Raw genomic sequence first — 70,902 nt, 5'->3', positions numbered from 1 at the left:
TCTTTCACTACTTATTCAAGATTCCACAATACTGATTTTTTATGTTTTAAATATTCATTTATTGAATTTTGTCTCTATGTCTATTTTATGACCTATAAATTAACAACACATGAATTAGAAATTCTTAAAATTTTGAGATTTCTATGTCTTTACATTCAGTTATTTTATACTATACCATGGTCACAACTTAAAATTCATTAAGATGGATTAGTTTCATCACGTTACTTAGGACAGGCTTTTATTAGCAAGAAAGCAAGTTTTAATGGAAAACATGTAATACAATATTGTTTAGAAGTTAATAGACTGTTACAGAGAAGTAGAGGACTTTGGGAGTGTTGTAGCCTAATTGTTCCTGTTCGAAAGTCACTGGCCTCCAAAGACTCTTGAAAGTATAATGGTTTGTGGAAGGTGCTTGTCCTTAACCAATTTTTGTTATTTCAAAATACAACAGTGACCTAGCTGGATGTGGTGGCTCATGCCTGTGCAGCTAATGCAGGAGGATCACTTGACAGGGGGAGAACTCGGGACGTGAGGGGGTCTCAAGCCCTCTAGTTGGAGAGTAGTCTGGGCAACATAGTAAGATCTGGTCAAAAAAAAAAAGACAAAACAAAGAAAACAAACCCCCAAACCACCACAAACAAAATACCTGAGTAGATGGCCAGCCCTTAGGTTAAAGCCAGGAAGTAAAAAATTTGACCCGGATTTTCAAGGGATTTCTAAGAAAGGACCTTTCAGGTTTCAAAACCTGCCTTTATTATAACCAGAGTTGAGGTTCAGCCTCTCCTCATTTATTGAAGGACTAGTTGTATTCCTACTCTAGGAACTTTGTCCTTCTTTCCTTTTTCTACTGGGTTGTTGTCTTGTTAGCAATTTCTGGGGGCTTTTGACTGGTCATTTGACTGACCAAACGACAAAGAAAAAATGAGCCCTAGAGAAGTAGCTTATGATTGCCAGGATGAAGACTAAAATCTAGGTACACTGCAGTTTCCATCAGTTCAATTCACATCTACTATTATTATGGTTAAGTGTACTTCTTTCCATGTATTCAAGTTGTAATACTTTGTAAATTGACTTTCTTTCTTTTTCTTTCCCTTCTTTCTTTCTTTCCTTCCTTCCTTTCTCCTTGCTTTCTTTTTCTTTCTTCTTCCATTTTGGAGATTGAACCCAGGGTCTGTGCATGTTAGGCAAGGTCTCTACCACTTGTGCTACACCCCCATATTTTTCATTTCTATTTTGTTTTTGAGACAGGGTCTCACTAACTTTGGGTGGGCTGGCTTTGAACTCTTGATCCTCCTGCCTCTATCTCAGAGTAACTGGAATTACAGTAGCTGGTTTGTAAATTGCTTTCAATACATTAAAATTTTTAACCATCTATTGATCACTACTTATATGCAATAGGTACTAAATAAATCTGTTTTTAAAGAGATTAATTTGGATTACATCGTTAGCTATCTGTGTATAGAATAAACTATATTAACAGAGACAGAGAAGTCTGTTTTGCTACAATTACCTAATAGGAAAGGGCTAGAGTTTGGATAACTTTCAGTGAGAATAATTTACTTGCTTATTACACAAAAATGTTAAAGTAAGGAATAGAATTGCCAAGAAAAGTGAAAGGTATGAATTGTTTTCCCGAGGAAAAAACCTACCAGTTTCATGGATACTGGCAGAAGACATAAGAATCCCTGTCAGTGATAAAGAACTTTATATCTCACAGCATAGGAAGCAGTATGAGCTCCAACCCCTGGCCAGCCCCTCTTGCCCTGAGAGTCCCATGGGATGATGTCAAGCAGCCTAGATAGAAAGTTTCCAAAACAGTGGGTTTACATCACAGCTGAAGAATCCTGAGTGTAGAAAACCTCAGTCTGTTACAATGGGCTGCCAGAAAACCTTCCCAATCTTTGCCTGGGAAGAAGACATTACCAAGCAAACCTGTGCCCTATTCTGTGAGAAGATACTGTGTTCTAACTTTGTTTACGATGTAACCCTCTTTAAATGTGTTATCTGGACCACCGTTGCCAGTCTGTACTCACACAATGTGTGGAATCAGAAGAGACCCATTAACTGATGGAACAGGCAAAATGCACTGCCAAATACATCCTCACGTTCCCATCTCTGCCTTGTATGTGGTGGCGACACTAAACCACCTTTGCTTTCATCTGTATTTAAGCTTAACTTCTTGAATAATCTCACCCTGAGACTATATTATCCATAATTGTCATATTACTATTCATTTTCAGAAGTAGTTTTCATGCAATACTTTGGTCCAATTTTTAAGCTTATAATGGAGAAAACACCTTTAACACTTAGACATCTCCTAACAATCTTTTTTAAGTTCAAAGTCATAGCCATGGAAGATGCAACAAACTAAACAATGAATGTTGTTTATATGTAAACAAATAGAACTATAAACTTAAGTAAGAATACACCTAGTACCTTTGTCACTACTTAAGTATTTAACATTCCAGTATTGGAATCTACTTCTTAAAAGTGATTACAAGATTTGATCATTTATTTAAGTGTTTGATATCTCAGATGCTAAAATTAATTGTGACTAATTTCGAAGCTAAATGGTCAAGAGTCTTAATTGTTCATCTCCTCTTAGTGTGAGTTACTCTATCATAGTTAGGCTGAATGCATATTAGAAGCATTTTCCTCAATAGTATGTTAAAAATGTATTTGTCAATTTCATGTCTCCATCTGTAGAGATGAAATTGTAGATAGTGTTGGCTAAGGTAATTGTAATCTCGGGTAATAGACAAGTCAGTTACAAATGATAACTATAATGAGCTATACTTATCATTTTAAAAATGAAAACGCTAATAGATTCTAATAGAATGGTCTAATAGATACCATTTTCCCTCCATAAATTGACAGAGAACTAAAATTAAACCTTTCTGATTACACTGTGAGTTGGGAGAGGGATGAATCAAAATTCACAAAGTGACAGGAAAAAAATAGTAAGTTTGTTGCCTCTTGTATTCTGATTACTGAAGGTGAAAATATGAGAAGTTAATGTAGTACCCAAAGCATACAAACTCAAAAATCTTGGTGGCTTAACACATCAAAGGGTCATTTCTTGCTGACATTTCCCATCTGCTCCTGTGTCAATGGGACAGAAGGCAGTTTCCACACACAGGAATCCAACCTGATACAGACAGCATCTCTAGGTCATGTGGCTTCTGATGTTATGATGACAAAGAAACAGAGAATACACACTGGCTCTCAGGCTGCAAGTGACACATCACTTCTACTCATTCCCATCATATAGTCACATCTTACCTCTCTGAGAATCATAGGAAACAGAGAAGCCTTGGAACATTTAGTCAGTGTGAGTGCAAGTTAGCTTGGCTGTCAGTAGAAAACTTTTTCTTTTTTTGTAGTACAGGGGATTGAATCCATGCTTCTGTGCATGCTAAACAAATGCTATACCAGTGGGCCACACATCAAGCTCTTTAAGTTTGCATTTTGTTTTTGAGATAGAGTCTTTCTAATTTTGCCGGGGATGACCTCAGACTCTTTGCCAGGGATTATAGCTGTGCCCTAAAAACCTCTTTTGGAGAGAGTTCTAATCCTTTTTGATGTGTAACATTTATGGAGATTAGGGAAGAAAGATTTCCTATGACTCATCCATGGAAATTCAACCATCAGCTCTACTCAGAAGATTCTAAGTAGAAAATGGTCTCAAGGACTATCTGTCAGTAACTATATTTCACTACACTTTTCTCCTTTGTTCTTCTGATTTAATTCTGATTTTTGACTTTACACAATTGGAAGAATGTTAAATTAGAAATATTTCTTACTACTGAGAAAACAGCATTCCTATTTGAGTCAACATCACCAACAACCAACTTTAAGTAACCCATGTGAAATTGTAGGACTCCTTCCCACTTCCTTAAAAGGAAAAGCAGGAACAGAGAATAAGGAGCAGAAATAAGATGGAAACACTCATAAACCCCTGGCATGAAGGATTGATTTCTTATTGACGTCTCACTGGCTTGAACTATTTAAAAATTGTTTAAAGTCACATTTTGTTCCTCATTGTCTTGTGGAGTGGCACTCAGATGGGCTCAGGTAGTTCTAATCTTGCTTAGTGTCACTTACATAGCTTTGACTTTCTGGCTGCTGGCCTGGTCTGCATGATCCGAGATGGTCTCCTCACATGCTGGGCAATCAGTGCTAGCTGTTGCCAGGCACCTCACTGTACATTTTGTCATCTTTAAGGAGGCTAACCCAGGCTTTTCTCCTTGGTGGTCTCAGTCTTCCACATAAAAACAGAAGCTGCAAGGTCTTCTGAAGCCTAGACTCAAGATAACCTGACATCATTTCTTCCACATATCTTGTCACAGAAACAAGACAAATCCAAATCTAAATTGAAGAGACAGGTTAATAGTAGGAGAGGGAAAAATCACTTTGCAAAGGTGTGTCCATACAGATGGGAGGAATTCTTGTGGACATGTGCAAACAACTATTGAAGCTTCCCTCTGTCCCTCTTAGTCAAATATAATTTTCCCCTAAAGGACTCAAGAGAATGGAAGGAAGGGTTTATACTCCCAGGGAGTGTACAACTGCTCTTTGCTTTGTGAGCGAGATTTCTCCCCCTTGTTCCCTTAAGTGCCTGTCTAGGGGAAAGGAATGATATGAGAATTTCCACCTGACTTCCCTCATAATGGAGGTTATTCACCAGCATATGAACAGTGGCACAACAGAATAGGATTGGCTACATAATTTCCAGTGTACAATACAAGATGAAGGTGTGGAGTTCATTACTCAAAAATTAAGAATTTCAAAATGGTGTTATTAGATCATGGAAGCAAGCATTATGGCTTTCTAAGTGCAGAGCCTTGCAGCAAAGTAAAGCTCAGTATTTCCAGAGGGTGTGTGTGTGTGTGTGTGTGTGTATGAGAGAGAGAGAGAGAGACAGAGAGAGACAGAGAGAGAATGATGTAAGTGTTCTTACTCATATATAACTCAAGAAAAAAGTTTGTGAGATCCTTTCCAATAGCTCCAATTGTTTTTCAAGGAAAATATAACTGAAATGACAAAATTACTGCTTTCCATTCCACCCAGACTGAGACTATTTGTCTGAGAATTAAATTGAGTTCTTCATTACAAGAAGGAGTATCTTATCCAAGGCACTGTGTCATTATGTACTTAGTGGGTATGGTTCTGCATAATAACTCGAAATATAACAATGTAAAGTGCTGACTTCACTTTGAGACCAATACATCAAAAAAGAAATAAAATACTTTCTTTCTTCCATATATGTTTGAATTGCACTGTCCCTTATAACTAATGTGTGTCCTTCAAGAATGTAAAAGTTTGTGTGTTGGGAGAGAGGGATGCATTTAACTGTTACCTCTTGGGCAGTAGAATTTAAAAGGCTGGAGCTGGACTTGGTGGCACATGCCTTATAATCCCACCTACTCAGGAGGTGGAAGTAGAAGGATCATGGTTTGAGGACAACCTGGGCAAAAGCATGAGACCCTATCTGAAAAAATAACTAAGGCTGGGGGCATGGCTCAAGTGATACAGCACTTCCTAGCAAGTCTGAGGCCCTGAGTTCAAACTCTAGTACCACCAAAATAAATTTAAAAATAAAAAGCTGATTGCCTCTCACACCAGCAAAGTAATTACAAGGCAGACCAACTTTTGAGTGTCTAAGCCCATCCCAGGACTGACTTTGCATGCTTGCAAATTGTGCAATGACATCAGCCATTCCCCCACCTCAGCGTACTCCATGCTTGGGACCAACTATGTAGCCATTCTTGTTCTGCTGTGACATTATAAAATTAAGCTTTCCTTAACACCACTCCCCATATCTCAGTATGTCTTCAGGTGTTTGTATGTCAGAGAAATTTTGTTGGTTGTAATGAAGTCACTGAGGGATTTTATGGCATCATTGGGTCTCAGTGGGCAGTTGTTTCCCCAGGGGGCATTTGGCAATGAATGTCTGGAGGCATTTTGGTTGTCGCAACTTTGGAGGAGTAGGATATAGTGGATAGAGGTCAGGGATGCTTCTGCATATCCTACAATGCTCAGGACAGGTCCTCAGCAAGAATTATCTAGCCCCAAATATCCAGAACATTAAAAATCCCTGCTCTAAATTTACTTGAATTTACAGAAATGTACTACCAAGGGGAAGGTACACATTCTAAGGTAAGTGTGGTGCTGTGGGTAGATACTGTAGTCTCCTGAAAATCATAGGAATGAAAGAGGGATGACTTTACAAACCCAATGATGGGTAGGAGGTTAGGACTGATCATGTTAGAAATAAGCTCTACAAACTTATATTGCCTTGGGAAGTGGTGAAGGGAAAACAAACTATCTGTAGTTAGATAGATAGTAGATATTATATATATTATATTAGTGAGAACAATGATAAGAAACAAAGGCTGTAATTGTGCACTTCCCTTTGTATACCACATGAATATTTTACTTCCTAATGTTTACTAAACATTGTTTCAGTAAGATAATGTAGTTAGAATAAAAAGTCAGTTCCTCCTAATAATAAGTCAGCCTTAGGAGTAAGGAACTCTGCCGAACTATAAAGAAGATCAAAAACATTCTTATGTCTCCCCTTGAGTTCTGAAACAATTCTGATAGAAGACTAAAGATTGGATCTACTAGCTGGTTACCAGGCCTTCAACACATGAGCCATTTGGGGGGACTTTTATATCCAAACCATAGCAAAGATGAAAGATCCCAATGTATTGGCTTTAAAAATATGGATTATTGACATACAATAACAAGGAGTTTCGGAGCTCTGCCCTCACCAAATCCAAGATTTTAACTACACTATCTTTGGACCTATTAAAAATAATGTTTGTAAGCAATAAGATTTTCTGGGTCACCATGATCTGTATCAACTGCAGAGGCATCATTGCTTAGCTCCCTTGCAAGAAGAGGCACATGTTGACTGCTGAGACTTATGAAATTGCTTCAAAGATTTAACTATTTTAGTTTTTCAATAATTAGTTGTAAATTTTTCTGTATAACCCATGACAAAAGACCTCATTATAGAACTAGTTAAGCAGTCTAATGGATTTCTAACTAGAGCACCTGAACTATAGGATGGTGGCTACCCTCTGGGGTAATCTTTTAGATATTTATAAATTTACTTTACGGGAAGGATGACATGAGATTAACTCAGGACAAGAAAAATTGTTAGCCTTCCTAATACAAAGATTTCCATAATAGTTTACAACCTATACTTGCCCCTCTTTTTCCTATCTTTAGTGTGGATATTTTGGACATACTAAAAATGAGCATTTATCCATCTTTTTGGCATTGTTTAGAATGTAGTTTGAAAAGGACTAGTGATGAGTTAATTGAGAGAAAGAGACCTGAAATTTCTATCTCTGTTGATAGCCTTTTGCCAGCTTAAAACCAGTTAAGCAGGTATATCCATGCAGGATTTTCTTTTGTGAGAGCATGTGGAGGTTTATATCTTATCTTTTTAAATTTGATTACATGCTTTAGTTATCTCTTTGTTTCAAGGAAGAGAGCTTCATTAAGGTTATTTTCTTTTTTTAAATTTTTTGATGGTACTGGGGTTTGAACCCAGGGCTTTGTACTTGCAGTGCAGGTGCTCTACTGCTTGAGCCACATCTCTAGTCCATTTTGCTCTGGTTATTTTTAGAGATAGTGAACTCATGAACTGTTTGTCCAGGCTGGTCACAAACCATGATTCTCCAGATCTCAGCTTCCTAAGTATGTAGGATTATAGGCATGAGCCACCGGTGCCCGGCTCCTTAAGACTATTTCTGACAACTGAAGAGAGTGATCTGTGAAGGACCAAATAGTTCATGTTTAGTGCTGTCTAAACATGAAACCCCCTTGGACTATCAATATACTCTTTAAAAAAAAATAAGGACAGGAAGGTAAAACAGGCCTGTTCTGGGGGTAGGTACTATTGGGAGGGGAAGGGCATGAGAAAAAGCCGAAGGAGGGCAGATATGGTGAATGCATTTTGTATTCATCCATGAAAATAGAATAATGAAACCTGTTGAAGTGGGAAAGAGGGGAGGAGGGAGAATAATGAATGGAGCTAATCTAATTAAGTTATATTGTAAACACATGTGTAAGAATCCTAACATCCCCTATACAACTATTATATGATAATAAATTTTTTCAAAAAATTCTACTTACAATTGACACTTCTTGTAGACCAGAAATTAATTTTAAAATGTATTTGAATACCCAAAGTTACTTATTAAAAGACTCACTGAATTTAAATACAGAATTTATATGGGAAGAGACTCATTCTTTAAAAAAAATGAAAAAACTGAGACCTTCAGAATTGACTTATTTAAGGTATAGGACAGATGGAGAGCTGATAATTTTCAGAAAAAAATTTGCTCCATTAATCTTGAAAGTTAGAAATGTTTACGTAGGTTTTTAAGAGAGGAGGGAAGCCTTAAAATAAACTGTGATAAGAAGATAAAGGAAGAGAAAGAAGGAAAAAAGAAAAGAAGAAAGAAGGAAAGAAAGAAAAGGAACAGAGAAAGAAAGAAGAAATTAGAGTAAAAAGGTAGGAATAATATATTTTTTAAAAAGTTAAAAAATACCTTTTTAAGTTAAAAATACATTTTTAAATTATTTTGTACATAAACAATCACAGTCAGTTGGAGTCTGTGGCATTGTGGAACAATGAAAATATCAAACCTTCTTTTCTGATGACATCTATGTTTCTACTCACTTTCTCTGAAACATCAAATATATGTTATGGTTAAAAATAATACATGTTAAATACTTTCTCCTCCAAAGTAAACATTTCTACAGGGCCTATCTATAGTAATTATTTCACTGTATTTCTCAAATCATATGTCAAATAGCTATCGTGGAATTTTTCCCTTACATCATGTGTGTGTGTGTGTGTGTGTGTGTGTGTAATTATAAGACTTCTAAGGTATGTGTTTTTGCTCTTGACTATTCTGATCTCAATGCCCATGGTACAGTGATTTGGAAAAGATCAATGCAAATGAATCATATTCTCTATTACCTTCCATTCTAAAATAAAATACTATTTAGAATGGCAAGTGTTTTATGCCATGAGTTAATAATCTTACTTTATGATATTAACAAACATATAATTACAGCACTTCCTTGATAAGAGAATCATACCATGTAAGTTACAAATATACTAAAAGTTTTTAAGTGTCCATTTTAATATTTGATGTTTTTTCTCGTATTTGACACAAAACTAATGAAAAGGGAGGTGTTGCAGTACTTTTACAATCCAAGATTTTACCTGTAGCTCATGAAAAATACTAATAGAAATTGGTTTTGCCAAAAAGCAGATTTATTATCTAGTTATGTTTAATGAAGTTATTCTATAAATCAAAAATCCATTTTAAATACACATTGTTTATGAGAACATCACAAATGTGTTAAACTGAGATATTTAAAAGTCCCTATCCATGTAGAAGGTATTGTTTAATGTTGTTTACTTCTATTTTTGAAAGTCTAAATAACTGTTTTTTATTTATTTATTTTCCCCAAATGCAAATTTACTGACTCTGAGATTATACATGATATCAGTTTATTTGCTTATAATCTCTGTACATTAGCCAGGAACAAAGAGGAGAGGAATATAGGATCTTGGCTTGATAATATATTGGTCAAAGTACTTATCAAAACTAAATCTATGACACTTATCAAAATATTTTATTTTAATCAGGTGTGCTGGGGCTCAAGCCTGTGATCCTATCTATTCAGAAGGTGGAGATTGGGAAGATCATGATTCCAGGTCAATCCATGCAAAAAGTTCATGAGACTTCATAAAACCAATGACTGGTATGGTGGCACGTACCTGTCGTCCCAACTATGTGAGAAGCATAAATAAGAATACTGAGATCCAGGCTAGCCTGGCCATAAATCAAGACCCTATCTCAAAAATAACCAGTTCAAAAAAGGACTAGTGGCATGGCTCATGTGGTAGAGCACCTGTGTAGCGAGTGCAAGGCCCAGAGTTCAACCCCCAATACTGCCAAAGGGAAAAATGTTTATTTTACTTTATGCAGAGTTGTAAGTATTTTGATTATTTTATTTCTAAATCTATACTAGACCCCAAATATAGTGTGTTATCAAAGATGTACAAAATTGTTTTATGTTTTCTTTTGCACTCAAGTACAGTTAAAGCTAAAGAAAATAATATTAACGCTTGCAGAGGACTAGTTTAGTAACATCTTGTTTTATATAGCATTCTCTTTAGTTATCATTCACAAATACAGTATACTCTGAACCCTCATTTTGTGGAAAAAGAGTTTGAAGCAACGATATTAAGATCTATAGATAAGGCAATATTATAAGGTCTCCATAGTCCCAGGCAGTGCTATTCAAACTGGATGACAAGACCCTTCCTTTCTCATAAGTGGGACCTCTTTTTTTATTTTCTTTGAAAATTCCATGATTTAAGGAGATCTTCCATTTTCTCCAGCCTTGGCTCAACCTGCTGATCCCTGGACTGTAATCCAGAGCCTCCTTATCTATTACATATGAAGTCCATTTTCTTCAGTCCAGGAATCACTAGTTATTGGCAATTTCTAAAATGGCTGAAGGTTGGAGGAAAAAGCCACTCTTGAGAGGGTCTTAAAATAGGCTTAGCAGTTATCTCTCAGAATGAGAGTTCAATGTGAACTTTTAGTCCTACGAGTTTCTATCACAGGTCCATTTACTGTGATAAAATGACTTGAGTTCTTTGCAAGGAGGAGGGCGACTTTTCTAAATTGATCATTGTAATAATGACAAGTGCATGTTCAACATAGTGGATTTTTAAAATGAGAATCATCTTTATTCAAAAAGCATATTAGTGTTTTCCAAACTGAATGCATGTATCAATATTAAAAACACAGAGATAACCAATGACAGTGACCAAAATTATAGTTAACCCATTATTTGGAGAATACAGATCTTTTGAAATATAATACAGTACGGAATTTCTAATTAAATAAAAAGTAAAATTTTTCCACTCTGAAATGAAGAATTCCTCAATTTTTCCTAAGTTAACAAGAGGATATATTGGAATAGCTATAACATATAGATATTTTAAACATATAATCCAAATACATAAAAATTCATAAAATTAGTATTAACTAGTACACTTAAAGTGAAAATTGATATTCTACTGCTTGCCTGGGTGGTCTCATACTCATTTCTGCCCTATCTTTCGCACACTTTAATATGAAATATTCATTACGCAAATGAAGTAGAAATTTTTGATTTTTCCAAGAATGTAGAGCTATTTTACTGCTTTATCGATATTGTAAGAAATTCTGCAGTAATGTTGGCAGCTGGAGCTGTGGGATAAGATGAAACCTTGATCTTCCTATGTAGTTTCGGATACAGAGTCGGCAAAGTTGGCAAAGAGAGCTGGGAGTAGCTACAAGAAGACAAGAATGATTTTGTAATTAAAATCAAAATGAATTTTATGTGTTGCAAAATGAATAAAATAGAGCAATGAAAACTATAATGTTTTGTACTAAACTAACCTAATATGTCCATTATACTAGGAAATTTTACATAAGAATTTATATTGCTTTTACTTATGATATCTTATAACTGAGATACAACTCATATATGTTCTTTAAGACATTATAATCTTCAGGATTATGAAATCATTGTTGCATTAAAAGCCATAGAAATAAATTCCACTTTTTTGAAGGAGATATAAATCAAAAGTCCCAAGAAATGTTATTTACCAAAAATGGAAATTCTAAAATTATAGTTTTCCTCAAATTAGATTTAATATTTAAGCTAAAAGAAATTTTATTATAGTCTCTGAACCAGGCTTAACAGATTCTATTTTAGTACAAATACGTTAAGTGTGAAAATCTTCCCTTGTTATGTTTCTACAACATTTTAGGAGAAAGTGCATGCCCTTATAAAATGAGCCATGTTTCAAAATATGAACTGGAAGATTTTATGTCAGAACAACATATTATGCATCATCAAGACAAGCTGAATTTATTTAACCATAACAATATGAAAACTTAGACATTATGAAAAAATTAAGTTATCATGATACCGTCTTTATTGACTGAACCTATTTTGTTTTGTTAATACTGGAGTTTGAACTCAGGGCCTCATGCTTACTAGGCAGGCGTTCTACCATTTGAACCATGGTCCTAGTCCTTTTTGCTTTATTTCCTGAAGAGTGGCCAACCTGGACCACAATCCTCCTGTTCATACTTCCTGCGAAGGTAGGATGATAGGTGTGTGCCACCACATCCAGCTTTTTAGTTGATTGAGATGGGGTTCACTAACTTTTTCCCTGTTGGCCTTGAACCACAATCCTGATTTCTACCTCCTGAGTAACTGGGATTACAGATGTGAGACCAGTTTCCTACTTTTACACTAAACATCCGAAATTATATTTCACTATTACTTTACGTGTCAATAAAAAGCCTTTCAATTTCAACTATTCTGGCAAATATATTTTTGTGTTTATAAATGTTCTCCTCTATCCTCCTTACCTTCATGTTGAAGCAATATTCTTTCCACTGCACTGTTAGATGTAGCTAAATCTATAGGTCGCAGAAACTCTGTGTTCTTGGCATTAACATCTGCTCCAAATTCTAGCAGCAAGTTTACAGTTTCTGTACTGCATTGTTGAGCAGCAGCATGTAGGGGAGTATCCCAATATTTGCCTTTCTGAACATCAGCTCCTATATGAAAACAGGGAATGAAGACAAATACAATAAAAAATTATTAGATCAGTCTGTGACGGGGAGGAATGGGAAGGAAATTGAAGACAAATACAAAGGGAATCTCAACTCTATCTGTAATTAGTTATTTCTTTACAAATATGTGCATACTTTTATATACTTTTCATATCTACACACTACATATATAAAAATCTTAAACTTCGTATATGTGGATAAGGAGGTGTTATATTCTTCTCAAATATTTTTCTGTATGCTTGAGAGATCCCAAAGAGATATATAAATTTTTAAATGATCCCCAAAAGTAATCATACTAATTAGTATTATGGTCATGAGTAAGTTCACACATACATATTTTCATCATAAATGATAGTACTTAGAGTTATTCAAGAGCTTATTACTTTTATTCTTTTCACTTTGAGGCAATAAAGCTCTTTGGTCTTTTAGAAAACTCACAAGTGTAGATATGTGAACCATTTAGGTAAAATGTAAATACATCTTCCTGCTATTTTTCTCTCACATATCTTCAATCAATGATTTTAGAAAGATACTGAGTCTCTCAAGTGGAAAAACACTTCAATGATGTCTGCAAAGTAATGATATCGGTAGCAAAGTAAAATTTGAGTAAATTCTTACATTAAAAAAACACAACCGTACATGTAAAATTACCAATTGCGTGGTTATTTTATCTTAGTGCAAGACCTGGAACATAGCAGTCATTTGATAGATGTGCAATGAATAAATACCATTTAATATTGTAAAAAGTACTAGCCCCATTCTCTAAGAAATAAATGATTATAACATCAAGAAATGTTTACCAATAAAAATGCATTTGTTCTTTTCAACTCTATTTTCTGATACTGTTTGTAAAATTAACAACATCAGTAAGAAGCAGTACGTTTTAAGAGTTCCTTCATGGCCTTCCTGCTACTTTCAAATTTCAATGAATGTAATTTTTCAATATTTGTAAAATAAATATAAAACATTTAATAGAGAAATTACATTCAGTGGTAAAATTTCCATAGAGAAATCATAAACTTTGTTGGTTATGTCAATTTTATAAGAGACTAGGGCCTGAAAATAACAATCTACCAGCAACTACTAGTAACACTTTTTCAGTATTTTTTAAACCCCTTATAAAATGTTTGGTGAATGACTAACATTCCTACCAAATTAAAAAGGATAATGAAGCATAAACTCTTTGTTTATTCCAAATTTAGGGGAAAACATGCTAGAAAATAATCTGTCAACAATTATTACCAGAATTCATACTTAAGACTCTAGGTATTGTGAGAATGAAATAGTTAACACATACACTGCTTGCAAAAAATTTATAGCTTAGCCAAGATAATGTGAGTAACACTAACACATACAGGTGTTACAAAATACATATGTCTGAATAACACTAGTGGTCAAATGACTGTCATAAACAATAAATCTCACACAAATCCATTTTCTCATTTTATGCACATTCTCAGTTCCACTAACATGAGAGGGAAAGAAAAGAGACCGGGGGCAGAGGGAAGTACAATCCATACCCTAAAAGGAGCAGCTGGTACAGTGGGGACAGATCACTGTCATCTCAATAGGTTAAGAAAGTGTCACAGGGCTACAGCTGAGCCTTGACGAACTGAGTTTATTTCATGTATGTGAGAAGGGAAGTAAGCCTTTTTAAGTAAGTGGGACAAAAAGTACAAAGTCTGGGGAACTACATGAGTTTTTATGGTTGCTTGAAGATAAAATTATCCGAGCATTTACTATCCCTAAATGTTTTAGGTACACTTGTTCACAGAGATATACATATTTAGTAATATTATATTCAACCTTGAGGATCCCAATTTTATGAACTTTTATAAAAAGGGTTTTCAGATTCTATTATATTACTAGATGTTTGCTAATGCTTTGTGAGCAAAATATAGATTATATATATTCATCTGTGAATTTGGAAGTGTTCTCATCAAGAATGAGGTTCCTTTTATTTGTTATATACTTACAAGTGAGAATATTTATAATAACAAAGTTTTTTAGTAATGTGATATATAATTTTTAAAGAAACTTAAAGTAAATAATTGCTTATATTTGTAGACAGAGTGGAAGATACTTTAAAGAAAAGTACCAGCATAAAGAAGTTTCCAGATGCAATGAAATTGCTGTGACATACAAGCTGCATAAAGAGGAGTGCCCAAATGAGGAATGTCTTGGTCAACGTCTATGCCCCAGGATATCAATATGTCGAGACATTCATGATGACCTGCCAACAGAAAGTAACAATTAGATTACTTTTATTTAATGCTGAACTCCCCCCTACACTTGCACCTCAACCCATACTCCTCCCTAAAATGTAATTCATTAAAAGATAAATAAAGTACTGCACAACCAGGTACTTTTTCCCTTTTCACTTAGTTCCATAATAGTCACCTTTACTAGCAGCCTCATGTGTGGGAGATGGAAGGCAGGACTCCAGCTGGGCTTTGGCACCATATTCCAAAAGGAGTTCAGTACAGCTTGCACTGCCTTGAGAGCATGCATTGAATAATGGAGTCACACCATCTATCGTGATTGCATTGACCTAAACCAAACCCAAAATCTAAGAATAAGATTCATAAATCATACATGAATACCTGAATTAGCTAATGCATCTTCAAAAATTATGCAATCTGTTAATTCAGAAAATGTGTGCAGTAAATATGACAAAGTATGTTTAGTTCATACACATCAATAAAAGCTTTAACACATCAAGAAATAAATAGAAATAAGATGTGGCAGATAATTCAATAGAATGGGAATACTACCAGCGAAATTTATGAAAAAACCCATATTCAAGTGTAAAACAATCAATTGAACAATTAAGTAAATTTCAGGAAGAAAATAATGTGATGGTAATAAAAACTATGATGAAGCCACATTGCTGTTGGCTGTTTAGACTGGCAAAATTGGTCATTCTGTTCCTAAGAATTTATCTAAAGAAAAACCATCTAAAAGATCAGCAAAAGCTACAGCTGTAAGATGTTCATCTATTGCTATTTAGAGTCATAAAAGCAGAAAATAACCAAAGAATGCTCCATATTATTATGCAGCATACTACCTATTTAGACAATGGATGGAAATCCTTTCTAGAGTGCAATGAGAAGGCTGAGGCAAGGGCTTCAAATTTGTTCCGTTATTTTTGAATACTACCAATTAAAAAGGAAAGAAAGGCAAAATGAGAACTTTGTTTGATTCTCTTAGTCAGTAGATATGAAATTGTTAGTGTTTCAAAAGGTGTGCTTACATTAGCTCCAGCTTCCAGAAGAGTTCTGGCACAGGCCACATGATCTCCCAGGCAGGCTTCATGCAAGGGGGTGACATGGTCGATGGTTACTGCATTTACATTATAACCCTAAATATGACATCAGTAATTTTGAAAGGTGAGCAAAAAATTATAATCAAGTCAACTCCATAAGTATCATTTGAGAATGATGTATTTTAAAGATCAAAGACTCTCAGGTGAACCAGTTCAGTTTTCAGTTCATCAGGAATGGCTAGCTCAAATGCCATGGAGTCAGTCAGTTGTCAAAAATCCCAGCCCCTGTCTTCTAGTCAGTAGTACATCTTCTAGATTATTGTGATCTATCTAATTCCACTGTGCTCTAGATCTCTAGAACTTATCCCTTCTCTCTGTGTTTTGATCTCCATTTTACAGCTTCTCCCCCAACTCTTCTAAGCCAGAAGTAAGCACTATTTTACATTCAGATCAACTTTTTAAAAAAGCTTTTTTACATGTGGTATTTGTGTTTCTGTGTCCGGATTATTTCACTTGATATGCTGCAATTCCATCCATTTTGCTGAAAATGGCCACACATTAATCTTTTTATGACTGAATAATATTCTTATGTGTATGTACCACCACTGTTTTATGCATTCATGGATAAAGAATATTTGGTTGGATCCATATCTTAGCTATTGTGAATAGTGCTGAAATAATCATGAGTGCAGGTATTTCTTTGATATGCTAATTTCATTTGCTTTGGAGCTGGAAGTTTCTAGGCATAAATTAATTGGAGAGATGGAAATATTAATTGCCTGATCTGATCAGTTCACAGTGTATGCAGATATTAAAATATCACACTGTGTTTCATAAATATATGTATAATTAATAAATGTTAATAAAAATGGTAGGAAACATTACCTACCTTGGTTTGATCATTACACTAATATATATATATATATATATGCACACACACAAATATATACACATATATGTATTGACTTGTCACATTGTACCCCATAAATGTGTAAAACTTAAATTTAAAAAACTCCCATTATTCTAGTACCACCCTTCCTTAACCTAATAATGTCTTAAGTATTTTGTTCAATAGATTGTGGCCCATTTTTTAAAAATTTTGCTTTATTAATTTTTGAGGACTCTTTAATTTGTTTTTTTGTGGAGCTAAACTCTGTTTATAGTCTGGATCACTTTGTTTGATTGGGGCTATAAAGTTACAGGTGAGTCCAGACTATGGAAAAGTATTGCGGACTTCATAGTGAACTGCTTTGTGAATTTCTGTCAATACATAGCTATGATTAAGTTATTTGCAAGGGTTAAGAACTCCAACTATAGAAGTCAGTTAGACCTGGGTTTAAAGCCTGGCTCCATTATACAGAGCTATTGGAATTCGGGCAAATACTTTAACCTCAACATTTTAGGGTTCTTACAAGATTTAAGTGAGATAATGCATGCAATACAATGATTGCAGTGTCTAATATATAGAAAATGTTAGATTTTATTTTGTTATCCATTCAATACTAAGTAAACACTTCTAATTATTTTTCAATTAAACCCACATCAGACCAAAATAGTTAAACATTATTAAGATATGATCCTTTGCTTTCTTAATATCATTATTGATTCATTGTAAAGCACTGTAATAAAAGAATTTCAAGGACAAACCTTTCAACATATTATAGATTATAATTTGTAATACCAAAATGGATAAGAAGGATCATAAAATGAAAGGATAAAAATAGATAAGCACACCAAATCTTTGTTCACTCGTAAGTGGAAATTTTTAAGATCCTTTAATTATCCCTTCAAATATTTCAAGTTGTTAGCCAGCAGTCTGATTTGGAGATCTGCCCTCAGATTGCTGCACACCAGATGACACAAGTGTTTGAGAAGGTCAAGGTTCCCTTTCACAGAGGCTCTGGGGGAGCCACTCACTCTTCTTGGCTGCCCGTTCCGTGGAGAGGAGATACACATTGAGCAATACCCAGGTCTACTCTCTTCTCAAAGAACTGCATAACCCTAGCCAAGGAATTACCCTTTGCAATTACTGACCTTTTTAAAGGATTTTTTTTTCCCCTCATCGAGTGATGAGCAAGAGTCACATGTCTGTCACAGAACTGGACAGCCCCAGGGAAATATCTCATGCTCATCTCTATTTTACAGATGAGAAAATGGAAGTCAGATAGACAGTGGGCCCCCTCCAGTGCCAGTCCAGGGTCCAGGTCCCTGGAGTCCCAGGCCTACTGTTCAAACACAGAAGATCCTTCCTTTCTCATAACCATCAGAGAAAATTCCTCTGCTTGATACTGGCAAATATTAGTGCAATGACTTCCAGAACTGGGTGTATGTTTGAATCAGATCGAAAGCTTAAAAAATGAAATGCACAGCCCAGAGTTTTTTCTGTTTCATGGAAGAATCTGTGTTTCATTTTTTTTTTTCTGAGTCTGAAGAGCAAGCAAACGCAGAAATGAGAATTTTATCGCCTTCACAGGCAATTCCCCATAACATTTCACAGATTGCCGTAATGGAAAATAGACTGTTTCTTCATCTAGTCTATTACTCCCTTTTGGATATTATGTGACTCAGGTAAATCTGTAATTAACATACACATTGTGTGAAATTAAGCATATTTAGAATGCTTTTTATATAGTACATAAACCAAATTACCAGCTGCCTAACTATGTGGATCAATGAATAAATATACTCGGAGAAATTCAAAATACAAGACAGGTTTATACCAAAATATTTATAAAGAGAGTTTCAAAGGTAAATCAAAACTGTTGATTTGCCTGATCTGAGTTAAAGTAAAAAGGTAGTAGAACAATTTAAGCAATTTTATTATTTTTAAGGGATTTGTTTTGACGAGGCTCTATGCTCATCTGAAAGGTGTGCATTTTAAGTCATATGTAATATTTTCTACCTGTGATAATAATGTTCTCAGAGCAAGGAGGCGACCTTGACTTGCAGCTTCATGTAGTGGTGATCGATCTGCCCAGGAACCTGTTAAGAAAGAGAAAATAAGAACTTGAATTAAAGTAAGCCCTATTAGGCTCGTTCCATTCCTATGTGATATAAATTAGTCAAACTTGGCATTCAACAAGGTGACCAAGATGCTTATCCCACATACCAGAAAATTTGGTTCTTATCTGAAGGATCTTGATAGGCAGTTTCCAAATCCAGAGAACCATAATGCATGTTCTGGAAATGACCTACCTCAGACTTACTGTACCTAATGAATTACCTTCCAAAGAGAAGGATTAGGCTCTCCAAATTGGCCACAAAACAAGACAAGCCAACTAACAAGACGGCTATTTATTTCATGGTTTTACACACACAACCATAAAAAAAAGTCAACATTTTAGTAGTGATAGCAGCCAGAACATTCACCTCTCCATGCTACCAGCCTGCACTTTTTCTCTTGTCCCCACACCCCAGCCTGCCCTGACCCTGCCATGTAGGGTGCTGTAACATGATGCCAAGGAGGTCAAGCAACTGAGCTTGGGAACAGGTCTTAGAAAGAGGGTGTCAGAGAAAGGGGATGCATAGGATTTGCTGTGTTTGAAATGGTACTGGTAGTGTCAAAGGTTCATTCTCAGATCAGTGAGCCTCTCTGTGACAGACAGGGTGGATAGTGGCACTCAACTCCTTTCCACCTGTGCTCTAGTGATACATCACTGACATGTCAGTGCTACCTCTCCAAGTTTTCCTCTTCTCATATATTTTTACACACTTCCTGATAGAAAAATTAGTCCCTTCGCATGAAGAACTGCCTTTTTTCCTTCTCTTCCTCAGCCTCTCTTGGTACCCAGCTACCACTCACAGGCACAACATCTTCTCCTGTATCTCTCTTCCTTGTGGCAACCTAGGTAGTTTTAAGAAGATACTGGGTTAGTGCACAGTAGTTTTTCTTTCGGTTAAGCAGGACCAGCCCTGTCCATTCAATTTATTGGACATGTGAGATAATATTAGACGTTTTAAAGTGATACAAATGAGTATAATATGCACACCAGAAAAAAATCACTTAAAGGAATTGGTTGATAAATTAAAGCAACACTCACTAGACAGAAAATCTTCCTAATAGAATATGATTATGATTATTGTCTGCATTTCTGTCTACTACTTCTTCTTTGTAAATCTATAGGATGTAATAAATAAAAATATATTTTTAAATTGCTGATCAACTCTAATACAACTGAAATAAAGTCACTTGGCCATGAATCAGCAACATAAATTTTGTGAAAAGTCTACCTAAAGTTTGTTTAAATAGGTCAGGAAATTATTGGAAAGATAACTGCAATATAATGATGTACTGTCCAAACATCTCCTTATCCTACCTTTAAGACCATTGAAAAAGTCTATATTGATTCTAACTCTGATTCTATATTATGGTCTTACCATAAGGTTTTGCCTAGCACCATAAGTGATATCCAAATAATTCCAATGAATAAAATGTGGGGCACATATCAAAAGTTCAATAAAGTGACACAGTTAGGCTTTTGGTCATGATGTATTTTCTGATTCAAAAGATGCTAGAATATGGCTATTATCAGATGTAGGCTTCAATCTTTTTCAGAATGGGGTCCTTACATGTAGTGAATAAAAAAGTGAAGAACTAATGTTTAAAGTTCAGAGTGCTATTGACAGCCTTGTAGTAACAGTCTTGGCACTAAAAATTAGTGGTAATCTGACCAGATAAAAATTTACTTAGTCCTCACCATGTATTCTCACCCATGCAGAAGTTTTCTGGTTTGGATCTTCACAGAGATCCATAGAGGCAGGCACAACTATTTACCTTATTTTCCAGGGGAGGAAACTGAGACAGGAGAGGTTAAGTATTAAGGACCTTAATATCAGACCTGAAACCTTGAAGCTAGTACAGGAAAGAGCAGGGAATACACTGGAAGCAATAGGCATAGGCAATGACTTCCTCAGTAGAACTCAAGCAACTCAGCAACTAAGAGAAAGGATTGACAAATGGGACTACAGGAAATTAAAAATCTTCTGCACAACAAAAGAAATGGTGTCTAAATTGAAGAGGCCACCCACAAAATGGGAGAAAATCTTTGCTAGCTGTACACCAGACAAGGGAATGATAACCAGAATACACATGAAGCTCAAAAAACAAAGCTCCCCAAAAATCAATGACCCAATAAAGAAATGGGCAACTGAACAAAACAGAACTTTTTCAAAGGAAGAAGTTCAAATGGGTAAAAAACACATGAAAAAATGTTCATCATTTCTGGCCATAAAGAAAATGCAAACCGAAACCACACTAAAGTTCCCCCTCATTCCTGTCAGAATTGCTACCATCAAGAACACCACCACCAACAAATGATGGCAAGAATGTGGGGAAAAAGGAACCCTCATACACTGCTGGTGGGAATGTAAGCTAGTACAACCACTATGGAAAACAATAGAGAGGCTTCTTAAAAACTAAACATAGATTTGCCAGACAATCCAACAATAACTGAAGTAGGGAAATACCTAAAAGAATGTGACTCAGGTTATTACAAAGGCACCTGTACACCCATGTTTATTGCAACACTATTCACTAGCCAAGCTATGGAAATGGCCAAGATGCCCCACTATCGACTAATGGATTAAGAAAATGTGGCATTTATATACAATGGCATTTTATTCAGCCACAAAGAAGAATGAAATTTTGCCATTCACAGGTAAATCAATGGAATTGTAGGAAATCATCTTAAGTAAAGTTAGCCAGGCTCAGAAGGTCAAAAATCACATACTCTCCTTCATGTGTGGATTATAGACCTAAAACAAATGCAGTAATATTACTGGACATGGGTCACACACTAAAGGGAGAAAGCACACAAGACGAATAGGGAAAGGAAAGAAAATCTAAAACTTGAATATGGTTTATGTGCTCACTGTAGAGGAGTGAATATAGTGATCTTAAACTGGCAGAGGCTACTACGGGAAGGGGACTAGGAAGTAGTGAAGAGGTCTGGTAGTGATGAACCAATTTGGGTTGTAATACACATATGCATGGAAGCAACACAAAGAATCTCTCTGTATAGCTATCTTATCTCAAACTTGCAAAAATGCCATGTTTTTCTTATTATCTTTTCTGTTTTTTCTTCGACAAAAGAAAACAAGAGGGCAGAACAGGTTCTGTGGGGGGTCAGAGAGGAGATGGCCCAAACTAAAAAAATAGAAAGTCACCTAAATTCACACAGATTTTAGTTATGGTTGTAAAATCCAAACTGTAGCCTCTTAGCATCAGAGGCAATACTTTTAACTCTGTATAATTCTACTTTCCAGCACACACACACACACACACACACACACACATACATATGTTCAATAAGTTATTTTAGTAAATGTTAATACTTTAAATGTCTCTGGAAACTTTTGTTGATGCCACTTATTTCTTTAGTCTATTTTTCCTTGTAATATTCTTCCAAAATATAACACTCTAGTCTAAATAGCAGGGGTTTTGTTGAAAATACCCTGTTGAAAATCGTAGGACATTCTTCTGACAAAAGGCTTACTGAGACAGTAAACCATGACAGAAGCATAAGAAAATTTCAACCAGGGAACTCAAAGTGACAGATGGCTTTAAATTTTCATGGAAATTACCATCGATTTGGTGGGATTCAAATTAAAAGTACTTTCCTCGTATTGAGTCTGTTTCTTGATATTTAAGGAGCTTCATTTGTATTCTCAGTCTTCATTATCAACTCAAACAATTTTAAGATACAACTATTTCATTCACATTACCTTTCACCAGATTTTTTTCCTACCTTCCAACTTCAGGATTAAAAAGTTAATGAAAATTAAGTCTTATCAAGTCCTTATAAGAAGAAAAATAAAGCAACTCCCTAAGAACGCCTTGAAAACGGTATAACTCCACACAATTTCTTTCACATATTTATCATTAGTCCAAGAGAAGTGGTTAAGGCTTAAAGTTTGAAATACTGTTAGGTCTCAAAGGAAGAATAAATTATATTTTCTATATGGATAGATGAATAGATGTTACTTAAAGTGTCCGTTCGGTTGTATGTGTCCATCTTTCTTATCTAGAAAAATCAGTAAGCCAGATACCCAATTCCTTGATCTTCCATTGACACAAGTTACTGTTACTAGTTTTTGTGTATTAGTTGTTTGCAGTGCACAACAGACTCAGTGTATATTCAAAGGTGAATTGTAATAATAGACAGCAATAAATACTGTCAGGACAAAATTTAGTGACAAACTAATAGTTTATAAGAAATTAGAACATGATGTTCTTACTAAGGAACATGCAAAATTCATCATGATAAATACCATTCTTTGGAGGAATGATGATGTTTTGAGTTCCAACTTCTAAGATGAAATAAAATGCTTTACAAATTATACGAATTTGTTTTATCATTAAAAACTTGATTGTAGACCTGAAACTCTGTAGAACTTCAAAACATGGATCAATTTTCATTGTGAATATTTAAGTAAGAAAATATGAAAATTATAATAGCTCTCTAAAGTGATTGCCTATGTGAAGCCATTATGTTCAGTTTAATCAGAATAGCAACAGAAAATTAATAAAATTTTAAGTAATCAATGCTTTTTGAATTTGAACAATCACTTGCAATATTTGTAATGATCATGATTTTCTTTCCTGTATAACAACATAATACATTTTGTTATCTTCAGTTTATCTCTAAAGATAAGTGCTGAATTATATGATGCTGATTCATTTTCACTGCCTGCTTTTCCATCATCAAAGCTAGCATGACATTCAGATGTTGGGATTGGCAAAAGTCTATAGAAATGGCCTTGTGGATTCATGTCTGTTTCTTTCTAATATTATAAACACTTTTAAAGGACAGCAAAACTAACTTTGCAGCTGAGATCTACTTTATATTCCTCCCAGCCCACTCTCTTTTGCATTCTAATGTGTTTGTTCATCAAATGATTGTATTAGTCTTCTGAACAATTTTAGCATAACATGCTGGTCTTTGAAAGACAGAAAAAAAGAAAAATGATCATTTAGAAAACAGCCACACAAAGGCCAAAATAAAGAATTGCCCTACATTATTTTTTTTCTTTTTGAAGTAATAAGTAAAGCCAATCAGTCTATGAAAGGAGTAATTTATAGAACATGCATGTGAGCCAATGAAAAACAATCTTTTGGATTCTACTTGCTTAACTCCAAAGCAACCGCACATCATTTGCTTCCTTGTGATCTCTTAGGAGAATTTCTGAAATTAATCTTGGTAACATGTGAGAATCAAAAGATACTAGGGTCATTCTAATTTCTGTTTTGAAGTAAGCCTTCACCTTTCCCTGTTTCTTCCCAAAAAAACCTAAAATTTAGCAACGAAAGATTTCCTTTCAAACATCCATAAGAGCAAATATCTTACCTTTCAATATGGATGTTTTACATCAGATTTATAAGCTTTCTTAAGATCAAACACAATATAAATATCTCCATGTACAACTATTTTAGCAATTTTACATTCATATTAGAATTTAATAGAGTATTTAAGATAAAAGCAACAAAACCCCTACATAAGAAAATGTTCAACTTAACTCTTTAGGATAAATTACTCAGTGTGAAATTGTTTTACAAGGTATCTGTAACTTTCATCATGGTAATCAAATGCTTTCTGTTATGGTCTCGGCAGCTATGCTGGAGGTAACTCTGACTATATTTAGAAAACAGCACTTGTTCCAAGATATCTGGTATTTATTTCCAGGATGAGAGCCTTCCCTATCTTATAAACATCACATTGCTAGAGCAAAAGCATTCACAGTTTAATATATCCACATAAACAGTTTTATAACGGTCTATACCATACCTAAATCACCATCTCCCCATGGCACTTCAAGCCAGCCACTGTCCAGGTAAATCCAACTCATATTTTTTTTATCAGCATGGAAAAAAATATCACTTGTCACTTGCTAGTTCTGTTCGGCCATTTTGAGGAGCTCTAAGCTCCTTGTAATATGACCGTTCAACTCCAAAAAGAAAAAACAGCTTTTGAAAAACAGCTTTTTTCAAAATTTCCTTTTTTATTGATTGCTCATCTTTGAGAAATTGCTAGTTTGAATTTACTTTTTCTCCTTACATTATGTACCCGGGAAATAAAAGTATTATAATTTGACCTCTATCTATGGCTATGGCTAGACCATTTCATTATTTAAAAAGTCTGCTTGTTTCCAATCTTAGCTCCATCAGTGAAGTGAGATGTAGACTCACTGAAGAGCTAACTTAGTGTGTTGCAGAGCCCTAAGGGTTTGGTCACACTCTAGCCACTTTTCCTTAGTGTTCCCAAAATGAGAAGCACACCACACTTAAACAGGAAATTATAAGGAGGTGAGAAGAAGCGACATTTTCATTTCAGTGAAAACTGTAAATACATCTTACAGCTGCCTTAGCTATACAGTATTAAATCAACTAACTTCTTCACAATGGAAGGAGATTTATCATGAAGCCCCTAACTTTGTGTCTTATATAAGCTTCAGGTTGACAACATTTGGCCTACCCCTCGGACAAGTTTAAAAATAAATTAGTCACCAGGCATTTATTAACCTTTATTGTGTGCTTTATGACAACCAGATTAATAGACCAACAGAAATTGGTGAGGACATGTTTTCTAAGGAGAAAGTAATATGTTGTGAAAAGCAGTATAGTCAAGAATAGAGACTATCCTTAACTTTCCATTTTTGTCTCCTCTCTGAAAATTTCCCTCTCTGAAAAAATAGTGTTTTGCCAGACATGAAGTCATCTAATTTAACTGGGTCTAAGTTGCTACAGGAAGATGGACTTAATCACATGAATGTACAACTTATCTAACTGATTTCTTACTGTTCAACTATGATCCATTCATAGTCTCATAAGAAGCTATTACGTGAAGATGGTTAAATTTAAACTTTCAGTAAGTGATGATAGTGATTTCTTCCATGAATATTCAAAATTGAGAAAAATGAGATCTTTTTCAGAAAATAGTGCTACTCTTGGGGGGAGATTATTTGGTCAACCCAATTCACCACTATTCACCATTGTGCTGCGAGCTGAACATGCTGAACTTGGTCCTGAGTTCAAATTTGACCATATCTACCAGTTGTATGACTTTGGGCAGTTATCATATGAAACTCAATTTTCTCAACTGTGAGTGTGAAGATAACTCCACCTACTTCATAGGATTGTAGCCAATGTAAATGAAGTACTTAGCACAGTACTAAAGATATTTGAAATATAACACCTAAGACCCAAATTCTATTTTAAATAGTTTCATATATCTTTTAGGTGCAATTTTTAACCAGAAGAAAAGTATAATTTATTTAGGATTATGAAGCATTATCTTATCTTACTCCTCTTGTCTGTTATCATGGGAGATATAAATAAAGAATGGTTAAAATTTTGGGAAATTATGACATTTATATGATTAACTCCACAGTCGATAGTCCCCACCCTGATCTTGCCCACAAGAAATTTCAGTGTGCCTTCTTTTTAAAATTTACTTGGATATTTTGATGACTTCTCAACACATTTCTAAAAGCAAACTCACCATCTTTCTCTTAAAAGCAGCTACTCCTTTTTTGCTTCTCTATTGATTTAAACAGTGTTATCACTCCCTCTCTCACCTGGCAGCAATAATATAATCTTAAATTTAAGCACAATAATGTTTAATGAAACCTTGTACACATTGACTAATGCATGTGTTTCCTGGAAAAGAGGAAGTTGCTACTTGCCCAACTGTTCCTTTTTCATCCCATCTCCCCCCTTAGATCTTTATGGTCCCAAGCTCAGCCCTTGCATCTACCCACACTCACTCGAGATATTTACTAGTCCCACGGATATAAATATTACCCACTCAATTTTGTACCTCAAGACCAGTCCTCTCCTCTACACTTGAGAATTTAATTCCAGTTTGCTATTCAATGTCTCCACTGACACATCTAAAGAGCAATTCAGTTTAACATGTCCAAACTGATTCTTGGTTTGACATTCCAAAAATCTCCCTGTCAGTAAATGGCATGTCTACATTAGGTCTAAAAATCCTTTGCATAATCCTTCATTTCCCTCTATTCCTCTCTCTCCACAGGCCAACATCAGTAAGCCCTTTTGTCTTAACCATTCAAATATAATCCTAACTTTGACCATATCTCACTCACCTCCACTGATACTATCCTGGCCCATACCACCATTATTCTCACCTGACTACACAAAAGCCTCTGAAGTGTTTCCACCTATGCCTTTCAACAGTCTCTATTAAACACAGGAGCCAGAGCAATCCTTTCAAATTCAGAAAGAATTTAAAGTCAGAAAGAATCTCACAGCTTCCCTTCTCACCAAGAAAATACAGAATATAATTCAGACTTCTTTTTTTGTACTGGTATTTGAACCAGGACCTTACACTTGCTAGAAGGACACTCTACCACTTGAGTCATGCCCCTGGTCATCTTTGCTTTGTTATCTTTTGGACAGGGTTTTGTGTTTTTTCCCTGGGCTGGCCGGATTTTCCTACCTGCCCTTCCTGAGTAGCTGGTATTGCAGATGTGTACTGCCATACCCAGCTTATTGATTGAAATTGGCTCTTGCTACCTTTATGCCAGGGCTGGCCTCAAACTGCAGTCCTTCTAGCTACTTCTCCATGTAGTTGGAATTACAGTCATGTGCCACCATGCCCAGCTCTAATTCAGTCTTTTTTATGACCTCCAAATGAATTTTCTACTTCCATTTCAATTAACTCTATCTGGTTTATGACCTCTAAATGGTTTTCTGACACTGTCTCCACACAACCTTCTTTCTTACTGCCACTGAATTAAGAAACAACAATAACAACGAAAACGTGTATAAGCACAGTCTCAGATAGTCCATATAATGGACTGACAGGCCTCAGACTGGGTACACAAGCTCAGCCTGCATATAGCATGTGGTTTCTCTAAGTACTGCTGGGACCTTGTCACTTTGTGGCTTAAAAACTTTAATGGCTACCCACTGAAAATAGTCTAACATTTTTACACTGGAATTAGAGGGTTTTTTACATTAGATAGACATTAGATTAGATCTTCCTTTTTGTTTTCTAATACTGTCTTACAGATTCTTGGCTTAAGCTAAATTGGCTGTTTTGCATTCTCCCAAACATTTTTCATGTTTCATACTATCTTCCCTCTATTCCATTCTCTTACTCATGTTTCACAGTAATTTACTAAGGAGTTGCGGTGTTTTTGTTCCACCCGTGTTTCCTGCACAGCCTGTAGGATCTTATGTAGTCCAAACAGCAGCAGTTGCTTGAAGATAGTTTAAGTCAAGAGGAAGGCTCTGGGTACGGGAAAGTGCATTAGTAGTATGTGAACGGAAAGAATAGAGCTCAGATGAAAAGTATGATAGATGAAGAGCAAAATATAGAAGTGGGGAACAGACAGACAGACAACTAGACAGCCAGCAACAGAGATAGACTTTTCATGTTGGTCTTGAGTAACAGGAAGAACATAGGTTCATGGCAATTCTATCCCAGAAAGGAAGGAACAAGATCGGTCTTCAGCTCTTGTGTCCCCCCACTCAGGGCACTCACATACCTTAAATTCGGCATGGAGACAACAAACTTGTTGACTTTTCTTTTTTCAAGGACAAAATGGACTTAACCAGTGGGTTTACCAGGAAGAAGTCTGAGGAATGAAGGTCAGCTGAGCACCCTAAAGCACTATTTCAGAACCAACCTTTGTACAAGCCCTAAGGGAGAGGTTGGGATGAGGCATTATTTAAAAGATGGGTTTTCCAATCAGCCTGGTGGGATAGGAGCTTGAGGGCAGGGGCTGGAAAGGTAGCTAAGTGGTAGAGTGCTTATGTATTATCCCAGCTCACACAAGGCCTTGAACTTGTTCCCCAGCACTGAAAAAAATACAGTAAATAAGACTGTCTTTTTTGTTTGTCTTTTTCCTTTTTGCAGGGCTGGGGATCAAACCTAAACTCAGCCCCTTTTTAGGGATGCACGCTACCACTATGGCCTGTCCTTTTGATCACCAGGCTAGAATGCTTTCTCTCTTATCTCCATCCTGCCCTTGTAGCAAGGCCCATCTTAAAAGCTTCCTCCTCCAAAAAATTCTTCTGAGTTTCAACTAAAATGTTCCCTTCTCATCACTTAATCTCAGCTCCTTCATGTGTGGGCACTTAGAGTGGGGTCTTTCTCTTGGATTGTTTTTTGATGATTGTTTTGCCAGATCTGTCTTTTCATTTTTTTATTATGGGAGTGGCGGTGGGGTTGGTGCTGGGGATCTAACCCAAGGCCTTGAGCATGCTGGCCAGCAGCAAGCAGTCTACCACTAAGTTGCCTCCCTAGACCAAAACTCAAGGATTTTTTTATAGTGAGTCTTACTCACCTCTGTTTCACAGTGGACTTTTTCTTCTTTCTCATACATTATCATACCAAGTCTCCTAAGAACCCTGTCTATGGCACTGCATGGAGCTTTATATTTGGGCTAAAAACAAGGGCTGTTTGAACTGGACTCTGTTGTGTATTTGCTGTTAACTTGTTAAATTTCTCTAAATTGCTCATTGCAGTTTTTACATCTATAAAATGTAGGCAACATTTTCTAGGTGCTGTAAGGGTTAAATGGGGTTGCAAGAAGTGTCTAACACAAAGCTTATCTTTAATAAGGACATTATTTCCATTGTATTGAGCTTCAGAGAGACTATATGACTTACCCCAAGATACAATAACTGATGGCCAGAACTGTGTTAATCTCTAATGAGTCCATAATAAATATAATTAACTGATTAACTAAATCAGTGAAAAGTTACCTTTTAATAATGAAAACAACTATGGATGTAATTTTGTTTTCTACATTTTCATATAATTGTATATGTATTTGAAAAAGTAGTAAAGTATAATATAGCACAATAGCTGCATTGTCTTATTAATTATTAAAGTGGTTTTTTACATCAAATAAAAAAATGGTAAAACACAAAACAATCATAATACATATTTCCAACACAACCATATTAAACATTTTTGTGTATACTCTTCCCAATGTTTTTTTGATAAACAAATACATTTTCGTCAGGATGCAAGCATACTATTCATATTGCTTTTAATGTACTTATTTCCATTTAATGATATCTCATGGCCACTGTTCCATGCCACAAAATAGAATTCTGTAGCATTTTAAATGACTACTTTGTGATCTTTATATATATATATACATATATATATATTTCATTGTATACATTATTTATTTATATGGTTGATCACATATCAAATGATGTTTAAGTGGCTTTTGGTCTTAGGAAATCAATAAAATTACTTATCTGTGAATATGTGTAAGTATCTGGTTATGGTCAATTCCTAAAATTTGGTGCATATTGTGAAATTACCTTAGCAAGACTGGGTCTATTTACATTCACATTAACAATGTCGGGAAATTTTGAAGATTACTCTAATAAGCGTTTGGTAAGACTTGTTCTTTTTCTTTATTAGAAGCATATATTTCTCCTTTCTTATAGTCTCAATATATTTAAACCATGTCAGCAAAGATTATATCAAAATTAGATTTTGAATGCAGTTTTATAGCACATTTTCCTCTGGTGTCTCTTCACTGAAGATGAGGTTCATCCAAGTGAATTCATGCACTTTTTTTTTCTTTTTGATATTTCCCACAAATATGTCATTGCTAATACCTGTGGTCTACTGCAAATTTAGGCAATTTTCTCTTCATTTAAGAAATGACAGGATTCTTTTTGATTTCTACAATAATCGCCTGTATTCATCCAGAACATTGAGGCCTGTGGGAGTGGGGGAACAGACTGTTTATTGCTGCTTCCTAGCACCTAGCACAGTGCCCGGCACACAGTAAATATGCGGTAGACATTTGTTCAGTTGTTGAATTGTTTTCTTTGTAGTCACCTACTTTTCATTCATGCTGGTGTTTTATCAATTTACTGTGAATTTTACTGTTAAAATGTAATGTAAAGGAAAATGTATTTCCAGTAAGGAGAAAGGATCCAGTTGTTTTTTCAATGTGTAAAGAAATGATACCTGATCCTACTGAAAAATATGCTTTGTTTTTAAAATTTACAATCATTTATAAATAATAACCTTCAAACTCCAACTGTTGCGTAGTAAATAAAAGTATTACAATTGGGGAAGGGGCAGTCATTTTGCTTCTGATTCTGCAGTTCCAACATTCAAGTCTTTCATGAACCACATTGGTATTTGACTGAAATTTATGCTGATGTATCTTTTTCTTTTTAAAAAATAATTCCCTATTGAGGGGATGGGGGAGAAAGGGAGGGGGTGGAGTGGGTGGTAAGGGAGGGGGTGGGGACAGGGGGGAGAAATGACCCAAGTGTTGTATGCACATATGAATAATAAAACAATAAAAATAAATAAAAATAAAAACCAAGCAAAAATAAAAAATAAAATAAAATGCAGTTGCTTTGAAAAAAAAATTCCCTCGCAAGACTTCTCTTTAATACTGTTCTCTTCTTTATTTCTCTCATAATTTTCTATTGCTAAAATTAATAACTATGTGACAGAGCATTTTAAGGAAGTTGTTCTGTTCATTTTCTTGCCTAAATCATCCTCCTATTTGATTGTCTAATTTCCATGATTTAAAATGTCCATATTGCTAATAAACAGTCTTTTCCTGCTTAATAGCCTATTTCTGTTCCGTACCAACTTAGAAACACCTGCTAAAACAGGCGAGCAACACCAAATCTAAAAGTTTACTATCATCTCTAAATGTATCATAAAAATAAGCTGACAGATGCATTTTTCCATACACTGAAAGGTGAAAACACTGTGCAGTCTTTTGTCATGCCAAACATTTACATTTCAGAATCCACATTCTGTAAAGCAGCCACAGTTGAAAGTTAGTATTTGCAAAAACAGGCCAATATAGTATATTTCATGACACCAACAAATTTGCAATGGCTGCTATACTAACCTTGACTGGTCAGAATACCCCAGCTAGCTTTGCGTTTGGAAGAACATTCCTCTATACTGTCTAGCCTTCTTTTCATGAGATGCTGCTTAATGCAGTTGCCTTCATGAGCAGTATCTGCGGACATAGTTTGGTTGATGTTTTGTCTGTGACAAGCAGATGTCTTAAGATGCAAGTGCTCTAGTCAGAAGAAATATTACCGTCTGGATTTCTACCTACTTTTTTCTTCCCTTCAGACTTTCATAAAGGTTCCTGAGTGCTGACTGGAGAATGCCTTCGACATTGAACTCTGTTCGGAAATACTGAGAGCCAGAGGCTGGTAGATGCGGTGTGGGGGATGGGCCAGGCATGCCCTAGCATTTTCTATTTTTAAAGTGGAAACTTGCTGCAGCCGGAAGTATTTAACTATTTGTATGATATAGAAGGTAAAAACAAAGTGCTTTTCTTGGTTGAAATAGAATAGAAATGAGCTCTGTCTTTAAAATATGAAACCCTAGTTAAATAATCTCCAAATCAATCAAATGTGAAATTGCCCTTTGATAAGGGCTGCAGACAGAATATTGCAGCCAGAATGCTGAGTAGCAGACAGTGACTAGTTTGCCTTTTTTCTTCATCCTCAGAAATAAATATTATGTATGCATTAGGGTAAACTGGCAGCTAGTTCATGTTTTAGTTTTGTCAGAATCTAAGTTTAGAACTGACTTTAGTGCAAAATCACAGACCCCTTACTTATACAGGCACAACTCACTATTGTGATTTTCCTGGAGGTCATTTTTAAAGCAATAGACGTCAGCAGGTAATTTAAGTACAGCTGAGATTTTTCACCCTAAAAGGTAGAGGAAAGGGAAGCTGGACAGATGAGAGGAAAAACCAAACATATGCCTGTTACGTTTTGCTGGCATGTATAATTAAACATGGCACATGGTCCTGATGGAGTCAAGAGCAGGGAATGAACTGCGATGGGACTCCAAGGATTAACTGAGCTGGTGATCACGTTACAGGGTATTAACCTACTGAGATCTGTCTGAATGAAAAATGGTGACAGATTTTGTTATCTACCTTTATTTTTTACGGCTGTTTTTAAGGATCTAGCAGCTGTTGGTTTATACAGGGAACAAAATATGGGGGTAGTGTCTTCAAGTTACAGGTAAAGAGAGAGGTGAAGAATTCTGTGAATAAGATGATTTCCCATATACTACCCTACTGATGTTTGCTGCTGCATAACATTGCTGGTATTTATCTTAAAGAAGTCACTAATGAATACCACGAACTTGTTTTCCTTATTTTGAATTAGGCTGTAATCACACAGTTTGGATAGCCCCGGCAAGTTGCTTAATGATTCCTCCCTCCATTTCCTTTCTTATAATAATGAGGAGCTTTGATATCATTCTTTTCTGAGTCTAACATTCTTTGATACAAATTTTATGAATAACACACAAAAGACAAGATCACTTATGAACTTTAGGCATATTCTATTACCACAGAAGAAGTTAGATATTCCCCCCGAAACTGAAACTCAGAGCCAGCTCAGCTTAGGGATCTTACAAGGACAGTGTAATTCCAGGTGGTTAGAGAAGACTAAAAGAGGCCTATTCAGTCCAATGCATTCATGTGAGCCATGTGAGCCAATACCCTTGCCTCCTCCTTTGAACTCATAAAGGGAGTGTGATAATCTACATAAGCCATACAATAAAAGTACCAAATATTTTGTTTAAAATGCATTAAATTATTTAAAAGTTAATTCAATTTAAACATATGACTTTTCATCTTTATGCTTTGGTATTATAAAATAAATATACGAAGGCTTAAGTATTGGGACAATTTTTGTTCTTAAAATTATTTAGACACCGTATATTATAATGATCTAATTCTGTGTCTGTCTCCACTAGAACTTGCACTCTGACTGTACATATCTGTTATTTCACAGGTCTACTTCTTAGTGTTATTTCACAGTCTTCTTCAAAAAAAGTGCCAGTTTAAAGAGCATTAAAATATAGAATTTGGGAACAATTCAAGAAATCTTTCTATAGTATTTGGTGATATAGACAATTTTCCAGTGTAATGGGAACAGAAGAAGCCACAAAATTTGATCATGACTACATAACTGAGATGTATATTGGCCTCCAGGTGGACTAAGGTGGACTTTTTCCTTTCGAACATTTTAAATGGATGAAAAGATAACAATTTTTTAAACTGACTCCATGGAATTGAAGGACAATGTTATGCTTAATTCACTACAAAAAAGGAACAAAAATCAAATACATTGAATATACTTAGCTGTATAATTTCATAAAAAGGAATGCACAGGGAGTTGAATGTATTTGTGTCTGGGTACCTATGATTATATAAACAAGAGTGCAATGTGAAATCTCTAGATGCATAGAAAAATCTAATGTCTTTCCTAGTATAAATACAAAAAGCAAACCCAATAAACTCCAGGATATCATGAGGTCCTGTGAATATACAGAAGTTTTAAAGTGACCAAGTATCAGATAAAACATTAGGGAAAATAATAATTATATCTCAAAGCAGATAATGGACTAAAACATCTGAGACATACTATAGATTAGAAATGGTCCAATATGACTACCCACAAAGACTAAAATGCAGTATAAGCATCGTAGGGAGGATATGGGATATGAAATGGGGCTGATTTTATTCCCAGGAGCTATTACACAGTTTTCCTGTTTTAACCAATTCTGATCTATCTGTAAACACAGAGACCTTTGGTCTAGTCACCAATCCTCAGTGAGAAAGTGATGCGTAAGCTAGAAAAGTTTCAAAGAGGGCACTAGAAACCATCAAGGAGATGAAGTCACTTCTGCAGGAAGAAATCTTTACTTTTAAATACATAATGCCTCTTAAGGCATTATGACAGAAATCCACACAATCACAGAAACCATGGTTAGAAGCAAATGAAGCAAGAAATTCTGAAAAATTAGAAAGTGTGATCACCTCTTAACAAGTTTAAAGGCTAAATTTGAGGCACAAATTTAAGGGGTTTTTTTTTTAGTTGACATAATCACCAACTTAGAGAGCTCATTACTTCCCAGAAGTGATATTTAGATAAATTAGTGAATTCATTATCCATAGATTAAGATTTTTGAGGGCATACTTCTGAGTTATGAGATTTAAATCATGAACAACTGTTCCTCTACTATCAGAAAAAAAAAGTTCGAGATAAATTTATTCCAATTTAGGAAGATTGGCACTTTCCCAATATTTTACCCTCGACTATTTTAAACATATCCACAGATTCATCACCCAATTTCAACAATTATCAACTCACAGCTTATCTTGTATCACCTATAATTTACTCACTCTTCCACAAACATTTCTAGGATTATTTTGAAGCAAATCTCACTACATCATTTCATCCATAAGTATTTCAGTATTTCAGTATCTATTGCTAAAAGATGAAGATCCTTTGTAATTATAACTGCAATATCCAAACAAAACAAAATAGCCAAACAAAAAACCAGCAATTCCATAATATTGACAAATACAGGTTGGCAATTTATTTTCTAAAGAGCATCTTGGTTCATAAACATCCTTCTATAATGATAGCTGAATTGATGTACCTTTAATTTTCCTTTTGGGAGAGAAGTTTGTGATCAACTTTCTGAATTTTTTTAAAATGTTAAGATTCTCATCCTTAAAAAAAAAAGTGTATTGTGTCCATATTACTAAGGATCACTAAGTACAAAATAGAACTTCAGATGAAGTCATGACCAAGATCCCTAAGATCTCTTTTACCTGTTAGTGACCAATTTCCACCCTTGCAGAGAAGCATCTGGAACAGGCCATTGTTTGGTTCTCAGAGGCTGTGTTCTTTGGACTTCTTTATAAGGCCACGATTCATACAACTCTTGTGAGTTGTTTCTGAGCCCCATTCTTGATCCATTTTATTTTTTATTCTATTTTATTTAAACATGAGTACCTAAATCTGTTGGCTCAGTGAAAGTGAATGAGGGCAGATGAAGTCTGAGGGCAAGTCCACCACAAGCATCTCAGGGAAAATGGAGTAATTGTCATCTAATAATCAGCCTTTGTTTCAAGGGTCATTCTCTTCTCCCATAAAGGTTCTGGGAAACTTACAGATGTCAGTCTAGTGGTCCATCATATTTCCTCACTTAACAAGTTGAATGGTTAGGAAAGCTCATATGGGACTAAAAAAATCACAGAGAAAATACTGTCTGGATCACTACCAAACTGCACCCGTAACAGGAAAGCCTAGACATTGTGATAAAAGATCTTTTATTACCACATGTGCACAAGGATTTGAAAAGAAATGCTATGTAAGTAGTTTTTTTCAACTATATAACTTTGGTATAATTAAAAACCCTATATGCATAATGTACATAATGTAAAATCTAATAAATGTAGTTTGAAATAATATCATATGGTTTCACAAGATATATTCATTATATATCTTGAAACAAAATAGTATATAGACCTTCTGTTGAGGAAAATGTACCTGTCCCCAGTGTTGAGGAAACTTCTACAATAAGCATAATTTTCCTTTACATGTTACTTAAAGATGATTGCTATTATACTCAAATGTTTGTTAATATTGAGAGCTAAAACTCTCAAAATATTTAAAATACCTTGTTTAATGTTATAAAAGAAAAGATGTATCTGAAAAAGGAGTATTTTAAGCCACACTGAATAATAGTAATGATTGTTTTAGAGACACAAATAATCCCTACATGCAGAAAGAAAATAATAACAAATGCAATTTTTAATTCCCAATGCTTAAATGCTTAAAACATACAAGACTACTCTAACTACTGAGGCAAATTAATTTTCATTTGTTTAATAAATGAATAAGGTGATAAAATATCATTTATTGACTCACCCACTTACTTAGTATTTATTATGCAACTACCAGATGTTATGTTTCAGGGACACAAAAATGAAAAGACAGTTGCTGCCCATTTGAGCCTTAAACTCCAGTGAGGTATTTTAGAAGCTTTTAGAATTGCATAAACCTTAGTCATTATAAGTAACCTTTGTAAGTCTGGGAATCAAAGATTTTAAGAGTCATAAAAAACTCAAAAATTCTCATAGGTAGTTGCAGTAATGACCTTAACAGCTACAGTTTCCCATAAAATACCTGATTTACATCTAATTTTCACAGAAGTTAAATAAGTAAATCATTAAGTGATGCACTAAAACAGTGGTGCTCAGTATTCTCAAAACAGAGGACGTGACATAATTACAGACAGTACATTTCCATTGTTTATGTTTTTATAAAGCACAAAAGAGTTTTGTGAAAAAGTAAGGCAGAAATGATTTTAACTATTGTTGCTATCCTTGAAGAATTTAGCTAGCATGTAAACTGTAAAATTAACAGTAGAAATATAATTATAAAAAATAAACAAGGAAAATCTAACCAAAAATATTGATTCTATTTTTCAAAACAGAATTTTATGTTTCTGCAGATTTTGCTAAATATATAATATTTAGAAGAAATTATATATTGTGTTTTAAATATACTAACTTATCCTTTTAACCACAATACATAGAAATAAGATTTACAACTGTCATTAAAATGATGGGTTTTTTTTAAAATGTCACTTGAATAAGCAGTTTGCCAAACAAATCTCTGCAGAGACACTAATTAGGAGCCTCAATTCTACAGTCAACTGTCAAAGTGGGGTCTTACACGTTTCTTTGTGCTTCAGTTTTCTTATCTGTATCTCACAGACTAAATACATAACTTCACAGAGACTTAATATATAAATTAGAACAGTGTGTAGTATACTGATAGATAGCCCTCTGTTAATCTTAGGTTTGTATGGTTTTATTCTTGCTAATATATCATATAAAATAAATATTTAAGAGGTAATTAATGCACCACTCATGTTTCCTTCACCGAATCTTCTCTTTTCACTCAGCTATTCAAGGTTCATTACTTGTTTAGTGACTAATACAGAAAACAGTAGTCATACTAGATCTAAGTTTTCCTCTTTGTAAATATAATAACATAAACCATACAATAACAACAACAGCGACAAAAAACCCAAGCAAACAACCACCCACAAAATTAAGCAACAAAAGTGCAGTACAGAAGAGCTGCAGACTGAAAAATATACTAAGCCTATGTCATAGGCGAGACTACTGGTTGCAACGAAATTACAAGCCATTTTAACGTAAAAGAAAAAATAAAGTATTTAAAAATATTAGAAGTGAGAAAATTGCTTTTTTCAGAAAGGAATAAGCCATAGAGTTAGAAGTAATTTCAAGCAGCAACACTCTGGAAGCACAGAAGTCTCCTGAGTATCTTTATTGATGCTCCAAAGTTCTACAAGGCTTGACAGTAATAATGAAACCAGGTGACCTGGACAATCTTTACCTGCAGGCTTGTTGGATTGAACTGAATGATTTTATCTAAGTTTTTCCCTAGGTAAAGTTCAGATTAGTAGACAAAGAACTGGTGACACTTCTTAAATATATAATAATGCACTCTCGTACTAAATTCACAGTGAAAATTTCTTAATAAACTTGTCATTACCCCAGGGCTTTCAAATGTTGATGCAGAAATTTGTATAATTTGATTCTTTACTTCATTACATTAATTCACCACCCCTCAAATTTCCCTTCATTATTTTGTTCATATTTTTTTATTTCTAATAACAAATTCCTTCAGTCAAATTCCTAGGTAGGCCAAGCTGTCAGAAATGCTATAATAGGGGTTGGGGATGTAGCACTGAAAAAAAAGATACCTTAATAGTTGTTCTATTGGTTTGGCCCCAACATCTCAAAAAAAAAAATAGTTGCTAATGGTTCTCCTCATATCCACTCAGGACATTGTCTGATCTATTCATTATGTCTTTATTAAGTGAAATGTTGAAATGTCTGGGGTTTGCTCAAAATAATCTCCAGACAAATTTTACAGGCTTCATTGTAGTCTACAAAATCAAGGTTGTTACTTCTTAATAAAGTATTTTTCTCCCCATGAGCCAGAATTTTATTTAAAATAGGAAACACTATCATAATAGATTTCTTGGAAAGCTGATTCCTCATGCTGATCTTGGTTTGCAATGCTTTAAGATTTTTGCAACTATGTTCACAAGTGAAATCAGGCTATAATTTTATTTTCTGATAGTGACTTTCAGTTTTAGTAATGTATCAGGTAAGGTCTGATCACTCTGAATGTTACAGAATAAGGATATATTATACCATTTTTATCTTCTACTTTTGCAGTACCTGATGAAGAAGTCACTGCATGTGATGTTAAGCTTGAAGTCACTGTAGACTGCTCAACTGGCCACTGACAGTGAGTGCTGACATGAACTGAAGGAAAGCAAAGATGTGGTGAAACCTATGGGGAAGACTTGGAACTGTGTCTGTTTATCAACATTTCCATCCTCAAGGATGTGGGTGGCTTGAGACAAAGCTGGTGTCTTAGGTCTGGTACAGAAGAACCAGCTGTGAATGTGGATGCTGCTAAATGATCAGTGATGTGCAAGCACACACAGATCCTGGTGTCCTACGCCAAACTTCAGAGCCTATACCAAAATTCAAACCTTACACTAACTTCTCTGGCCAATCCCCACTCAGAAGAACCCAGGAAAGTAAAACAGTTCTGGCATAACTATATTAACAGAGCACACACACACACACTCACACACACACACAAAACAACCGTAATGATTTCAAAATAAAGGAAAAAAATTCAACACACCAATAGGAGAAGAGAAGAAGCACTTGGCTCTTTTTTTCATGGTGTCCTTTATTCCATGATGAGTATTACTGGGACTCCCTGCTATCTGACCCCAGCTGCCTAGGTCTCTGAATATCTAGTCTGCATCTGACAGCACTAAGAGACTTAATTCTCCCATTCGTGCTGAGATGTAACTATTTGTCTTTTTGGAACAATTAGAGCACCTAAAATGACTTAGGAACTTTGTCTTAGTACTGAGACTTTCCATGGTAGGAGGATGAGAACATGTAGATTGAAGAGTACTCCAGAGTAATTGGGGAACAAAATTGCCTACACTGTGCTCCAAGTGACCTTGGGTGCCCCTTGAAAGGAAGTAAATAAAGCAAATATTGTCTGCAAGACCACAGGGAGTGCTGTAAAATCATAGTCATTACATGTTATTTGTGGCTCAAACCAGTTGTTCTGGGCAGTTAAGTACTTTCTCTGAGTTCTGGAATTGGATGGCTTAGGTCATAGGTACCACAAAGTTGCCAAAGGTGACTTGGATTCTTTGTGCTAAAAGCTTCTCTGGTACAAAAATGATTCTCCAGGAGGCAATAACGTGAAAGAATCAACATTTTAAAGCTAAGAGTGAATTTAGGTATCAGCTACTTAAGTGATTCACAAATGGCTTCAAAGGGCCTTATTAGTTCAATAGAGCTATCTGAGAGTATGCTAGCAAAGTGTGAGGCTCTGTCTTTGAACAGTGCAGTTTCTACTCTTCAAACTTATTGCAAAAGAAACGGTCTATGGTGTGTGTGTGTGTATGTGTGTGTGTGTGTGTGTGTGTGTGTGCGTGTAAGAGAGAGATAGAGATGGAGGAAAGAAGGGAAGGAGGGAGGGAGACTGAGAGTCAGATTAAAAACTGCTGGATCTGTCTAACTCCTTTATTTTGCAGATAAAGAAACTGAGGTTGGTAGATGGTATTCTAAAAGTCACCCACAAGGTCAATAGCAAAGCAACACTGGAACCAAGAGTGTCTGTTTTTACCTTCTTCTCTAACATACTATTTTGCTACCCAACACCATACACCATGTGCGAACAAATTTAAACCAATGAATATAATATTATAAGACAAAAACAGATTTAATCAAGAGTACATACATGATAGTTTGTGTGAGAATTAAGCGAGTTTACAATGACACATGTTTAGAACAGCCCTTGGCACTTATGTAATAACAAGGTGTTTACTATTCTCATTAAATAATACTTTTCTTAGTTTGTTTCTCTGGAACTTTCAAAGGGGTTACAAATTCATATAAGGAATGAAATTGCCAAACTGTGTTCTCTATTCTGAGGACAACAGCTGCTGGGGAGAAAATCTGATATGCACCATGGATAAGGACTCATGTAGGAACAATTTTACACGTAACCCTTCTCCTCCCCATAGTTCTAGTCACAAATATTTTTACCACCACTACCCATGTGCTCATGGAAGGCTTGGGAACTGACATCAGTTAAGGTGCTTTAGGTTGATATCCTCCCCATGGAACTTTTGCATATTTGCAAAAAGCATCTTAAGAGCAGCTAGCATAGAAAATCAGGAGTCCCAGATGCACTGGCTTCAAACTTGCCAAGATAGCATGATACCCACTTTGGCAGACCAGTGCTGGGTGTTCTGTAGGAGCTCTGCCTTTGTCAAACAGTAGGCCTATATAGAAGGTGTAAGGTAGAGGATGTCCAGTCAAAGGCAAGGCACAGAAAATGTCAAGAGACTGGCAAATCACACTATTAAGACCAATTTCAGGGAATTTAAGAAATAAGGAATTCACTCTCTGCTGAAGAGGATATTACTTCTTTTCATGTCTCCTTTTCTATTCGGTCTACAATGTTAACCACATACTTACTGGAGAGGGATCACACAGAAGTACCTCAACTTCCAAATTTAAGAAAACAGAGTATATAAAATTTTTATTTTTAAGTCACATGTAGTGCATGCCTGTAATCCCAGGAAACAGAGGCAGGAGCCTCTGTTCAAGTTCAAGACTAGCCTGGGCTACATAGCAAGACCCTATCTAAAAACAGCAAAATTTTTTAATATAATAGATTGTTTATTTCTAAAAGGACTCTTTTAATTAACAGGCTTACATAGTATGACAAAAATTCAGCAATTTACTAAAAGTTATCTCATCTACAACTTAAAAACGTAACTGCAAACCTATTCTGGTATACGTATTTCATTACTATTTTATTAAACTTTAAGCACAGCTTTTTAAGCACTTAGGATTTAGATATTTTGAAAAAAAACAGCAATTCTGTTAGAATCTGTTAGATTCTGCAATTATGTTAGATAACACACAGAATTAGATTTATGTCATCTCAAAGAAAAAATGGCCAGAATTGTATCATCATCACTGTTCCTTAACAGTCTACTGAAAACCAGAACAGTCTGGTCTATTTCCTGAAATTTTTAGAGGCTGATACACACTCCTGTGGCACTCAGGAATGACATCCTTAAGTTTGGGAAGTCATCATTAGACATTACATTTTAGGAAAGTTCTTTGTTCTTTATCATATTGCAGCCAAGCTTAAAACCGCTCTCTTTTTTTTTTAATCCTTTTTGAGGCAGGATCTCATTAGGATTATAGGCATGTACCACCATACCTGGCTATAAACCATTTTTGACTCGAGGCAGAGATTCACACCTAGACATACATACTGTAGGACAAAGCTACGTTCTTGGATTTTACAGCTAACAGCTTTAATGTTCCTATTCTGCTCATCGCCTTTCCCAATTGTAAGGTTTGTAGTTTAATGGTCTCGTACTGAAAAGACAGAATTATTTTGAAATTATTTTCTGAATAGAGGCTCAGTCATCTTCAGAAAGACTTTGCAAGTGTTTCTGGAAGTCATAGATCTTGGAAGGATACTTTGCAAACCTATGTATAAGGCCTCAAGTAATTTAAAATATAGGTTAGGTTTTTCACTGATTATATGAAATAATTCTGTACCTTTATTTCCATATAGAATCTGCTTACTAAAAAGTTTACTTTGTCCTTTTTAAGGAAAAAAGAACACTTTTGTAAGATATGTCTTGCGAGTATCTGTGCTGCAGTCACTTCCTGGAGAGAAAGCTGGGAGAAGGGAGCAGAAAAAAAGAAAAATGCTTGAACTAAATGACTCAACTCTTCAGTGCTAATGTTATTATTTCTTTGTGTTTCCTTTTCAGCTGTCAGGGATTAAGAGAAAAGAAAAGAAAAGAACAAGAGGCTTTTGAGAAAGCTGGTTTGACAGATGACATTAATATCTGGTGCTTTGGTATGCTGGCAGTTAAACAACTCCAACTCTTTCTTATAGTGATGCCTTCATAACACACTGCCAGGAATTCACAACAAGTTACTACACCACAACCCAGGTTTGCCAACCAGGATCAGGCATTTGGCCAGATTTGCACAGAAAAACACTTCCATTCAAAGAACTTCTGGGAAGGAAAGTAGCTTTAATTTAGTAAGCTCATAGAAGAAATTTCTGCAAATAATTTTAAAACTCCCAACTCTGAACCGGGCTTCCCTATAACATTCTGCTTAGGGCACTGGGCTTCCCTGTAACATTCTGCTTAGGTCCTGCCCACACTAAGCCAACCTCTGAACTGCCTGCTTCATTCCTGTGCTATGGCTCAGAATATCTTGCTTTCGTTCATGAAGTGCAAAACAGGGAGTATCCAGATAATAAGGATGTCTTGAGTCTTAAAGGCATTAAATGCACTGCTTATTTTGGTTATATTTGTGGCAAACTTTGTATTTTGTAGACTTTTTAAATATTTATAATTCTCTGACATCTTTCATTCTATATGGAAAAGACCAGTAGCTAAAGAATACATATGGCACAGAGATCTTACTGACTTGTTTGATTGTGCCATTCACCCTTTGTTATCAGTGTGAAAGATTGGTGTGGAAAAGGCCACTAGTTAAGACAAAAAGCTCAGCAGCCAATAGGATTTGGTTAGAACTTCTGCTTCCTCCAGCTATTTTCCCAAAAATGCGACAATTTACTCATCCTTCCGGAGCTCTAATTGACTATTGCTAAATTGACGTGTAAATAAAACCAACCACTTAAGTTGCGAAACCATCTATCTAATGAGTTAACATGATGCTGGAACACAATGCTTCGTAGATACTTCTTGATATTATTAAGTGCTTATTAAAAACTTGGCAAACATAGTCAATTATTATAATTTCACAATCTTTTCTTTTTGATACTCCTCTGTGTTACTTAATTATGGCCAGTCCTATACTGTTTGAACATTTTTAAAATATAAAATACAGTGTTTGCCTAGCATGCATACTCTGGGTTCTATCCCCAGTACGACAAAAAAATTATTAATAATAATATAATGCAAATACTGTGTGCATTTTTCCATATATGTAAATGGAAAAATGATACCTGTTGAAACTGTTCCAGAAATGGTGATAAAGGAGAATGGTGGAGGGAGTAAATTCAAGTAAGATATATTGTAAGAACTTCTGTAAATGTCACAGTGTAGCCCCACCTAGCAGAATAAAAAATAATAAGAAAGAGCAAACATTTATGGAGTGTTAACTGTATATGAGGATTGTGGTAAGGTAATAAATCTGTGTAGCCAGATCTGTGACCATTTGTATGTGCTTTTTAAAATCACACTCTAAATGACTATTAAAAATCTCTATCATTGAATCCAATTAATCTTCATTAATAAAATTTTTAAAATATCAGTTCCAGTGGATCCTATATATTGAGTTAAACAGACTTTCAGTCTTAGAATATTGTAGCAATTAGATATGCAAGTATTGCTTTAGAATTTCACATTCAAGAGATTTTCTCTCTAACCTAAATTAGTCTTGTTTTGTTGGGTTTTTGTTGTTGTTTTGAGTACTAGTAAGAAACTATAAAACTTTGCTTCTATACTAGATTTTATTAGATGAGGAATCTTGTCATAACCACAGCAGGTAAGAAAGATGCTCAAGTTTTAATCAACTTCCCTCTCTTTTAGCTCTTGGAGAGTCACTATGAACAATTCATTCTTTCTCAGGCTCAATGAATCAATGATTCTGCTTATTTCATCTCAAAGGAACTAGCACTTTTTCCATTTCCAAATTTATCATTCTCAATTACAGCTCAAGAGGGAAATAAGACATAAAGTATCTAAATTCAAGATAATTTGATGCATTTCATTCTAAAAATAGTTTTTTGTTTTTTCTTGATCGATGATAGAAATGATCATTTCCCTAGAAGTTGGAAAGTATAAGTACTTCTAAGTCTCCTCAGTGGTTAATCAAAGATGTGTTTGCTAGTTACTGAGAGTCAAGTCGCCATCATTATTGCTTCTGTAATTATTACTTCACTACTGTTGCAGTGTGTTGAAACCTTTGTACAAGTAGGATGGATTCCTCTCACACCAAGGCAGCCTCATCTCACTCATTCACTCTACTACAGGGCATTGCAGCATTATGATGGCAAAGAGGTTTTCAATGGGCGAGCCTTAACTTTAATTTTATCATTGTCAGTTTCCATTTAAATCAAGCTGCATACTTGACAGTGGAGATAAGCCAGTCCTTCTGTTTAAGAACACGAGTGGCAATTCGGTGTTAAATTTCCGCTTGTTTGTACTCTGCTCATAGTTTAAGACTATAAGCCTACTGGAAAGAGAATATGTATTTCTGAAGGTTTCCATTTTACTCAGCCGGTAATAGTGACATAGAAATGTTAGTTGCCCTGATGGACAAAGCATGCCCCCATGACATTTCACATAGTTATGCACATTCTTGGCGGGCCTCAAACGTTAACTGTTCTTCCAGTCTCCAGGCAAAAATGTTGAAAGGATGTTCAGTTATGATTCATATTAGGGGGTGGTTACATTCTGCAATGTTTCACATAATTTAGATAATACCTAAATTAACTGGAAAGTTTAGTGTTAAACATTATTATATCCCTTTCTTTGAAGAAAAATTTTCCTAATGCTCAATGTAAGAAGATTTATGAAAGTAGAGTTGCTCTACTTAAAGAGGGGAAGGGATTTCACAAAAAACTTGTCCCCTCTCACCAAGCTAGCCTCACAGTCCATTAGGCTTTTCTAGAAAACTCTTAAATATATTTTCAGGGCAGATTTTCAAAATCCTTTCCTGCTGAAGCCACTTTGTGAGATTAAAAAAAAAATCATTCCATCATATTAGCTTTTGACCTTAACCTTTAGTGTCTCCCTCTCTGACTTGATATCATTTGAGCAAATCCAGTCTAAAGGGTCCACCATCTGGTTTGTGGCATTGTTCAGGGAAGGCTGGAAGGAATGATTATTTCCCATGCAGCTGGTACAGAAGAGACACCAAAAGTTCTACAAAGCCCATAGCAAATCTTCATCTTTATCCTTTTCCCTTCCTTCCTACCTACCTTTCTTCCTTTCCTTTCTTTCTTTTTCTCCCTTCCTTTCTTTCTTTCTATCTTTCTCTTTCTTTCTTTCCTTCCTTCCCTCTTCCTTTCTTTCTTTACTTTATTTCTTTCCCTCTCTTTCTTTCTATTTCTTTCTTCTTTCCTTCCTTCCTTCCTCCCTCCATCCTTTCTTTCTTTCTTTTTCTTTCTTCCAATTTCTTCTTTCTTTCCTCCCTCCCTCCCTCCATTCTTTCTTTCTTTCCATTTTTTTTCTTCTTTCCTTCCTTCTTCCCTCCTTCCCCTCCTCCCTCCCTCCTTCCTTCCTTTCTCTCTCTCTCTCTCTCTCTCTCTCTCTCTCTCTCTCTCTCTCTCTCTTTCTTTGTCTCCCTCTCCTCCTGCTCCACTTCCTTTCTTTTCTTTCTATTTGAAGAAAGGCTTGGAAGAAAATCATTTTAAATACTCCATGTCAGGGTTTGTCTGCCACTGGAAATATTCTTTCTTTAGTTTGTAACAAGTGCTGAATGTACTCCAGTTGTTGCAGAGATCAATGTGACTGCCATGGTGCACTCTGAGAATGTGCATTGCTGAGCCAATGTCAAGGAGGTATTCCACCTTCTCTGATATGCAGTTCATGAAATGCACATATAACATACTAAATAGTTACATCAAAGATTTTATAACATATTTTATGGCAGTAATTATTTCTATAACAACTTAATGACCTTTTAACATAATGCTGAATCCAGCAAAGGCATTAGGATTCTCTTAATAGAACTATGTACTTTTAGATGTATGATTTGAGATGTGTCTTTATTTTTTCCATTGTTACCAGCCAATTGTGTATCATTATATCTAACATTTATTCTTCACTGTGTGTTCCAGATGAAGCAGAGTTTTTTAGCTCCACATACTAAACTTTTCCTCTTTTCTATTCTTTACATTCAGCTTGGTTTCATCTCCACTTATACATAACTAAATATATTCTTCCTTAAGTTGTGCCTTCTCTTTGAAGTCCCTTATAGACATGGCTATCACCAGTGATTTCAAGTTCTTTAAATCCAAAAATTAATGCATTTCTCCAAATATAGAGGAAGAACAAAGGTGTGAATATATTAAAATTTGACAAAGTCATTTTCAAACTTCACTTTTAATTCTCAGAATTACAGTAGACCTTTTCAAAAAAGTGTTCTGGAATTCTGAAAAATAATAGAACTTAGACAAAATTAGAACCTCTTTTTTAATAAAAAAATTAGTAACACTTTTGAATATAATGCGATGTTTTTGTCATTCAGGAGGATTCTATTGATTTCAGTTATTCTTATGTAGAGTTGTTTCACCTAAGTAAATGTGTCCAAAATATGTTCAGGATATGTTTATACACTTATATAATGAACACTGTTAAAGAAGTCATCCTATAGATTTACCTGCTGAAATTCTTAATTGTTGAGATTTTTAGAAATGTAACCAGTCTCATGCATAGTCAACACACAGCAGTACCCAAATACACAGCACTGAATACCAGTGCTGCCATGGATAGTGTCTGTGTGAAGTTCCTTGAGCTGACTGAACCTAGGATGGACTTTGCTGATGGAGGAAAAATCAATGTTACATTATGTAAAATTTTAGTTGCGTTTTTCCTACTCAGGTTACACTTCTCCCAAATGATAAGCTCTTTTTTTATTTGGTTTGAGGTGGCATATTTATACTGCATCCTACTTTCAGGTATCAACCATAGATGTAACAAAGATAAATGCATGCTTCATGGCAACTCTAAAACCAAATTTATGAAATCATAAACACAAATTATTAGATGATTCTACACACATTCTATATTCTATACAAATTCTTCCACATAAAGTCTGAGGTGGAGTGTCATCAGATTGTTTCTCAAGCAGTCTCAAAGAGACACATTACCTTGAGAAATTTTCCACAATCCAAACTTTTGTCTATGGCCTTGCAGGCTCAGAAGCCTGATCTAACAGCAAATTCACATCTCAGAAGCGGACATACCATCCAAAGATCACAAAATACTGAAGACTGATATCAAGATGTATATGTACTAATTTACAACAAGTATTAAATGTGGACTAAAACTCTCTGGGGGAAAGCCAGCACATTATCATTCTGTGGGGAGCCAAATCATAATCAGGAGGCTACTTTGTGATTAAAACTAAAAAGTGAAACCCAGGAAATACATTAAATAAACTCGATGCAAGACTGGAAATGAGATTTTAGTTCTATAACTAATTGATTTCCTTGACATTTCACACTGAAGACAACTAGGTGGCCCACCAGATTCACCAAATGCTAAGTAGCTAAAGATTCATCTTCCTGAGGTACACATTGGCCTGTGTGGCTCAGTCTCCTCTGACTGCCATGTTTATACCTAATTATAGAAACACTGAGTTACTCTAAGGTAATAACGGTCCTCTCTGCCAACACAACTTAAAGGCAACATCAGATTCTTACTCTCCTTTTTCCTTTCATTTAGCATTCACACCACCACCACCAAATCAGTCTAGGTCCTCAGATTCTCATGGCAAAATCCTAACTGGTATACCTGTTGGATATCTGTCCCTTTGTCCATCTCCAAAGAGTACTGCTACATAAATCTACCTTAAATTATTATTTCATACATGTGCTTTTTTATTTTCCCAACTTTGTTCATGCCCCAAAACTCTCAATAACTACTATTGCCTATTGTGTAGCTGCCATTCAGGTTCTTTCATATAAGGACTCAATTTATCATTACTACATGAACTCTCCACTCCATCTAAATCTAGAATTCACATCCACTCCCAGAATTCACATGCACCTCCGAATCCGTGCCTCTGCTCATTCCTGGGGTCATGCATCATCTGCACCTCTGTGAGGATATCTCTGCAAGTACAGATCTGAAATTGACCCTGGCATTCTTTAGATTCATTTCCCATTTAGCATATCTCCATAATAAGAGATTATTATGTGTGTACACCCTATCTCGTCAATGACAATATAAATACATTTTTCCTTTTTTGTGTCCTGTTTCTTCATTGTCTTGATGGCAAGGGTGCTCAAAAAACCAGATGCTTAGAGCTGGCACTGTACACCTGAAGGTAAAACTACAGAACTTCCTCAGAGCTTAAGACTGTTCTTGAAACAGACAATAAACAATAGAAGCAAACAATAAACAATAAACAATAGAAGAAAAGAGCTTTCTCTTGACATGCTTTTTTTTTGTGTGTGGTACTGGAGTTTGAACTCAGGGCATCATGCTTGCTAGGCAGGCATTCTACCACTTGAGCCACTCTGCCAGTCCTTGACATGCCCTTGGAATATTAGTAGCTCATATCATCTCTAAGCTGTTCCAATAATTTCACCAAGTTAATGTACTCCTCCATATTCTCATTTGTTCTTTGCATTGTTTGATATTACAACTGAAAACATGTTTCAATTCTTGTTAGTCTCATAGTCAGTCTCAGTCTAGTGCTAGCTTTAAAAATAGACTTGACCTCTGAAATAGAGATTCTAATCAAGACATTTAAAAGCAAGAATGACACAGAAGGTAAACAGAAATGCATAACAAAAATAGGTCCCTTCAATATTGTGCTAGGGTTAATAAGTTTTCAGAGATGAAAAAGGTGATTTTATAAAGTTTATTGGAGATGTAAAGCAGTCAAGAAAATGTCTTAAGCTATTTTAGCTATTGTTTTGCTTTTCAGTCTTCTGGTATGTAATCATACCTTGGTCTCAAGCTTGACTAAACAGTACTTTAAAAAAAAAAAAAACCAACCCTACATTTATCTGATACAATGAAAAGCAATAGCATCTAAGCAAACAGATTCTTTTATTTATACTAAAGTACTATTGCTCCTGGGGAAGACATCCAGGATGTTGTTAACATGGTCGTCTGCAGTTATGAAAGACATGAAAATACACACCTCAGCTCTTACTTCATGGAATTTGGCAACTCCACATCAAAAATGTTGGGGCACAATCTGGCTAAGCCTTGAAAGTACGAATGAGAAACTTAATTCAAAGTGAAATGAAGGTGATAATCTTTGCAAGGAAGGAGGAAATTGCTGGATCAAACAAAGATAATTAAATTTGATTAATCATTCTAAAGGTACTAACAAAATAAAAAATACTTTAGGAAAAAAACAGAGAAAGTTATGTTAAAATGGAGAAAGTAGTAAATTCCAGGGTAAAGAAGAATTCTCTCTTAGCAGTAGGAGATTAAGAGTATTTGCATGGTACTTGATTTATTTTCCTAATGTTAAAATAAAATTTGACAATAATTATGCTTACACTGAACAAGAATTATAATTATATAGTCTATTGTTAAATACATAAAGGTTAATGTATGCTGTTGGAAAGGAGAGGAAGATCTAATGTTTAAAATAATGCAAAGCTTTTTAAAATTTGTTCTCATTTTATATTTCCTAGAAATGTATCTTCTACAAAAAAAGTATTGATTCCTGCTTCCTTTCTATTGGGGGAAAATCCTACAGTTATAATATATGCTAAGACAGAATCATAATACAAGACAATATGGGAGCCATTTTATTTACCTCTGTGACTTCCCTGCATATACACACTAAAGTCCGTCTAAAGAGGGGATGATTGTCTCTTTTTATTTATAAATATGCACAAAAAGGAGCTTCCATAGCTTTCTCTAAAACTCTTGTGAGTTCACAGACATACTTCTTTTTAGCTAACATCTCATTGTTTTATGTAAGGTAGTTCTCATAACAAACAGGCAAAATTTGACTATGAAACTGCTCAAGAGAAGAAATTTTACCATCTCATGATCTTATAATTTGTTAAGTCTTATATTAACAAATATGGCTTTGTTTTTGGTGATACTGGTGTTTGTTTTAAAATTTAATTTTCTTTGTTTTCTACTTGGTACATAAATATTCTATTTACTAACTGAATTTTTTATTTTCACTTGAACTAAATAGTCAGGATGCCTATTCTGAAGCACAGCTGGTAGGGAGAGGATTGAATACAGTCTGTTTCCTCTAGATTTCATCTCCCCTAAGAGCATTTCATATATCCTATTGTTAAATCTAAAGGCAGTGAAAATTTCCTCACTTTGAGTTAGTACATAAATTCCTTATGTTGCACAAGAGCACTATTCCTTAGGAAAAAAATATACTCTACCTCTCACACTGCAAAAGATTTTCCCTCTTCATTCAACTTTCCATATACCAGTTGACTAACTTAGATTTCAAAATACATTACATCACAAAATGAAAAATGTGGGAAAATAACTTTATGCTTACAAATAGGCGCTCACAAAGCAGGTGTTTTGCCACCTGAACCACACCTCCAGTCCATTTTGCTCTGGTTATTTTGGAGATAGTGGTCTCATGAACTATTTGCCTAGGCTGGCCTTGAACTGTGATCCTCCTGATCTCAGCCTCCCAAGTATTTAGAATTACAGGCTTGAGCCACCAGACCCCCGCAGGAAAATAGATTTTAAAAAGGCAAGATTAAAGTGTTCATCCTAAAAAATCTGTATTTTCTAATTGTGTGATAATAAGTTTTGGTTCTAAAGATTTATAAATTGCCTTGGAGGTATTTGAGCTATAAAACATTCATACATGCCTTGATTCACTTCAACTCAGAAACAAGTTGAAAGGCAGTAAGAAATTAAAACACCACTTTGAAGTCTACCATCTGAATCATTTTTATTGTATAAAATATTAGTCCAATTGAATATAAATGTTTTTCCAACCTTTAAAATCTATGATTAATATTACTTCCTATTCCACCTCATACTTCAATTTCCTCTAAGAAACACAAGTGTACTTCACTGCACACATGTAAAATTTGTTAATTCTTATTCGTATATTTTAATAATCAATTTTTCACAAGCCAAGCAAAGCAATAACAATCCGTTTAGGAAAACATGTGTCATAAATATTCATTTTTGTTCGTTATTTTAGAATAAAATGATAAAACTGTGTAAAATAATATCTTTAAATCTTCTCTTTTCAGTAGCAATTGTTCACACATAACTAAATATTTGATTTAAAATTCAATAATGCTAAAACATGTTAAAGAATAATTGAAGTACAATCAATTACCTTTAAAACCAATCTCTGAAACCATGACTTGGTGCATGAAAAGTTTAAAGTTTTTAAATGTTTATTGACAGACTAACATATTTCTATTTATCTATTTTGCAACGATACCTCAATTTTAATTCAAACACAGAAAAATAATTTTCTTATAATCCACTGAAGTGAGTTACAAGAATTTTCCTTCACAGAAGTTTACAAAATATTCTATAAAGAAAACGTGATGTTTTCTTGGAGTGCAGATCAAGTGCTAGTTTATCTCGACTTGAAACAGAAGCGCGTTATCATAAACATACCTTGCCCTTGGGTTACTCCATAAAATTCAGCTGCTATCCTTGCCGCTTCCTTGCGGTTGCCTTTCACAATGTAGAAATGACTAAGGATGGCAAGGCTGATTTTCACAAAAAGCTTAAAACAGAAAAGTGAAAGGATCGTAAAGTAGACATTGGATAACTGTTGAGCAAATGGTCGACTTTCTTCTACCACCGACATTGCTGCAGAAGAATCTGCGTCGGTCTTTAGTTAGATCCAAGTCTCAACTGTGCCTGGCTCTTGTCCGGGATGCTCTTGAACAGCTGGTCCTGAGGAAAGAAAATACCAGATGGTGATGATGCCTACAGCTCAAAATATTTATACTGCCCATGAAAGTTCTTCGCAATCTCCTATTGGTCTGACAATATTCCATGGAAGCAACTGAATCACGTTTCACAAGACTCCTGACTTTCCATTCTCAATATAAAATGATACCCCACACCTCTCTGCTCTGAATTTCAAGATCCAGATATTGAAATATAAATATGCCTAATTAGTTCTTTATTGGCATCTAATTATCAAGAACATTTTGAAGACTGTGTATCTGGGATCCCCATGGTTCATTTAAATTATATTCACAATTTTGAGGAAAAGCTAAGCCCTTCAGTTCAAGGTTTTAAAATGGTACTATTTGTAGACCATGAGCTAAATCAGCAAATGATGTAAATAATCCATGACTTAAATTTTAATGACTACTCATCAGATTAAGCAATTATGTTGTTTTCATTGTTATTAGACAGAAACTTATTTTTCTTACAAATGATTAGACTAGAAGATCATTGATTAATAAGTTTACACTGACATTCTCCAAGTGAATATTTTTAAAGCACCTATTATATATCAAATAATTTCTAGATGCTAGGCAGACAATTATGAGCATAACAGGCCCTGCCATAAGGATCTCATAGTCTATCAAAAGAAATACATACAAAGTTAGATAAACACAATACAGATAAGGACAGGATAAGGGGAGAGCACAAAAAGGAAGAACATAATTCTGGTAATGAAGTCAAAAAAGGCTTCCGGGGAGGTGGCACACACAGAGGAATATCAAACTGTTTCATAAAAATGGTCCAAACCCAAGCAAAATAATATGCTTTTTAGGCTTATAATCCTTGTTAACCCCCATCTGATGTATTCATGAATGAAATGTAACTGTATATATTGTATCCTTAATCATTCCTATATTTAAACTGTAGTTGAGAAGAGAAACAATAAATTAAGAAAAATCATGTGGACTGGAAATATTTGGCATTTAAGTAAAAAATAACATGCCAAAGTACAAAATACTATTTTATACAGGAATTCTATTTATACATTCACATCTATCAAGTCTGGGGCCTGTTAATTGTTGCATTGCTTCCTGATTTTTTTTGGTAAACATCAAAGTAACAAAGACAAAGACATAAGAAAATAACAGTGGCTTTTGTTAGAAAAAGGGGTGTATCAGTAATTGGTCATAACTGGTAAAATGTTGTGAGCTTATTTACCTTGGAATATATTTTTTGTGCTGTGTATCTATCTGATTACACTAATTTACATGAAACCTTACAATGAAGGGGAAAAGGCCATTAAATAAACAGGTCAAATAAAATAGGCTGTTTGTTTTCCCAATGAATGAGTAACTCCCCAAAACATAAGTTAGTGCAATGGGTTTGAGAGAAATTATCAAGCTGTTTATGAAAATGGTCCATGGTGTCATTTTCAGAGACAGAATGCTAGTTAAAGTGTTATAATTGGACCCCGTGTCCATTTCTCATGAACTTTTACAGTTTTAAAACTCTATGTAGTATGGAAGGTAATTAGCTATGTGTTCCTCTTTTCTGCTAATGTTGAGACATGATGATTACACAGAACTGAGTCTTCCATCTGGCATGGTGATGCCTGAGCACACGCTGGAGAGGTGCACGGGTGGATGGCTGGAGCATCACAATGCTCTGAGTCACTGCATGACTTCCACTACAGTGCTTTAGAATCAGAAATAAACCTGCCTGAGTCACATCTAAGTCCCTGTCTAAAGTTTCACTCCTTTCTCTTTACCAGTAAGTGCTCGTATAAATAATTCTCTCCACATCAGCCTAGATTCTTTTCAGTTAAGAAACATTTCTATTCACTAATGCTGCTGTCATTAGTGCAGCTTGTAGCTTTATAGTTTTACTAGTAGAAAAACACTACTATATAATATTTAGGTTATTATATCACAATGTCAGGTTTTATTTTCATAAATTTATTTCTACTTCTCCCCTAGCAAATTTTGTTATCTATAAGTCTGTTAATTACTTAAAATTAAGGCCTGGTAAAATAAATCATAGTAGGTGAACATACCAAATACAAATCAGATGCTCCATTTTTATATTAGTTACCCTCCCAAATAGCATGTTGAATAATTCTGTCAATATATAAGACACATGAAAACTATTATACATTTATTTTCATGGCTTTAGCATTTTCTGAAAAATAAAATAATTGTTAATAATTTATTGAGATTAATGTTCTTATAGTTTACCATATTGAGAGAACGTGGTAGCGGGATCCTGTTGGTCAGCCTAACTTTCCTAATATAATCAGTTACAATGAATCAGACCAAAATGTAGAGACTGAGCACATGATGTAAGAGAAGTAAAAAACAGAGGAAGAAATCATTTAGTGAGGGTCTCTCTCTCTCTACATATACATCTATATCTATATCTATCTATATATATATACTCTCACACACATACACTCAATATACTTATTTACTCTCTAAGATGGGACTATTATCTTTATGCATAAAAGATAAGAAAGGTTAGGCTCAGAGAGCTTTAGATACGTACAGAAGTTTGTTATGAGCAACAGCACAATTTGAAGATGGTTCTGACTCTAACACAGATGACCAAGTTGCCTTTATTTTCTATTTTTAAGCATTCACAATCTGACTGAGCAAATACAATTCATGCACATAGACATTGAGACAGTCACACAGATCCACAGACATACATACACACAGAGGAGAGATCAAATATAATACCTAAATAAAATACCTAAATTAGTGGGGTAGGCCATATGCTATGATGATTAAGTGAGATAGTTTTCCTCCACAATGGGATAGTGGAAAAAGAGAATGTTTTAAGGCTCATACTTTTGGATTATTCAAAGCTAAGAGTTGGCAAGTTGCTCCCATTAAAACAATAGAGAGAAAGGAAGACAGAGTTGGCAAAAGTCAATATATTAAATAAATGGTGTTTAAAGCAGGAGTAAGAACTAAAAGGATGAAAATAAAGAGAGGGACATAGGTCTGGCCAGGCATTCATTAATGACTTTTAACTCTAATAGGATGATGTGGAGGGAACCAGGACATCAGTGTTAAGGGCATGAGCCTTTAAAGCAAGTTCCAAAGGAAAAAGGCTCTTTGGGTTGCTCGACTGTTCCTGTCCTACCTCTTGTTTTGTTTCTCACCAACACATAGATGTCACAGAAGTTACTATGAGGCAACTCTTGAGACTGCCAACCTTTCTCCTTTCAAGTCTTACCAATCTTCTTTAGCATCCCAGGAAATTGAATGATTTGCTCTTTTTGTCATATTTCAGGGACTTACTTTCCTATCACTCAAAAGTTGTATTTGATAATGACTTTTAAGTATAATTGGATTAGTCTTCATTTCTAGGGATTTTGAGGCTAAACTTTTCTTTTTGACTTAACTACCATATTAATCCAAGTTCTTAGTTGAAAATGCCAATGGAATATAATAAAAAATTGCCTGTTAATAGTGCTTTAAATATTTACATATATGAAATACAGTAACCCCACTGAAATGACCCTTTTTAAAAAGAAATTTGGTCCCCAGTTCTTTAGGAGAAGTGATAAAAATTTTAAATTACTTTAAAGATTTTTGAGACAAGGTCTCAATAGTAGTCCAGACTGGCCTTGAACTCACTATCTTCCTGTCTCAACCTCCTGAGTGCTAGGATTAAAGGAATGAACCACCACACTGGGCTAGGCACTAGATAACTTTTAAAATCTTGATATCCCCCCAAAAGGAAAATCACATAGACAGATTTCAAACAGCAAGATTGCTTATGTTCAGTAAATCATAGACATCTTCCTATCTCTAGAACAGGGTTACTGAGGATGACTTGTACACAGTGAATGCAATCTAAGAAAAGTCTTTTACCCAGAAATGTAAAGGTAAATGATGGCTGATAAAATGAAAGGAAAAAAGTGACAGCAGTTGTTACTGAGATATAATAAGTCACTTTAAAATTAAAACAACATTGAAAATGACCTTTTTTTGGTTTTGTGAAATCTCACGAGAAAAAATAAAGGCAATGAAACCCTTAGATATTAGAATACATTAGATAGCTTTAAATGTTTAGAATAGAATTTGAAATAAAAATAGAAATGTTTACACTCAAGTTGAAGTTTTGCATTGGTTATTTTTGAGGCAGGATTTTGATTTATGTCCAGGTCGGTGTGGACGTTATCTTTCCACTTGTGCTTCCCTGCATAGCCAGGATGACAAGCACGTACCACCATACTCAGACATTTGGTGAGGTGGGTCTTGAAAGTGGGTTTTTGCTAGGACTGGGGTCAAATTGTGATCCTCCTGATCTCTGATTCCCAAGTAGCTAGGATTACAGGCTTGAGCCACCATGCCAGGCTAGGTTGACATTCTTAAAGGAAATTAAATTAGTAGATTTTGTTAAATGTATCTTCACTTACCTAAAAAATGCACTCATGGAAATAAACACTTCATAAAGATTAACCAAAGCACATTGTCATAATTCCTGAAATTAGTTTAGACATTATGACATAAGGCTTCTGTCATAAATGACACATTCATAGTATGGATACTGATGTCTCTGCTTCTCATTAGAGATTCTTAATTGCTGATGAAGGCTATACTCTCACAGAGATTATAACCATAATACTTACTATTTTCATTGTTGATTGAAAGAGTTTGGGTGAGAGCTATTATTTTTTGTTTGTACTACATTGTCTTAGTTGGGAGTAAATATTTGTGTTTGACTTCTCCAAATTTTCAGTATAATGGCACAAACCAATAATTTCTGCTAGTATTATGATAATTCATACAAAAATATTTATCCACAAGGTTTTCATTAATTTAGATTGCATTCAGGTTCTTTTGGGAAAATCATTGGATTTCTCTAAAACACAGAACAGATTCTTATCATAAAAATTGAGTCATGAAATATATTTTTAGCTACCTCAAGCTAGTGATTACTTTAGGTTAAAGAGGCTCTAGTGATATATGTGTGGTCCAGTAAAACTTGGCTGAAAACTGTATATTTAATGGTTTAAAAATAGATTGTAGGCAGGTGTTACTGTGAAGGGTCCTGGGGCCTGAATTGCAGGGATCTTCCCACCATGGTTTAGACCTGACCTGGAGATGTTCTCAAGTCGTGGTGTGTCCCCCTGCAAAAATCCAACTACAAAAAACAGATTTATTTATTATTGATGTGCACTTATTATGTATATACTTATGCCCAAAACTTCTCTAGACATTTTATCTATTTCAGTAGAGTTGCTGGTTTTTCTGCTTTTGCTTTGTTTGCAAACCCAGCATTTCTTCAAAGGATCATATCTTACTTGACAGTTGACTTTGGTCCATTTGCTTCATCTTCTCACTGGGGAAAAGGATGACTAACCAAACAAGGCCAATAAAAGATATTTCTGAGACTTCTGAAGAAGTTTTGGAAAAGATGCTCTTATTTAGAGGCAAGATCTAAGCTTAAAGATGCTAGGAGTTATCCTTAACAGTAAAGAATAGTTGACCTACGAATTAAGCCAATAAAAAGGAAAGTACAGTTGAGATTTGGGCAGGCAGTTTCGTGTTACCTTGATGTGAGGATCTGGACCCACTTGTACCTGAAGCAGTTGGATCTGATGGTAGTATGAAATTGCCAGTAACATAAAGAATAAATTCCTTTTTCTTGGTGTTAATGAAACCAACTTGAATTAAGGGTTTTTCTCACTTGTACAGAAAAAGTCACAAATATTTATTTTTCTGGATCACTATAAAGAAATAGTGAAGTAGATATCAGTATCCTTTCTAAGAAGATGAGAAAACAGAGAATAAAGAAAGTAATTCATAAGGTACTGAAGTGCAAGTACCAGGCTCCCAAACCAGTTTTTTCTCATTGCGACTCTTCTCGGGTATTGTTCAAACATTGGTGTTGAAACATTACTATTGCCCGGTTTACCCACTGTCCTCCTATGCTGCCACACCTGTGATTCATCACACACATTTGTTGCCATGTGTAGGTTATAAATAGTCCTTGACTAAATACTTGTTTGTTTCAGTGGGCTGAAGTCAACAGGCTCCACTCATACATATTGTGATTGAGAATTTATTCTCTCTCATTTTAACTAACCACATATTTAAAATACTATTTACCATGTGTTGAAGATCCAAACATGGGACCACATCAGAAGTAGAATGATATCGTGATGATCTTTCTAGTGCTTTCAGCATGGCAATTTGATCAGTATTCTTAGACACTTTTAGAAATTAATAATTATCATTTATACTAATAGATAAAATAAGTAATTTATGCTAAAATGTGGTTAACTGGCTACTAAAATTGGGATCTGTGAATGAGCTTGTTTAGGATCTAGAAGTATAGTTTCTTTGGCAATAGAGTTACTTCCTTGAATGAGTGGTCTTCTTTCAAATCTATTTTTAACTCCAATTATGAATGCTAGAGAAAAATCATTTAAACATTCTCATTACACTTATATATCCAATGCGCTTCATGTATAAGATCAACAGTAGTACACTATTCACCTTTTCCAGTGATTTACAGAGCCAACCCTGTACACATCTTTTATTTTTTATTAGAGTATTATTAGTTGTACATGTGTACAATGTACTTTCATCATGTTCCCTCAACTTCATTCTTCTCATCACTCTCCAATACCACAGAAAATGATCAAAGATTAGCCTTAGAGAAGAGTCTGTTGTAATTTACCATCCAAGTCCTGGCTGGTCCCTGCTTGTCTCTGATGCCCCTAACCTGGAAATATGCAGATTACAAAGGGGCACATTATGAATACTAATGGATACTGCATGAATAGTAATTATCATAAACCTGGGCATGGGGAATAGGTCAGCTGCCTAGAGTAAACATTATCTGGGTGATTCACCTCACCCCTCCTTCATCTCACTGCAACTGGGTGAGAAGAAGACAAAGTTAATTCTTCTATTTATAAAAAAGAAAATGAGATAGCTTCATTTTTTACTTGTTAAGCTTAATAAAATGAAAAAAATGGCATGTGAAAAGAACGCTAAATATTTGATCTTCCTCTAATATTAGATAATCAATTATTCAGGTGGTTGAAAATTGATTAATTTTAAGTCCTATCTCTAACAACCCCTGGTGCTAGAAAATTGTGGCCATTTGTTTGCTTCATGATAATGAAGAAGAAATGTGTTCATGGCAAACACCTTAAATTATTTTATTTTCCAATGTGCCAGGGCAGTTTATAACAGTTTGAAATACACTGGAGAAACAGAAGATACTATGAATTTCAGAAATAAAGCTGATCTCACAGTGGCATCCATAGATACTGGTTTAAGAAACTAAGGTTCTGGAACTGCAAAACCTTACCTGAATATGTACTCACAGACATAATAATGAGAATGGTGACAGTAATGAGTTCTGTTATGCATTACTATGATCCTGAAAAGCCCATGAATTAATCAAAGTTGACCAGTAGGGAAAAGACAATGGAACCTGCAGGGCCAACTTAAATCCAAGGCATTTGCTCAGATGAGCATCTAGCAACTGACATTATATATGACTAAGGATAATCAGGATAGGTCAGAGCAAGTGGGACAGCAAGGACTTTGGAAGACCAGTTTAGAGCTCCCAGTTTTCTCTGATTGTGAGCTGTGTGAACTTGAGCAAGTTTTGTAATCTCTCATTAAAAACAGGTAACAGTTGTATCAGACTTGTATGAGTGTATGAAATTTTGCCCCATATTTTGGTTAATTTCATTTAAAGGCAACTCCTCAAGTTTTAAGCACCTGTTTTGTTATCCTCTCTAAGACTATAAATAAGAATGGCCCCCCAGTAATAACTAAATCCTAACTTACGCTCCTAAACAACTGCAACCACCCAATACTCTGCCTTGCAAGTCAAGATGTGCCTCCTTCATTCACAAAGCTTTTTGAACACTTCTATGTGCCAGGCACCAATGGGTACTGAGAATATAACCCTGAGTAGGCAGGTGAGGTCTGTGTTTTCAAGATGTTAAATTTGACATCAGTTGACTCAGTCTGGACCTGGCCCAAATAAAATATTCAGATCTTTTTTTTTAATAATAGGTTTTTCTTTCAATTCTGCAAATTTGTTTTGCTTTTTTCTTTAATGGCTAGAATGTTAAATCTACAAAATTTGAGAGAAGTCTTCATTTAACCACTGGTCTCAGCTTTAGTTTAGCAATTATATCTTTTCCTTGTCTTCCTTACTTGGTACTTGAACAATTTTGAAAACTCAGTTATATCTGCAATTACATTTGCCTTCACTTTTTCATGGGAACTGCCTCCTGGTTTGGCTTGGTCAAACTTCCTCCGGAGTGTCCACGGGAGAGCTCCCCCACCTGGCCTTTGTGTGTAATAACACCAAAGTCGTGATCTTTTAAAAAGACAAAGATGAATATGTATTACAGTGAGGTCTATGATACCAACATCAGATTATTCTTGTAAATGTCAAGGGAAGGCTGATGCTACAAGAACACTGTGGGTACTGGCAAGATTAGCGCACCCTTTATCCCCTTACATATTTGTCATATGGATTTTGCAACTCATACAGGGAAAAAAAATGAAAGGTCACCCTCTGAATAAGTGAATGAACATTAGTCAGGCTTTAGGTATTTAAATGGTTTTTTTCCCTCTACTTTGACTGTTATGGACCTCTTTGGTTTAATAAGTTTGCTACTCAAACAAGTACATATTATATCTACTCAACTTTGCACAGAAGTTTACTACACTGGATATCTGCAGCATATTTAATGGGCCTTATTATTTTAAGATTTCTTGAGGGCGTGTTGGAGGTGTTCCTTGCTTAGATATGAACACTTCTATATCATAGAGGTAACATCTGTGGAACCAGTTTGAATACTGACCCACTTACTGTCACAAACTAGCTAGCTGGGGTTCTTCTGTTCTTCCCAGCTAGGAATCACAGGTAGGCTAGGAGAAGCTCCTCCAGTTATTCCAGGTCCTGGGTGGTTGTCTGCAAACAGCAGCAATGAATGACAACAGTCAGCTGCAGGTAGCGCCCTCTAGTGTTGCATCTCCAAACACCTGGGCTTCCAGGCCCCTGGAGATTGGTCCAAGCATTTGACAGCTCTCAGCTGGGACAGGTGTTACAGCTCTCACCCTCCACTGATGTCAGTTTCACTTTCACTCTTCCTAGTGCCTGGCTTATTGGCCAATTCTGACAGTTGGCTCTCCTGGATGACTTCAATCTGACACTGCTTTTGCCTCTGTCACTATAACCCCAATCCACCACCAAAGTAAGCCCTGTTCTGCTGCCATGGGCAGCCCTGATTGGCTGCTAATGTTCCTACTGACAGAGGACACCTCTATCAGCCACTTGTTAGCTGGTTCCTGCTCTTACTGCCCTGGCATTGGTGCTGCCTCTGACGCAGCTGCTTCTCTTCCTTTCTTCATGTTACCAGCTCAGCCACTGTACTAATGATGAGAATCAAGAGTAGGCAAGGAAGACCACTTGAAAGATTTTATTGAACTGCTGCTGCAACAACAGGGAGCAGCACAGAGGGTGTCTCACAGCTGTTCACAAGTTGAGTCAAGCAGCCTGCTCATTTGCCAGAAAGGGGCTGTGGTAAAGGTGTCTGCACCAATCATGGCAGTCCCCTCAAACAAATGAAGAATTGTGTTAGCACCAATTATGGCACAGCCCCTGATACCCATCATAGCAGTCCCTCATGCAAATGAATGGTTGTGTTTGTACCAGTCACAGGTCTTCTGCTGGGCCACCTGGGGAAGGAAATGCTTCCCCTCTGGGCTGGGTGGCAGTGACTACAGAAATCTTCTTAGTACACTGAGGTTTATGGTGGCAAAGTCTGGTGCAAGCTGTTTGCTGGGGAAGTACCTTCTGTAGCTATAACGTACTTTTGATTCAAAGCAGCTGGTACTAGTACAGGGCGGCCCCACTGCCTTGCTAGCAGCTTTCTGCTCAAGGCAGCTACCCCTGGGAAAGGGTCTAATAGCTGTCAATTAAGTAGTTAAATCTCCTCAGCTCCTAACAACTCATCACATTTAAAGGGAAAACAAACTTTCAAAAGGGTGCTTACAACAAATAAGCTTTATTAGTATTTAATAGTGCTCTAACAATGCTTAACCCCTGTCCCAGTCCTAAGAGAAAAGTGGATCTACTATTTATTTCACAACCTCTTGTACTGTGACCTAAGAACATTAAGTAGTTTCTTCATTTGTGAAATGTGGATACTAGTGACATTCCAGGAATATGGGAACATCATTTATCTTTATTTGAATGATGGTAAAGTAGGAATATATATTTGGGGGGAACTCAACTATCCAATTAGGATCTGTGTACTTATTTAGGATCTATGCCATAAAATAGAAACTACACTAAAAAAGCTGGGTGCAGTGGTGCACATCTATAATGCTAGCACTGGGGAGGCTGAGGTAGGAGGATCACAAGTTCCAGGTCAGCCTAAGCTACATAGCAAGATCCTATCTCATGAAACCAAAAAATATATATCCTGGTTTTTGATAATAGCAGTCTAGTTAATTCAGAACAACCCCCCCATGGGAGACAAGAAAAAAATCTTCCAGTTGAAGTATAAAATCAGGACTCTAAGCAGCAGGATGAGGACAACCTGCAGTGTTAATTTCAACCATTTTCCCGGTTGAACAATTCCCAGAAACACAGCATCAACTTTCCAGTGCTGAAGTAGTTTTATTGGTCACTTTAGTTAAAAGTAGAGACAAATTTTTCCATACCTTTTCTACTTGGAGGACTCTTGTAGCAATAATTATTATAAATATGTATAAATTGCACCAAAAAACCAGTGGCAGCCTTGTTTGGGGAAGATCTTTGCAGTTAACTGAGGACTCATGAACTATTGGTGGTAGTTTCTAAATCTTTCTTTAGATGCAAGCCTTTTTGTTTTCAGGAGGGAGCAAGTGAATGTCTGGCTTCCATGTGAGATGTGCCACCCCAAGCATGATCATGAAGTCTCCAGAAAGAAAATACTATTAACATTTATTGGGCCACTCCAAGTGACACACACATAGTCTGGGGAAGGGGAGACACAAACTGACATTACCTCTCACAGTGACTTCCCAATGCCTAGTAAATCCAGTTTGGTTTGATAATAGAATCTGGTCCTTGTTTTCTATGTGACTGCCTAAGAACAGTTAGGGCAGCTCAGCAGAAGACATCTGGAGGTACTGAAAAGGAAGGCACAGGAAATGAAGCCCTGCCCTGCTGTTTTCTACAGAAACAGTACAGTTAAGGGGAATGGTGATCAAATTGTGGTTATAGCATTTGGCTGGAGATACCAAATTTACCATCTATTAAAATGCCTTTAACAGTTTGGAAAATCTGCAATAGGCCATTTTTCTTTGTGAGGAAGATTCTGGTAGTGGATTAGAGGGCAAAGAGCATTACTACAAGGCAGGGGCTTGCTCAGTAGCAGAGCTTATGCTTAGCATGCAAGAGGTCAGGGGTTCAATTCCCAGCACATACACATAAAAGAGTAAGGATTATTAATGTGTCTCCCTTCCTGGAACTTACAGGGTTGAAAGTGTTCCCTTTTCATGATCCTAGGTTGTAGTGCCCTCCTCCACTGCTGCAGAATAGCTTATTGTAATAGCTGAATCTTTACCTTTTGTCCAATTATCCTCTACTTACACTCAGAACTTTTGACATAAAAGGCCAGATGCAATAGTAACAAGATAATTTTTTTTTTAATAAAATCAAGAGACCGGTTGTATCCCTAAGTTTAGTCCTTGTGGGTCATTGTAGTGTAACTTGGCAAGCACTGTTCACAATCAGTCACCATCATCATCCGCATGATCTAAGACCCTGACAATCCAAAATTCAAGTAATTAGTTAATCTATGTGACTTAGGTATGAATTCTCAAGAACCTCTTTTGGCCACTAGGACTGTATACTTAACCAGGTTGTCTTGGATTTCTATTAGGGGGAAAGAAAAGTATGCTATACCCATAAATCACCAGGGCAGAATCACCAAATTTCAAAATATATGTAACTCCCCACTCAGTTTATTACCTAGGAAGCAGAGGAGAGGGATGCTACTTTCCCAGGGACAACCACATTCAATGATCAATCTATCTTTCCACAAGTTATGGATCAAGAGGAGGAGAGGAAGGTAAAGTCAAAGGTCATTTTTAGCTGATTTTTGAAGAAGCTGTTCTATATTCAACAATGTATGTTGCTGTAGTTTGCATGGAAAGCCCATCAAATATCTTGACTATCTACTATTGAATAGCTCTTGTAATAAAAAATACACTATTGTCAAACTAAAAATGGTACAGAAAAATGAGCATATGGCACATACCAATTTCAAGGACCACAATGGTTAGTTGATAGGATTATGTTATGGTTTGAATGTTCCCTCCAAAACTCCTGTTAAAATTTAATTGCTAATGTAATGATATTGGGAGATGAGGTCTTTAAGAGGTGATTAGATTATGATGGCTCCATACTCATGGGTGGGTTTAAAACTTTAATAAAGGGTTTTGGGGAATGGACATTGTTGCCATGTAAGGAACAGAATTCCTTCCTTCTAGAGGATACAGTGATCACAGTACCATATTGGAAACAGACTGGACCTTTTCCAAACACCAATGCCAGCACTTTGATCTTGGATTTCCTAGCCTCCAGAACCATAAGAAATAAATTTATGTTCATTGTAAACTACCAGGTATTTGGTATTCTATTATAACATCAAAACGCTAAGGTAGATTAGAAAAACTATCATACAGTAGAAAAAATGTTACATGTTAAGACACCATCAATTGTGTCAAACGTCCAACGTAGTCATTCTGCCTGAAGTGAGCAGGCACACTGCCTCTGAAAGGCAGACTTACTCAGCGGAAGACAAGCCAACTTCTGATATAAGTCATGCTTCAGGCAGTGGTAGCCTCTGCATAAAAAAATAGAGAATCCTTTGGCTTGTTTGCAATGTATGATAGCAGTTATACTGCCATATTCAGTGTGTTGATGAAAATAGGCAGCAATGTTTGCAAACTGGGCAATGCAGTCTCAGCAACTTGACTTGTCCTTGTTCTCATCTCGTTAGTCTCACTAGAATGGACCCTTACCATGGGCATCTACACAAGTGATCAGATGGTTTATTTAGTAGTTGCGATTTGTTTCACATGGTTTATGGCTCCAAAGATGAGCACCTAGAGAACGGCTCCCAAGCGTAGCACTTTTAATTTGCCAGAGGGAAGTTTTCCATGTGGCAGACCAAACAACTAATCAATTGGCCACTGCCTAAGAATCAATAACAATATAACAAGGTTCACACGGGGACTATTGGCCACGAATATGAAAATGGAATTAAATTCTACTTCCTGAGTGAAGCAACTACATCCATGTTCGATTCTGTATTGTTGCCACTGAGGCTAAGCAGTCATAGCAATCCACCATCAGCTCAGCCAAACTATCAATGAAAAAAGCGTAGCTACACATGTATGATTTTCACAAACATCATGATAAAGAGATGATCCCTTAGATCAAAAAAGATACTATATAATTTAACCCATGTTAAGTTCATATTAAGGTAAAAGTGAACTATTGTGGTTAAGGATACATAGGTGGTAAAAGCACAATAGAGTTTGCTATTTAGCAATTTTTGTGGGGCATGACGTATGACTGGGAGGGGCAATGCCATTCCCTGAAACTGGGTGATCACTTATAATAATTTGTTAAGATATACATTTATTTTAGGCATACTCAACATGTTGTTTCATAATCTTTAAAAAGGGGAATAGAGTCCTTAATATATCTGCATATAATGGAATTGGAGTCCAAAATCAGGTTCACCTGCTCTTGTGAGTTACAAAAGCCAAAAACCTTTGGCAAAAATTAAGGTGCAGACATAATTTTCCTGTTTTCTTACTCTGGTCAGTCTCAGTCAGAGGGATTCTGAGGAACTGAATAGAGTTGAAATCCTTGCCACAGTCCTAGACAGGTTCTCATTTGAATAGCTATAACACCTTCAGGGCATCAGAAGTCATTTTTCAATGCAAGATCATTGGTGTTCCTCATTTATGAAAAAGTTCAAAGAGATAGAAGGACAGACGTTATCAACAGTGCTGGCTTTATACTCAACAAACACAATGAACAAGCCAGTCCCCTGCTAATGGCAATATCTCAGGAGAAAATACATTTCTACAACCCAGTATTGGTATTGTGAAAACCCCTGGCAGAAACTCACTAGTATCTGAGTATAGGAGGGTGATTGAAATTTGACTTTTTATCTTCATCAGATTATTTATCAAAAGATGTCAATTCTATAGTGTCCACAACTGTGGACTTAAAGAGATGAAACTTCTCAGTAAGAGTTTAATTTCAGTGCTATGAATTTACTTTATGTGTAAAAGGAAAAGCCACCTATTTATATTATCTCCTCTCTCAGAGTATCATTTGTAATGGAAGTTTTAAGGCAAAGATTCTAATGGAGTGGAAACATTGCCAGTCACCAGTGTTGTTTGGGTACTCTTCTTTCCATCCAGTAGGATATCATCATTCCACTTTCCTTTTGAGCCTCATATTTCTGATAGTTTTGTGTGTGAGCTCCATAACTTGGTAGGGCCTCATCTGGAGCATCTTTTAAGCAGTTATTTTATCTTTTACTACTGAGGCTGTTGCCACTGCCTTTCAATGTGGAATTGCTTAGGTTTAAGAAACTTCTTAGAGAAAATATAAACCAAATTCCCCTCATTTGTTCTAACTGAAAAATCACCCTCTATAAATTTGTGAAGTGAAGCTGCTACTTTGGGGAATTTTAATGCCTGTTGCCCAGGAGATCTAGGGAGGCCTATGTAAATTTCCCCAGCTTCTATATTTCTACCACTTTGAATTGTAAAATCTTCTCATGAATGTTCCTCAATCTGGATAGAGAAAGTTTAACCTGCAACTTGTCTCTAGCCTTCATGACCATCCCACTTTAAAGTTTGTCTATTGGTTTTTGAGCATTTTCATATTTGATCCTATGGATAAGTTACAGAAATTTAAAGTTATTGTTCCACTGTGCAACTTGTACTTAAAGATAGAATTTAGAGCATCTTGATTTTAGGTCTAGAACCTTAGTAGTGCTTGGTAAACACAAAGCAATCAGCTATTCTGCATTTTACCTCCTAATATCAAAAAGGACTATAGGCTTCACTATAACTAGGTCTTTTCCTATAATGAATCCTTGTTCCAATTCTTGTCACAGTTGCATCTGTTAAGGTCCCTTGCTCAAAGGTAAGCTGTACCAGTCTGTGTCCCGACATTGTACTCTCTTCAGAAAGATGCTGCCCAAGCGCTGTTTGCTTAGAGCCTCTCACACGTGTCATTGTGCCTTCCGTAGGAGCAGCCACTCACCCATGGACAGAGTAGATCAACCATTAATTGCATGTATTCATCAGGGTCAAAACCTACATGAACAACTTAACATAGGTCAGAGCCATTAAAAGCCAAGTGAACTACTGTAAATGGCTGACCAGTCTAGTAAAAGTCTTCACAGACCATCAAGCAGAGCTGCATTGCATCTTGTGCTTGTTCTGGATACCATGAGGGTCTCTTCTCATAAAAATAATTAAAATATAAAAATTTTAAACTTATGATTACATTACGATAAAGACAAATCCAAGCTGAATTATATATATTTCTTTTTTCAGAGTTAAAAAGAAAACATTTTTGTGGATTCCTAACTGTATCGTGGGCCTTAGACACTATGAATACTGTGACTACCGGTTGTCAGTCCTGACACCAGGCCCACATGCCCTCCCTGTGTGAAAAGTGAAGTTCTAACCCCAGGCTTTGATAAATCCATGCTGGATTTAGTTCCTTATAATTTCTCAATAATCTTGCCCAAATGAAAAAAATGGTGAGGTTTTGAAGGAGTCCAATAAATGACAACTTTATCCTCCCACAGAAGAAAGACAAATAGGAAGATGAGAATCAAAATACTACCTTTATTAACAATGGAGAGTAGATGGAAGCATGTCATCCATTTGACCTTTACATTTACTTATAAGAATTACAGTAGTGCTTATATTACCAAAGCAGACTGCTACATGAGTGGGAGAAAAGGTTGGCCCCAAAGAAATAGCAGTGAATTCTTTCTCCCTGGTGAGGAGCTACCTCCTACATGATAGGAGATGGAATAGAGAATCTGAGGTGTAGTCACATTTTTCTCCCAACATTTGTCAGTCAGATGAATCACTTTATTCCTGGAGCAGGAAAGAAAGAAAGTCAATGGAGTTGGAGAGAGATACCACTTGATACAAAAGAAAAAGCCTCAGCCAGAAGATGTATTCTCCTCAAAAGTATCCATGTGAGACGTTAAGGATGGTTAGGACCTCTCAAAGGATTGGCAGGTTAGCAGAGGAATTATGCTCAATATTATCTTGACTTTTTAAGTATATTTTATAAGCATAAGAATGAAAGAATGAGGCTAAAGCTTTATGTCACATACTCAAAAAACCAATAGTACTTGAGAAGTCTTCAGTGTACTCAGCACATTGAAAGAAAAGTGGTTTAAAAACACAGCATTTTTTACAATAGACACAATAGAAGAATAGGCATTACTTCTTGGTAGTTTGATTAGTAATCATAATATATAAAGAGTAAAAACAATGATTCCATTAACTTGAATTTCTTTTGCTATGCTGAATAGCACTAAAAATAAAGCAGAAAAAAAATTGAATGAAATTTTCCTTTATTGTTATAGAAAGGTGCTGATCTAACTCCATTCTCAAATACCTGTGATGTCATTCTTCAATAAAAATATTCAGTAAATGCCATCTGTGGTTTAATTATGACTCTTTTTTTCTCATGGAGCTTATATTATTATATCTTAGAAAGGGATAGAAAGACTCAAACATTAAGAAGAAATTGTACCCAAATTTTGAGCACAGTTCCTCAATAACAAACACTAAAACCCCAAACATTATTTATAAAAAGTTGATAAGACAGTCACTTTTGATCTCTTGGAATTACTATGACTGGTAAAAATAGTATTTATTGGTCAGTTATGGGTCACAAATATTATTTGCCAACCTATTTTTCTCTCTCATATCTATGAGTGGATTTAAAAATATAACCTCATAAACAAACAACAAAGAATTACCATGATCAAATATTACTCAAATTGGAGGAAGCTGTTTAATTGGTTCAATTGCAATAAATATCCTACAACATTCAATTTTAGGAACTTTAAAAAAAAATTAAAGTCTTACTGGTCACCATAAGGGGAGGTTACATATGTTAGAAGTTAAAGAAGGAAACCAGGAGAATGAATATGGTTGATGTACTCTTTATACAAGAACTCTGTGGAACTGAGGGAAAGAGGGAAAGCAGAAGAGAATGATAGAGCATCAATAATGTCGTAAAACCTAAGATGTGAAGTTAGAGGATACAAGGATGTATAATGAAAACTGCTGGAAAATAGGGGGAATGGGAGATAAAGGGTTAGGGAGAGTAATGGAAGAGGTTGAACAGGTCAAAGTAAAGTACACTCACAGTGGGCATACATTGAGACACCCCTTTGAACATCAATTTAAATATTAATAACAAAAAACAGGACTGTAAAATAGGTACAGTGTGGGGGAAGTACTAGTGGGAGGGGGTGAGTGAATAAAGGAGATTAAGGTGAGGGCATATAGCCATTGGAACAGAACTAAGAACCCTCTTGCAATTGCTTTAAGTGGGGTGGGTAGGAAGCTGAGGGGAAAAGATGATGGGGCAATGTAACTAATGTACAATACAAGTCTAATCAGAATTGTCACTATGAAACCCCCCCTATAATGAATATATCCTAACTAAAAAATTAGTTAAAAAAACAATGAATATAGAATTCTTAAACTAGCTGAAGCCACCACAAGAAAGGGACTAAGGTAGAATAAAGAAACATAGAGGAGATGAACCAATTGGGGTTTTATATACATATATATATATGTATATAAATATATATATATTTATATATATATGTGTATATATATATATACACAGAAATATAACAAGGAAACTCTTTGTGTGGCTATCTTTATCTCAAACAAGCAAGAAATGTCAAAAAAATTTAAAGTGCTGAGACTTTTTGTTTACTCAGTTTTGTCTCATGATAATTCACTTTTCAATTAATGTCCACCTTGGTCAAGATATATTTAGTCACAATAGAGTTCTGATCTGATTCATCAATAACCATCTGGTATAGTTTGCTGATTAATTTTATGTTATAGATATTGTATAATTGTGCGAGGTAAGCTTATGAGGTGATTATCATTAAATTTTAATTTTTCTTCAACCAGATAGGCTTTCCAGTAACCATCACCTAGATATCAGACTCTCTTTATAATCTATTTCTTTTGTTTTTTAAATCTTGTCCCTGAGTAACCCACTAGTTGAGATGGCTCAATTT

General features: G+C 35.5%; 1 protein-coding gene across 2 annotated transcripts; it reads right to left on the bottom strand.

Moving 5' to 3' along the window:
• Nucleotides 1-10,769: 10,769 nt before the first annotated feature.
• On the bottom strand, nt 10,770-52,554 carry Asb5 (ankyrin repeat and SOCS box containing 5). 2 transcript variants are annotated; one of them, XM_074054934.1, is made up of 7 exons: nt 52,236-52,554; nt 18,851-18,930; nt 15,937-16,044; nt 15,084-15,234; nt 14,782-14,916; nt 12,477-12,668; nt 10,770-11,383 (listed from the first exon to the last, which is right to left on the bottom strand). In XM_074054934.1, the coding sequence occupies exons 1-7, from the start codon at nt 52,429-52,431 to the stop codon at nt 11,256-11,258; spliced, it is 990 nt and encodes a 329-aa protein (XP_073911035.1). In that variant the 5' UTR covers nt 52,432-52,554; the 3' UTR covers nt 10,770-11,255. The 2 variants fall into 2 exon arrangements, with proteins under 2 accessions (XP_073911035.1, XP_020018475.1); XM_020162886.2 differs by lacking the exon at nt 52,236-52,554 and adding an exon at nt 24,732-24,867.
• Nucleotides 52,555-70,902: the final 18,348 nt, after the last annotated feature.

The sequence above is a fragment of the Castor canadensis genome, chromosome 14 (genome assembly GCF_047511655.1).
Source record: "Castor canadensis chromosome 14, mCasCan1.hap1v2, whole genome shotgun sequence".
NCBI lineage: Eukaryota > Metazoa > Chordata > Mammalia > Rodentia > Castoridae > Castor > Castor canadensis.
The sequence above is the reverse complement of the archived record's forward strand: the minus strand, read 5'-3'. Positions and strand labels throughout refer to the sequence as shown.

What these genes read in the sequence shown, in the direction of transcription:
- Asb5 (XM_074054934.1), bottom strand. Translation starts at nt 52,431, where the DNA reads ATGTCGGTGGTAGAAGAAAGTCGACCATTTGCTCAACAGTTATCCAAT. An exon ending in TTCTGGAAGCTGGAGCTAAT is followed by an intron (nt 15,235 to 15,936) that starts GTAAGCACACCT and finishes GGTTTGGTTTAG; the next exon opens with GTCAATGCAATCACGATAGA. An exon ending in ACATGAGGCTGCTAGTAAAG is followed by an intron (nt 14,917 to 15,083) that starts GTGACTATTATG and finishes TTCTGTTGGCAG; the next exon opens with GTCATCATGAATGTCTCGAC.